We start from the raw sequence: 72,089 nt of genomic DNA on the forward strand, positions 1-72,089 counted from the left end.
TTAGCCTAATCCACCTACCTTAGGAAAAGATGAAGAAAATGATTGCAAAGTAACAGAAGCACTTTTGAGCGCATTATCAAATCAGCAAATCATGGGATTATCAGATAGGTCTACTACTAAAGCTATTTGGGATCATTTGGAAACATTGAATGAAGGAGATTCCACAATTAAAATTGCAAAACTTGAAAGCTTCCGGGTTAGGTATGAAAATCTAAAAATGGAAGAAGATGAAAGGATTTATGCTTTTATGGAAAGAGTTAATGAAATTGTTTTGGGTATTAAATGTTATGGAGGAACCTTAAGTGAAGATAAAATTATTTCAAAAGTTTTAAGAGGATTTCCATCGGCATACAAAATGAAAGTTACTTCTATAAATGAGTTAAGAACAATGCCTAATACATCAGTAACTAGGGACACATTGATTGGAAAACTTTAAGCTTTTGAAATTGAGGAATTTGGTCTTGTTGCTACTATAAAGATAGATTTAGCTTTTAAGGCATCAACATCATCTGCACCATCATTTGACAAATCTTATTGGAAAGCCTTTTATGCAAGAGAACTTGAGGAAAGCAAGAGAGAAAATGAAGAACTTGAAGAACTTGAAGCACTATTTGCAAGAAAAATGCCTAAAGGTCTAGTTGGAAGTAAGTATGAAGGTAAAGCACCCTTTAATGTTTTAACTATAATAAGGTTGGTCATATGGCTTCAAGATTCCTTGATAGACATGCTAAACTAAGAGAAGAAGCTAGAAGAACATACAAGCCTAACCCTGAATATCACAGATACAGATTTAAGAAGAATAAAGATAAATCTTGTTATCTTGTTGATGAAGGTGTCACTGATGATTCTGATGAGGATCCAACAGACAATGGATGGGATTTTGTTGGTATAATAGAAGATCAACCGACACCTACTGTTCAACCAATAGAGCAGGCCCTGGTAGCTAAAGTTGAAGTTAAGGATGAATGGATCATTGATTCAGGATGTTCACATCATATGACTGGTGATAAAATTAAATTCTTGAACTTTCAGGAATATAATGGAGGTCTAGTAAGATTTGGAGATGATAAAGCTTGTTTGATCAAAGGAAAAAGGTACTATATCTCTTGATGGTAAGCATAATACCAAAAATGTTTACTTTGTTGAAGGTTTAAAGCATAATCTTTTGAGTGTTGGTCAATTAGTTGGAAAAGGATTTGAGTTACAATTCAAGAATATAAAATGCAAAATTATGAACAAAACTGGTTTGGAAATTGCAACCGGTAATCAAACTAGAGGTAACATCTTTCATTTGAATAACAATGAAAAGACATGCTTGATTGCACATATTGATGAAAGTTGGATATGGCATAAGAGACTCTATCATGTAAATTTTGATTGCATGGTAAAAATCAGTACTACTAAGGCAGTTAGAGACTTACCTAAGATTGTTAAACCTCACAATATGATATGTAAGGAATGCCAATTTGGAAAACAAGTTAGAGCATCTTTTAAAAGTATTCCAGAAAAATCCAATAATGCTCTTAACTTAATTCACACTGATTTATGTAGTCCAACTAGAACTAAAAGCTTACAAGGTGATAGATATTTCATGCTAATCATTGATGACTATTCTAGAATGTGTTGGGTTACTTTTCTCAGAGAAAAATCACAAGCACTTGGGAAGGACAAACTATTCAAGGTAATGGTAGAAAATGAAACTAGTAAGAAAATCAAATGTTTGAGATCAAATCAAGGAGGTGAATTCACATCTAAGGAATTTAATACATTATGTGAAGTGAAGGGAATCAAAAGACAGTTATCAACACCCCAAACACCATAGCAGAATGGAGTTGTAGAAAGAAAAAATAGAACTATCTTGGATGCAGCTAGAAGTATGTTATCAGAAGCAAATCTACCACATGTATATTAGAGAGAGGTAGTAAGTACAACGGTCTATACATTCAACAAAGTTCACATCAAAGGTGAAACTGGTAAGACCCCTCATGAACTATGGTTTGGTATTACTCCTACTCTTAAATATTTTAGAATATTTGGAAGTAAATGCTATATTAGAAGAGATGAGTATATTGGCAAATTTGATCCTAGAAGTGATGAAGGAATATTTCTTGGTTATTCATCTAAGAGCAAGACATATAGATGTTTTAACAAGAGATTGCAGAAAATTGTTGAGAATATAAATGTGAAGATTGATGAATAGTTTAGAGGAACCTCAAGGTATATAGACTCTGAACCGACAACAAAAATACTGACAAATGAACCTACATTGAATCCACCAGTACAGAATGAATATCTAGTTACACCGGTATCATCTGAAAATTCCATTGGAACTGAGGAACAACAGCAAACAAAGACACCTTGGTATGTAAGACTGAACCACTCTGAAAATCAGATAATTGGGAACAAGTATCAAGGAGTTATGACAAGAGGAAGATTGGCAAATGAAGAGGTATGTCTTATTTCTCAAATTGAACCACCATCATGTTAGTTAAGCTGAGAGGGGGGGGTGAATCATAAAAACTTAATCTTCAATATATTAAACAGATTCAACCTTGGTAGCCTTTATTGATATGCAGCTATGATTGTAAATCATTCAATACTCAGAAACAGATACACTTAAAACATCATAACACATTTAACACCAGATTTAATGTGGAAACCCAAATAGGGAAAAACCACTGTGGGATTTTGGAGCCACTAAGAAATATACCCTTCTAGAGTAAGCTCGGTTAAAAGCTAATCTTGTTAAAGATTACAAACACATTGCTAGATGTGACCCGGTTAAGGGATTTCCCTTAGACTTGTTAGAGTCTTGCACTTTTCTAGAAGTGACCTTGTTAAAGGATTTCAAACACTCATTTAGAGTGTTACCTTTCTAGAGGGTTTACAAATAAGACTATTAAGTCCACTCGGTTAAGAGATTTCCTGTCACTTACAAAATAAATAATAGTAATAAAATATATCTACAAATTCACATTTGAAATGCTAAAGTAGATTCTATTTGCTCAAAACAATCTTGTCATAAGACTTATCTTATCCTTTGTTGGGACTGTTGGGCTTCTTGATCTGTTCTTGAATCAGATCTTCAAGCTTCTATGCTTGGTAAACATTACTGTAGCATCATTGTGCATACATTTGCCTGGATACATTGTTCATCAACAATTCCTTATTTATAAACAATTTCTAACTGCTTAATCTCTTTGATCACATTTCCCATGATCAATCTTAGCCATCAGATCTTCAAACTTGACTAGGTTCAATGTATCGTTCGATCTAAAAAATATTTTACCTCACCTTGGAACTTGCATTCCTTCCTTGGAAATTGTGCCAAGTTATTGTGGTTCAATCTGTGTTGTAGATCTTCCTCTTGATTTTCCTTGTCGTCAATCCTCAACAAACCTTGCGTGACATACCAATCATTTATTCATCTCTAGGTCATCAGCATCCTTCATTAAATAATGCTTTTATTCATCCAATGCGATCTATTATAACTTAGTTGATACTCGGTAAATTTTGAACTTCACTCGGTAGACATTCTACCTTCTTTAACCAATATTGATAACCTTAGGGTTTACCGACTAGGTTCTTTGCTCGGTGACATAGTACAGTATTAAACTTATAATCAACAACATGTGTAGGATATCAAAACAATCAAAACAACATGATCTCATCATTGTCTAACTTGGTAATAGTTTCCCATTGAATAACTTATTATTCCCCTTCATTGTCACAGTCTTTCTGTGTCACTTACCAACCTCTTAATACTTATCAAAACATACTTTTCAAGATATGGCAACATCATACTGAATCAGAGAATCAATTTCTTGACATCAATGACAAAATAATATTATTAAGACAGTAATCATCCTTCTTCAGTTATATCAATAATCTCCAACAACCTTCTCAATATCCTTATTGAAATGCCAACACATCAATTAATGAGGCATGTGAAGATAAGCACTAGATTAAAGCTATGGAAGAGGAACTAGAACAAATTGAGAAGAACAACACATGGACAGTAGTTCCCCGGCCTAAAGACAAAAATGTGATTGGAACAAAATGGGTATTCAGAAACAAACTTAATGACTATGGTAAGGTAATCAGAAATAAAGCAAGATTGGTGTGTAAGGGATATTCTCAGAAAGAAGAAATTGATTATAATGAAACCTTTGCACCGATAGCTAGAATTGAGGCAATTCGATTATTCTTGACTTTTGCAGCACACAAGAACTACAATATCAAATGGATATTAAATGTGCATTTTTGAATGGAGATCTTGAAGAAGAAGTTTACATTGAGCAACCTGATGGATTTTATTTGATAGATAACAAAGATATGGTTTTTAGGTTAAGGAAAGCTTTGTATGGGTTGAAGCAAGCTCCAAGGGCTTGGTATGCTAGATTGGTTTTTCTAAAGGTAATGCTGATAGCAACTTATACTATAAAGTGACTAATGATGACATCTTGGTTATAGAAATTTTTGTTGATGATATAATCTTTGGACGAGAAGAAGGATTATGTAAAGACTTTTCTATTGAAATGCAGCAAGAATTTGAAATGTCTATGATTGGAGAGATAAAATTATTTTTAGGATTGCAGATTTCACAAACTGATAAAGGTATATTCTTGAGTCAATCCAAGTACTTGAAGGTGTTACTAAAGAAATTTGGAATTGAAAACTCTAAACCGGTAAGCACACCTATGACTACAAATGACAAATTATCACTATGGGATGAATCTACACCTATTAATCCTACTAGATACAAATCTATGATAGGAGGCCTACTGTATTTGTCACAAACAAGACCTGATATTATGAATGCAATATGTATTGTTTCATGATTTCAAAGTAATCCTAGAGAAAATCATGAATCAACAGTAAAAAGGATTTTCCGGTACTTACAAGGCACTACAAATCTTGGTTTATGGTATCCTAGAGATGAAAACTTTGAATTATGTGCATACACAGATGCAAATTGTGCAGGAGATGTGGATGATAGAAAAAGCACCACCGATGGAGCGTTTTTTCTTGGAAGTAGATTAATTTCTTGGTTGAGTAAGAAACAAAGTTGTACATCTTTATCAATAGTAGAATCAGAATATGTTGTAGCAGCAACTAATTGTACACAAGTATTATGGCTTAAGCAAATGTTTAAGGACATAAAGATCAAATGCAAGGAACCTATAACTATCTATTGTGATAACACTACAACAATTGATATATCTAAGAATCTGGTACTACATTCTAAAACTAAACATGTTTTTATCAAATTAAATTTTTTGAAAGAGAATGTTGAAGCAAAATAAGTAAAACTAGTTTATGTGAATACTAAAGAGCAGATTGCAGATATTTTCACTAAGCCTTTGCCTAAGGAGACTTTTGAATATCTCAGAGATGAGCTTGGGGTCATACCCCCACCGGTAGAAACTTAGACAGTTGATGTTTGTCATCAACCAATAGAATTAATAGAAAATCTTCTATTTCAGTTTTGATGATGAGAGCTACTTCTCAGGGGGAGTAGTTGGTATACTGAATTGGTTGGTATTTTGTATTTAAACCTAGATTTTGTATCTGGCTTTGGCATTTGATATCAAAGGGGGAGAGATTGATATGGAAAAACATAAGGAAAACACATGTTACTCCTAGGGGGAGAGATTGTTACTTTGGGAGAGATTGATTACTCTCTGTATCTGAATTTTGATTTCTGGTTATGATCTCTTTTGGGAGATTGTTGGTTTTTGGTATTTGGCATTTCTGTTTTGGCACTTTGATGGTTTTTCCATCTTGTGTTGCCATCAATGCCAAAAGGGGAGATTGTTGGTATTTTAGATATGTTGATATGGTTTTATCATTGATGTCAACACCTATTAACACTTATCAATGCTAGCACTTTGGAGAATTGGCAATGTTCACCGGCAAGCAAGTGACTTATGCATAGTCACCAGTATCTGGTACACCGACAGGATATATTATTCACCGGCACTTGGAATAACATGGAAAACACTTGGTTATGTTGAAGACATCATTTTGACACTTCATCTTGGAGATTTGTTCATTGGTATATTCATATTTGCATATTTGTTGTTACTGGCAAATAGGTCCAGAATAAGCACCAACCGGCTTATCTATTCCAGATCAACATGACACGCTTTGGAGATGAATTTGTTGTTATTGTAAATGCATTAAGCCATCATGTTGAATCATATATTGCATCAGTTATTGATTTACTTGTAATAGATTTTATTGTAATATCTTTTAGAGTTGACCTACTAAAATTGGTCTTAGGTTATGGTATATATGTAATATCTTATTTGTAAGATCAATAGGTGATTGGGAAAAGGAATTATAAGAAGGTATATGCGAGAATAAGCAGAGCTATACACACAGACATCATTTGAAGGTGAAGCAAGGTTTTTGTGAAGACATATCAGAACTACACCGGTACTGAATACAGCATATGAAGATGTTATTTTGAGTAGTACATCATTATTGGATTTAACCATCCAATTGTAGTCAGTATGACTCCTATTTGTGATTGAGCAGAGAGCTCTAGGCGCTTGGCCTTTCTGCATGTGCAGACCCCATTTGTGTATACATACTATCTACAATAGTATCATTTGATTATGGGTAAGGTTTCCCAACGTGGTTTTTCCCCTTACAGGTTTTCCACGTACAAATATTGGTGTTATGTGTTGTGGATGTTATTGTGTTTCTGTTTCATGCATTAATCTTTACCGGTACTACAATTAACTGATAAACTATCTACCGGCATAAAGTTTGGTTTACCAGTATTAAGCATTAAGGTTGGTTAAGTTGTTTTTGGTTTGAATTTATTTGACAATTGATTCACCCCCCCCTCTCAGTTGTCTCTGGGACCTAACACATTCATGGCGACCCAAACCCTTTTCAACACTGCAATTATTTAAGGGCGAACATAAATAATCAGCTACCAAACAATCAGGCAGCTCGACTTCACTAATAAATCGAATCCTTAAAGGTTACAGAAACACCAACATCAACACCCTGCACATCCACAACACCTCCTCTTCAAATCAAAGATGAATGGTGTGGTGAGTACTCATGTTCTAGGACATTACCAGTTGGGCAGCTATCTCCTCGATCCTTAAGGAGAGCATTACCATAATCAACAAACAAAGATAAATGAAAAGAAATCATCCAATTTTCTGATGATTGCTCCTTCATCCGGTGGGGAGAACTCAATGAAGAATCTTTAGAAGAAGATATAAATGTATGGTTGTACAAAGAAGAAAGTTATACTCCAAATGTCCAACTCCCTTTAGATCAATATGGTCATGGTTTCAAAATGTTAAAACATCATGGCTATGATGGAACCATAGGATTGGGGGCACATGCACAAGGCATCTTTGAGCCCATAATGCCTATAAAAAATCCTAAGAATTGGGGTTTAGGATATACTGGATCTACATGGTGAAGAAAAATACCCCGACCAGATTCCCCAACAATTCAAAGTTTGACAACAACAAGAGGAAATTAGAATCTTGAATCAGCTAGCAACACTTTGCAAACAAATTTTCAGCTAGCTTCCCATGTAAATATAGTAATGGAAATAAACATTACACCAACATCAGATATATCTACATCATCAGTTCCAACAAGAGCATCAACAAAAACATATATAGGACCAAGAGCATCAACAAAAACATATATAGCACCAACAAGGGATGGTAATTCCATATTGCCCCTATCTCTCATTCAAGAACTCAATGAGGTCTCTATCATAGAAGAAGAAGATACAAATCACACTACTTTCCCATATATCATCAACACAAATGAAACTCCTCTATCTGCAATTGAGGAAATTGATGAAGAGGAATTCGACAGAGAAACTTGTGCAAAAAGTGTAACTGCCGATTCACATGATTATGAATTCCTATCTACCCACAATTGTAGAACATATTCAGTCTTCAGAGCTTATGATAACCAACCAAAAAAAGATCATGGAATTGAATATGAAGATATACTGATCTATCCACCATCTGTCAAATATGTCTATGACAACAATAGAATTTTTATGCTCTCGACAACATCTCCTCCAACAGAAAAATGAGATCTTTGTCTTATGTATCCTCACTTAATAGATTGGGGGGAAAAGGAAAAACCACAATTAGACTAGTTTCAAAATGATGAAGCCATAGTTGAATTCTCAGGTACAAGGGACAAACTCCCTTATGATGATCACAAGGATGGTTTTGCAATAGATCTAGACAGAACTACATATTTTGGAGAAGCAAGCCCCTCTTCAATTCTCATAATATAATGGATACTCTTCCTACTGATAAAGACAAAGATAATGAAGTAGAACGCATTTCTCATAACAGAATGGATACTCTTCCTATTGATAAAGAACAATCAACATTATTGGTAGAAGAAACCAAAGAAATCAACATCGGTGATGATGAAAAAGTTTGTAATATACACCTAGCAAAGTTCTTGAATCCAATGGAAAAATAGAAGTTTATCTAGTTCTTTAAACAAAGACCAATCAATATTGCATGGTCTTATGAAGATATGCCAAGGTTAGATCCTAAACTGGTCTTACATTATTTTCCATTACTGCCAGGAGAAAAACCATATAAGAAGAAGCTCAAGAAGATGCACCCTTGCATAGCTTTGTTGGTCAAAATCGAGCTACAAAAATTGTTGAAAGTGGGTTTCATTAGAGCCATAGACTATACTAAGTGGATTTAAAATCTAGTCCCAGTAACCAAGCATACTCGAGGTATCAGGATCTGCACCAACTTCAAAGATCTCAACAAGTCTTATCCAAAGGATGATTTTCCACTCCCTAACATAGACATGATAGTAGACTTGACAGCTGAAAATGAAATGTTATCTCTCATGGATGGTTTTTCTAGTTATAATCAAATCAAAATTGCACCAGAAGACCAACCTAAGACAACATTCACTCATCCATGGGGAACATATTGCTGGAATGTGATGTCTTTCGGTCTTAAGTATGCAAGAGCCACTTATCAAAGGGAAATGACCACTTTATTCCATGACATGATACACACAATCATGGAAGACTATGTAGATGATTTTCTAGCAAACTCCAACACAAGAGATGATCATCTAAACATATTGGCTAAAATATTTGATAGACTTGAGCAATACAATGTAAGGCTCAATAAAAAAAATGTGTTTTTGGAGTCACATTAGGCAAAATTTTGGGATTCATTGTATCCAATCGTGACATTGAAATAGATCCAGAGAAAGTAAAATCCATTTTAGACATGTTGTCACCCACTACACTCAAGCATTTTAAAAGCTTGCAGGGAAGATTACAATCCATAAGGCGCTTCATCACCCAATTGGTATAAAAGTGCCAACCTTTTCAACATCTTTTAAAGAAAGTTGTCACATTCAAATGGACACAACAATGCTAAGAGTCATTCCAGACACTAAAAGAATATCTTTTGTCTACACCATTCTTGGTTCCACCCATACATACGAAACCATTACTCATGTATATAGCTGCAACAAATTCTTCCTTAGGTGCCCTTCTAGCACAACCTTGTGAACAAGGGAAAGAAAAATTTATCTACTACATCAGTAGGACACTCATTGGATATGAACTCAATTACACACCAATAGAAAGAGCATGTCTTGTAATAGTTTTTGCATCACAAAAACTGAGGCAATATATGTTGAGTTATAAAGTCCAGCTCATTGCACACTTCGATCCACTTAAATACTTGATGAACAAAGCAACATTAACCAAAAGGCTTGCCAAGTGGGTCATCATACTTAGTGAATTCGATATTGAATATGTCGATAAAAAGTACATCAAAGGAAATATCATAGCAGACCAACTTGCAAAGGCACCCCTACAAGACAATCATCCAATGGTGGTAGATTTTCTAGATGAATCAGTATTTGCACTATTCGTACAAACAAATAGAAAACTAGACTTTAATGGGTCTCACACAAATCATGGAGAAAGAGCGGCAATTCTATTCATTACTCCTCAAGGAGATTCCATTCCCAAATCATTTAGGATCAACTTCCCTTGCACCAATAACATTACTGAATATGAAGCCCTGGTAATAGGACTTTGTACTACATTATAATGGAAGATCATGAAATTTCAAGTCTTCAGAGACTCACAACTCATTATTAACCAGGCGAATGATGATTACGGTACAAAAGATGATAAATTGACACCTTAGGAATAAGTGGTGGACAAATACAAACAATACTTCACCAATGTAAAATTTGAACAAATACCAAGAGTTCAAAACAAGGAAATCGATGTAATGGCAACAATAGGCTCTCTCTTAGATATGTCTAACAATGGGACTCACTTTGACTTTCAAGTGGAACAACTCATTGTGCTAGTTTATGAAATACCATCCACTAAATATGTATGTATGATAACAGGACCTGAGTCCCCATGGTACAGAGATATATGCATATCTTCACGATCAATATATACCTCCTAATCTTTCATGAAATCAAAGAAAGACACTCATCTGATAAGTGTCAAGATGTTCAATCATTGCCAACACTTTATACAGAAAGAGTGTAGATGACACTTTGCTCAGATGCCTCAATATTGAGGAAGCACAAATCACCCTAAAAGAAGTCCATGATGACATATGTGAGGCACATTCTTCTAGACCAAGCCTAGCAAAAACACTGTTACAAATAGGTTATTATTGGCCTACAATGGAAAAGGACACTTACAAGTATGTCCAAAGATGAAGATAGTGCCAAATACATGGAAACCTTATCCATACACCTGCTCAAGATCTTCAACCAATAACATCGCCATGGCCATTTTCACAATGGTTACTAGATATTGTGGGGAAAATACACCCTACCTCCTCCAATGAACATAAATTTATACTCACAACTACTGAGTACTTTACCAAATGGGTTGAAGCAATATGAATGACCTTCACAATAAGAAAGCAAATAGCTAAGTTCATTTTGAATTACATCATTTGTAGATATGGAGTCCCCACGTGCATCGTAACTGACAGTGAGTGAACTTTGCAAACAATTTCAAATCCAACAATGTTTTGCGACACCCTAATATCTCCAAAGCAATGGTCAAGCAGAGGCGACAAATAATACTATTTTGAAAATTTTAAAGAAAGTTGTCAATGACACTGGACGAGATTGGCATCTTCAGCTAAATCCAGCTCTCTGGGCCTATCAAACTAGTGTTTGTACTGTTAAGACCCGAAGGCAATTGAGAGGGGGGGGTTGAATCAGTTGTCAATTAATATCAACCCAAATATAACTTAATCAAACTTGATGCATAATACTGGTAAACCAAATTTAATGTCGATTGATAGATTAGTAGTTAATATTAATACCGATTAAGCTTAATGCATAAAAAACAAAGAGAAACAACATCCACAACACATAACACAAAGATTTGTATGTGGAAACCCTGTAAGGGGAAAAACCATAGTGGGAAACCTTACCCACAATTAGATGATACTATTGCAGATAGTATGTGTATACAAATGGGGTCTGCACATGCAGAAAGGCCAACCACCTAGAGCTCACTGCTCAATCACAAAATAGGAGTCACACTAACTACAATTGGATGGTTAAATCCAATGATAATGTACTAATCAAAGTAGCATCTAGAATGTTGGATTCAGTTCCGGTTAAGCTCTGATAATCACCTTCAAACCTTCCTTGAACCTTCTCTATGGTCTACTCATATGATCTTTAATATTTTCACATACCATGTTACAATACCATAACCTTACCTATAATATTTAGCTCTTCTACCTATTACATCATCTCACAAATGAGATCTTACATATATACCAAAATCTAGGACCAAATGTGTAGGTCAGCTTACTAAGAATATTACATTTATACCAATTACAAATAAGTCAAGATGCGATGCATCATGTCGGCTCAATACATTAACAACAATATTCAATTAATAAATTATCTCCATAATGTGTCGTGCTGATCTGGAATAGATAATGCGCGCCAGTCCATAACCTAGACCAATTTGTCGGTAATAGCAAATATGTCAACCCGATTAGACCATTAACCATAATACCAAAACCAAGTGTCCAAACCATGTCTTCAACATAACCAAGTGATCTCCAGATGATAACAAGTCATCCTCAGTGCTGGTGAATAGTATACCAGTGACTGTGCATAAGACACTGAACATGTCGGTGAACATAATGTGTCAGTTCAACATAACCAAAGATCTCCAAAAGGATAAGTGTTGACATCAATGACAAAACTAATGTATCACATCCATAATACCACACAACCACTGGTGCCATACCTTACTCTTTGGTTTATGGTTCAGAAGCTATTTTACCTATTTAGGTAAAATTGCCATCACTAAGAGTCTCTCTTAAACACATTATATCAAAAGAAGACTACAAAGTAGCATGCTTGTAAGAACTAGTATTCCTAGACAAAAAATGGCAAAGCACTCTGAATCATTTACAAGGATGTTAAAACAGAATGAGAAGAAGCTACAACAAAAGAGTAAACCCATGTTTCTTCGAGGTAGGAGATATCATTCTTAAAGAGAATCAAAGGAATCTTGCTGAATGTAAAAAAATAGGAAAGTTCGAACCTAACTAGTTAGGTCCTTTTGTTATAAACATAGTTGGAAATGACGTTTATCATTTGCAAATGATGGAGGGAGATCCACTCCCCGATCCCATTAACAACATGCACCTAAACAGATATTATATCTAAAGGGTTGGGTTTTAATTAGAATTTACTTTATGTACTTGCATATCATTTTGAAAGCATTGCATCTCATATAGTTCTCATAGCATATCATTGCATCAATAATAAAATATGATTGTCTGAATTATTCACCTATCTGCATCGAAAGGAAAGAAAGTGGTCTCATTTCCTAGATATTTGTTCATGAAGTCCTTAGAGGCCTTTAGTCATTCATTTTCAACTTCGCCTTATCATTGAGCTTTATCTATGGTTGTGTAGAGGTTTCACTATTGAACCTTGTTACCTAAAATCTATCAATTGCTAAATCTCATAGATTAATCAATAGCTCTAAGTCATTATAGATACCTAGTTGATCATGTGGCTAGTGAAAAATCCAAAATTCTACTTTAGGGTCATTGTAATTATCATACCCACGTTGGTTTCATTACTTACAAGTCGAGGCAAGAAAATAAAGAAAAGAAAAATACTATGCCAATATCCATCTCAAGGCAGAATAAACAATGATATATTACTGAAATATCATGCATACAAGTGTGACAGTAAAATATTGACTATGGGAACATGCAAATAACTCCATCAAGGCTATGGACTCCTGCTAGCAATGGAGCAATATTTGAGAGATTACAGTGCATAACCTGGTTGGAGCCCTAAAAATTTGTTGGCAACAAGGCTCTATCTAGGATGCTTTTGAAGTTATAATAACTCACATAGCTAGCTACACAGGGTTCCAAGGGTCTTTGATGGTTATAAGAGTCAGAATGAATTCAAATGCACACACATTGGAAAAACAAGATCAAAGTTTCAAGAACTGATGGAGACATTTTCTGCACCTCCATTCATAAATCTTAGTTACACAGTGTTTTAGATTGGATGGTCTAAAGTCTTTTGAGAGTCAATTGAACTCCTATATTTGAAACATTTCACACCTTCAATTCAATTAGTGCATTTCAGAATGAAGGGCACACACATTCAGCCTTGTTTGAATAGGTACTATATCTTCATTTTGCATATTGCATTAGCATAACTCATAATGAAAATTCATTGCCTCCACCACATTTTGCAGATCATCATAGATTTGCATACTTGGGGCCATAAGTGAAAAAAATCCTAAAAATCCTAAATACAATCTTGAAAAAAATCAACATAAAACATTTGAATACGAGCATAAAAAAAAACAATAAAAAACAATCAGATAAAGTCTTGAAAAAATCAACCAAAAACATTCAGATATCAATCCACAAAATACAAAAAAAAAATTAAAATTAATTAAAAACTTGCAATAAATTATCTCGCAAGAATCAAACACCCTAGTAGATATCTAGCAAACACTTCGTACAAAGTTAAGCAAAGGATACAGCTATCTTGTCAAAACATATGCAATCAAGCTGATCAACTGTCTAATTTATCAAATCACTATAAAACTATCAATGTGACCAACATATTGTCTTAAACAAAGTCTGTACACTCGAAACCAAATAGGTCAGTCTTATATGGGGTCCAAAACTTCTAAAACCAGAAATTATTAGAATCACATCAAACATACCGAAGCAAAGACACATGTTGGCATAATTGATGAAGATGATGATGTACTGGTAAAGGTTGATATGAGGATATTGATGGATCATTGGTGATGATATAATTGTGATATGATTCTTTATGATCAGTTATTTGTGTTGTCATTTATGGAAACCATGTTTGTTTATGTTTGGTATATCATCTAACTGATAATGGAATGTTTACTAAGTTGATAGTGAACTAATAATCATGAACTGACAAGGAGATGGTTGCAGTGGAGATCCATGTTGATTTAGGTGTTGCGGTTTGGATTATATGCTTATGACATTGTAATGAGTCTATGGTTGTATCTACATCATGCTTGGAGAGCTAGAAGTTGTGTTTGTAATTGACTGTTATATATTCAGTGCAGGGTTTGAGAACTGGTATCAAGATCTTTAACCAATGATGTTTTATGGTTTGGCGGTAAATCTTATCATGTTCATTACTTCATGATGATGTGTCAGAAACCATGTGTGATGATAAGATTACATTTAAGTGCATACAAGGATCGAATTTCTTGAGAAATAGCGAAGTTCTTAGCAGAATGTGATAAGGGTTCAAGAAAACTTATAAGATCAATGTGCAGTGATGTGTTATGATCATTCAATGACTGTAATTGTGTTGAATTTTTTTTTAATGATCTATATGATGAATTGCAATGATTTGTACTGATCTGATATGATCTATGATGTATATTCATTGAAGGTTGGAGTTTTGTAACTAACCTAATTGTAAAATGTATTTAGGTCAAGTTTGAGAAGGTTTAGTGTGTCAGTGATCAGAGAAGAAGAGTGTGCCAAATCAGATTGAGATGTCTGCATGAGTGAAGCAAATTGGAGATAAAATGGATTTGTACTAGCAAGAAGAGATTGCATTGATCAGATCATTTATCTATTGTTTCCTAATAGTTGTAGTAGTATTAAAATCCCTTAACCAGGTAGGTCCTAACATGCCTGATCTTGTAAATCCCTTCACCGGGTGGCTCATTAACTTGAGTTTAAATCCTTTAGCAAGGTTACTCCTAATAGGGTAGAGCTCCTAACAGGACTGAGGTTAAAATCTCTTCACCAGGTGACTCCTAACAGGGTCTTCTCTTAACCAGGTATTATTATAAAGCTCCTAACTAGGCTAGGCCTTTAACAAGGTGCATTCTGAAAGAGTGAAAATTTTGTGGGTAAGCCAATTCCCACCATGGTTTTTCCACGTGAAAAATCTTTGTGTTCATGTTGTCGATGGATTGTTGAGTTATTCATTTGATTTCTTTACTATATTTTCTTAATGATGAACACTTAAGTAGCTACCGGTAATGTTTTGGCAAATCGAATTTGAAGACTATTTGATCAACTACCGATATTGTCTATGAAATGTTTTTGAGAAGTATTTGCATAGTGGTAAAAGTTTTCAGTTTATTACTTATTACTGATTCACCCCCCCTCTCAATAATAACTAGATCCTCACAATAAAAATTGGTATCAGAGCTTTAGGTCCTCTTTGTGCAGAAGCTTAACTACTTGAGGAAAAGATCTGAAGATGATAAAGGAGGGTCCCAAATTCACTAAGGAAAACTACAAAATATGGAGTGATAGAATGAAGATTTACATCAAAGGTATGGGTGCTTAGTTCTAGAAGCATGTTATTACTAATTATGTACCTCCTAGCGGTCCTCTGACTGCAGATCAACTTAAGGAGCAGTAGGAAAGCATTCAAGCATTGGAAGCCACTGTAAGTAGACTTTCTGATACTGAATATATTGATGTCCATGGTTTAGAAACTACTTTTGAAGTTTGGGAGAAGTTAGAATTAATCTATGGTGGTGATAAGTAGATTCAAAAGGCTAAAGAAGAGAGGCTTAGAGGAAAGTTTGATGATATGAGAATGATGGAAGGAGAAAATATCACTCAGTATGGATAGAGGATAAAATAAGTTGTCAGTGGAATCAAAAGTTCTGTTGGTACTATAGAAGAAGACATTGTGATGAGTAAAATACTTAGAACCCTATTTCCTGCTTATGCCATTAGAGTGTTTTCTATTCAAGAGTTGAGGTCAGTCAGTAATGATAAGGTTACTATTGATTCTTTGATTAGTAAGCTCATTTCTTTTGAGTTGAATAGTTTTGATAATAGTGTACCTAAGACAGAATCTGCTTTCAAAGCATCTGTATCTAGTGTACTAGTGAGAAAAGGGAAAGGTGTTTGTCAAATTCATGATGCAGGTCAATTCATCATGGTGGTAGTAAAGATAATGTGGATGATGAAGATAATCTAATGGATTTTGAAGCTCTATTAGCAAAAGGACTTCCTAGAGGCACTAGTAAGTACAAAGGCAAGCTTCCTCTTAAGTGTTTCTCTTGTAACAAGATAGGACATATAGTTGCAAACTGTCCTAATAGTGATCAAAAGGAAAAGTTTAAAAAATATAAGGGAAAAGGAAAGAAATAGTGCTATGTTGCAGTTTATGAAGGAGTCACTGATGAGGAATCTAAGGATGAAGACAATGAGGAGATTGGTTTTGTTGCTATTAAGGAAGATCTATCTGATAAAAAGGCTTTAGTATCTCACATTGACAATAGTGATGAATGGATTATTGATAGTGGTTTCTCATACCACATGACCAGGGATAAGATAAAGTTTATTTCTCTTAAAGAATTTGATGGCAGTTTAGGAAGATTTTGGAACAATTCACCCTGTATGGTAAAAGGTAAAGGTTCTATCTCTTTGAATGGTAAAACTAATGTTGGTGATATATATTGGGTTGAAGGTCTGAAACATAACCAGTTGAGTGTTGGTCAATTGAATGATGAAGGTTATCATCTTGAGTTTAAGAATGGAGTGTGCAAGATCTTAGGATGCAAAGGAGAATTAATTGCTACTGGTAAACAAACTAAAGGTAACATTCCATTTGAATGAGCTAGTGTAAACAATTTTTTGGTTGCTAAGGTTGAAGATAGTTGGTTATGGCATAGAAGGTTTTGTCATGTGAACTTTGATAATGTGGTTAAGGCTAGCAAGTCAAATTTGGTTAGAGGTGTGCCACAACTTGTTAAACCAGACAATGTGATGTGTAAAGAATGTCAGTTGGGTAAGATGACTACATTTTCTTTTAAGAGCAAATCTTTTTCTTCTGGGCATATTCTAGATTTGGTGCATGCTGACTTATGTGGTCCTATGAGGACTAGAAGTTTTTATGGTGACAAGTATTTCATGATATTTATTGATGATTTTTCTAGAATGATGTAGGTTACTTTTCTGAAGGAAAAGTTAGAAGCTTTGAGCAAGTTTAAGGCATTCAAAGCATTAGTATAAAAGGAAACTGGTAAGAATATTAAGTGCATGAGATCTGACCGGGGTGGAGAGTTTACATCAGATGACTTTGTGAGATATTGTGATGAAAATGGAATAAAGAGGTAGTTATTAGCTCCAAGGACACCAAATCAAAATGGAATTACATAAAGGAGAAACATAACCATTGTTGAAGCAACAAGGACTATGTTGATACAGGGAGAAGTACCTAAGATGTTTTGGAGAGAAGCAGTCAACACTGCAATATACACATTGAACTAGGTACTAGTGAATAAAGGTAATGAGACACCCTATGAGTTATGGTATGGTAAAACTCCTAATGTTAGTTACTTCAATTTTTTTGGCAATTCGTGCTATATAAAAAGAGATGAATATACTGGTAAATTTGACCCTAAAAGTGGTGAAGGAACATTCTTAGGATACTCTACTAAGAGAAAATCTTTCAATTGTTTTAACAAAAGGAAAAAGAAGATTGTGGAGAGTGTGAATGTAAAATTTGATGATTTAACTGATAAACCTGATCCAATAGATGATGAACAAAAACTTTTGATTATTGAACTAGAAGTTTAGAAAGATGTTGAGAAAAATAGTGCAAATGAAGATGCTCAACTGGTAGAAGATGAAGATGATGAAGAACAAGAAGAGGTTATTGCATTGGAATAGGTTATACCTAGGTATGTAAGGTTAAATCATTCTGAAGACTAGATAATAGGTGACAAGAATGCTAGAGTGCAGACTAGAAGAAAAATTAGAGAAAGTGCTTGTCTAATTTCCATAGTTGAATCGAAGACAACGAGAGAATCTCTTAAGGATGATAATTGGATAAAGGCAATGAATGAAGAGCTAGATCAGATTGAGAAAAACAACACTCAGTCACTTGTTCCTTAACCTGATGATAAAAATGTGATTGGTACAAAGTGGGCATTTAGAAACAAATTGAATGAAGATGGTGAAGTTGTTAGAAACAAGGCAAGACTAGTTTGCAAAGGGCATGCACAAGAAGAAGGTGAAGATTATGGAGAGACCTTTGCACCAGTTGCTAGGCTGGAAGGAGTTAGAATTCTACTTGCATTTGCAGCCTTTAAAGGTTTTAAACTTTATCAAATGAATGTAAAGTCAACATTTGTGAATAATATTCTTGAAGAAGAGGTATATATTGAATAACCAGATGGGTTTGCATTGTTAGAAGATAAGGATATGGTATGAAAACTGCATAAAGAATTATATGGATTAAAGAAAGCACCAAGGGAATGGTTTGAAAGACTTCATGCACATCTAATAAAAATAGGATTTCAGAGAACCGGTGAGGACAACAATATTTATTTGAAGACCGAAGGAGACAAGATGTTGATTGTAGAAGTATTTGTTAATGATATCATATTTGGAGGAAATGATGATATGTGTATGACTTTTGCAGATGAGATGAAGGAAGAGTTTGAGATAGCTCTAATAGGTGAGATAATAAAATTTCATTGGTTTGCAGGTCCAATAGCTAGAAGGTGGAATTTTTATCAGTTGGTCTAAGTATGTGAAGGAAGCGTTAAAGACCTTTGGTATGGAAGACTACAAACTGGCTAGAACACATATGGTTATAGGTTGCAGATTGTCAAAATAATATGATTCACCCTTAGTGGATGAGAAGGAATACAGATCTATGATTGGGAAACTTCATTAAGTTGTTCATAGTAGACCAGATATTGCCCATGTAGTTGGTTTAGTAGCAAGATTTTAGAAAAGCCCTAAGGAGACACATATGACAATAGTAAAGAGAATATTTAGATATCTTAGAGGGATAGTTGATTATGGATTATGGTATCCATATAGAGGAAATTTTTCTTTGCAGGTATTCACTGATTTTGATTGGGTAGAAAATGTGGATGACCGAAAAAGTACAACTGGTGATGCATTCTTTCTAGGTGGTAGACTGGTATCTTTGACCAATAAGAAACAAACTTGTATTTCTCATTCTATAATATAAGCATAATATGTGGCTGAATCCATGAATTATACACAAGTTATATGGATGAGACATGTCTTGGAAAGATTCAAGCAGGATATGTTAGAACCAATGATCATACATTGTGATAACACTAGTTTTATAAATATTTCAAAGAACCCGATACTGCATGCTAGGACTAAACATATTGAATTGAAGTATCACTTTTTGAGAGAAAGAATGTAGGAAAAGAAAGTGAGACTGGAGCATGTGTCAAGTAAGGATTAGTTGGCAGATATATTAACTAAGCCATTACCTAAGGCTACCTTTGAATATCTTAGAGGTAAGTTAGGGCTTATACCCCTACCCAAGGTCAACTAAGTAGATGTGGAAGCATCAATCCAGTGGACTCATTGAATATCTTTCATTGTGGATTGATGAGAATAGGGCTACTCCTCAGGGGGAGCAACAGAGATGAAGTAACAAAATTGAAGACAAAAGATGTCTTTACACCTTTGGCATTGCTATCAAAGGGGGAGAAGAAATGTAATAGTCAGGGGGAGAAGAACACTAACAGGGATAAATAATGCAAAGGAGGATAAAATAAAGTGAAGAACAGATAGTACAACATGGCATCATGAATTCCTAATATTTGTCATTAGTTGATTGTTTTAGTTGTTGCATTCTTTTAGTGTTGCCATTAATGCCAAAGGGAGAGATTTTTGGCATAACTGATGAAGATGATGATGTACCGGCAAAGATTGATATGAGGACATTGATGGACTGCTGGTGATGATATAACTATGATATGATTCTTTATGATCAATTATTTGTGTTGTCATTGATGGAAACCATGTTTGTTTATGTTCGGTATATCATTTAACCAGTAATGGAATGTTTGCTAAGTTGACAATGAACCAGTAAGCAGGAACTGACAAGGAGATGGTTGCAGTGGAGATCTATGTTGAGTTAGGTGTTGCAGTTTGGAATGTATGCTTATGACATTGTAATGAGTATATGGTTGTAATTGCATCATGTTCAGAGAATTGGAAGTCATGTTTGTAATTGACTATTGTATATTCAATGCAGGGTTTGAGAACCGGTATCAAGATATTTAATAGGTGATGTTTTATGGATTGGCAATAAATCTTATCATGTTCATTACTTAGTGATGATGTGTCAGAAATTGTGTGTGATGATAAGATTGCATTTAAGCATGTACAAGGATCAAATTTCTTAGGAAACAACGAAGTTCTTAGCAGAATGTGATAAGGGTTTGACAGCTTATTAGATCAATGTGTGTTGATGTGTTATGATCATTCAACTATTGTAATTGTCTTGAAATTTGTTGTAAGGATCTATATGGTGAATGTTGAACATAGAGTACCATTGAGAGGGGGTGAATTAGTGGTTCCTAAACTCTTTTCACTTTTAAGGCAACTTCAAAATATCAGTTGCTATAAAAAATCAAACTAGTAAAGGAAATGAGGAGTTCATAGAAGACAATCACACAAATGTAACCCATAACACTAGATGTACAAGGAAACCCCAATATGGGAAAAACCTCAGTGAGAAATGTTGTTGGAGGCTTCTACTCCAATCCAGCTTCACAAGTAAAAAACTGAATTACAAATATTTAGGGCACCAACCCCTCCACCAAGCTCCAAATTGGTAATGTATATTGAAATACAATTTAGACACAGTTATGGCTTCTTGTTGCAAATGAATTTTGTAGCACTTTGGTCAAATGGATCTCTGTCAGTTAACAATCTTCTCTTCTTTACGAGTCTCACACTAGCAGTTATGAGATCACTCTCTTTGATTCTTGGCCTCTCTTCTCTCTCTCTCTCTCACAGTCTCACAACTCACTATATCACACTTGGATACTACTTTGCTCAACCACTCCTCAATGGTTTTCTCAATTGTTAGATCTACAATAGTTATACCGGTATTCAATCACCGCCGGTTAAACCCTCTCACCGATTTGCTTGCTGACTTACTCTGCAACTTTCTTAGAATAAATTCTAAGGAAGATGATTCTTTTCTACACTCAAGCTCTCTTCACTCTTCTTCTTCTCTTACAACATCCCCCTTTTCAGTTTTGAGCTTATGTATTTATAATATTGGATTCCCACCAAGAATGCATTCAAACACTATCGTGTTAGGTTTTCCTTTTCTAGCTCAATCTGAATCCCCTTTGATTTGATTTTCTTTTCAAGGATATGATCTTATGATAATGATCAATCACTAGCCAAAATTCACATTTCAATATGTGTTTTCTAAATCTGGAGGTCTGCACCACATTTTTCTGCTTTTCTCTACCACTCGCCATTAATGGTTTTGTTGTTTCCTTCACCTAACAGGTATGAAGATCAAATATTCTTGTAGGATCAGTGTAGTAGATTTTCTAGCTTGCCTTCCTCGAGCCACAATCTTCTGGCATCCTTCATGACTTGTGAGTTCCTCATTAAAGCTGACCTGCTCACAAATTGTTGTGTTGATACACACTCCACCGACCTTTGTGATACCTACACCTAGCATCCAGTTGTCATTCTTGTCGACATCCACCTCTGCCTAGATGCCTATGTTGGTTTGACATTCTTTGTCATCCAAGGTTGACTACTAGTTTAGCTTATCTTACCGATATGACTATCAACCATCTTTTCTATTTTTTTCACTGTTTGTTATGGCTTACAAACAAACTTCATCCTAGTTTATGCCTTACTAGTAAGCCTTCTTTACAGATATATTGCATAAGTCACATTTGTTGGTAGCCTTTCTTCTGTCTACACACTCTCATGTGTATTGCCATCATACTGATCACCTTGCCAAATCAGTTGACATCAATGACAACTTAATGCCAAATTTCCAACAATCTCCCCCTTTGGTATTGATGTCAACTTATTGCAAGACAATTCATGATGGTACATTTCTCCCCCTTTGACACAATGACAAAGGGTACTGTACTACCCTCTTATATCCATACTAATCTCCCCGTAAACCATACAAATCCTTCCTTGCTCAAGTGCATAAGGCAGATTCAACTACACATATCGGTTCACCTATGGTTGACTTCCTTTGTGCATACCCTCATCAACTTTTACATGCACACTCTCAATGACTCTTCTTAATTTTTTGTTGTAGCATTTATAGGCCTTGTTGTTAGATGAGTAACCAAGGAAGATTCCTTCATCACACCTAGAGTTAAATCTTCCTAGACCATCCATATCTCTCTTGATAAAGAATTTACTCCCAAATACTTTGAAGTATTTGACTGATGGCTTTCATTCATACCACAACTCATAAGGTGTCATTCTGTTGTTTGTTCTTAATTGAACCCAGTTCAAGGTATATGCAGTAGTATGAATAGCTTCCTTCCAATATATGTCTAGTAGACTAGCCTCATTTAACATGGTTCTGGCCATCTCCTTAACTATCTTATTCTTCCTTTCTACCACACCTTTTTGCTATGGTGTCCTAGAGGTTGAGTATTTCCTTCTAATTCCATTTTTTTTACAATAATTTTCAAATTCATTGATGTAAACTCTCCACCCCACTCTGATCTTAGACATTTTAACTTGCACCCACTTTCTTTCTCCACCATCTTCCTAAAGATCTTGAATCGGTCAAATGCTTGTGACTTATCTTGCATGATGGTGACCCATGTCATTCTTGACTAATTATCAATAAAGAGCACAAAATATCTTTCACTTGTAAAAGATCTTGTCCTAGTTGGACCACACACATCTGTATGCATATTTTCAAGTGGTCTTGAGGTGTTGTGATCTTTTGTCCTAAAGCTCACCTTAGTTTTCTTTCCTTTCACACATTCATCACAAAATTTGCTTACTGGTTTGATAATGGGTGAAATATTCCTCACACACCCCTTTCTGCTTACTGCAACTAGGTTATCAAATTTTATATGTCATAATCTTCTATGCCACAACTAGCTTTCATCAATCTATCCTAACATGCATTGGGACTTATAGCATTCCTTTAGATTATAAACATTACCATTTGTTCTCTTTCCTTCTGCCACAACCTGATCCAAACTATCTTTCTTTATCTAGCAACCGATTGAGTCAAAGGTGAATTTATAACCTTTGTCACACATCTGACTCAAACTCAGTAGATTGTGCTTTAGGCCTTCCACATAATATACATCACGTACCTTCAATTTTCCATCAATACTTAAAGTACCTTCTCCTTTTATCTTGATGGATGAGTTGTGTAAGAATCTTATTGAACCACCATTCCACTCTTCAAGTTTGATGAATTTCTTTTTATCACCAGTCATGTGGTTGGAACAACTACTATCAACAACCCATAGATTTTTCCTTTCAGCATGTAAGGAAGTCTACACTATCAGACTTGATTATGCCTTTTCTTTTTCTTTCTCAGCCCATACCAGTTTGGTTTCCTTCTTGATAGCTATTAATTTGTGCTCAGGTTCAACTACCGGTTCTTGATCAAGATTTGTCTTCCTCTACTTGAACTTCTTGTTTTTACAAAACTTTTATATATGTCCATACTCTTGACCGTTATAGCATTTCACATTTTCATTTAAAGGTAAATCCTTAAATTTATTGTAGGGCACCAGTTTATTCTTCCTACATTCAAAACTCCTATGACCATATCCATTGCATTGATAATAGACAACATTCATATCCTAGAGTGCATTAAAAGGATTTGTACTTTCATAACTCCTAGAGGTCTTATTGGTTAATCTACAATCAACTATTATATGCCCAAATTTGTTACACCGGTAATAGTAACCATGAAAGTTTGAAACATACCGGTTAGGTTGTCATGGTCGTGCAAAGGACTGACTCACAAGGGGTCTTCTTTTCATGTTGCTGAATCCTTCATGGTAAACCCTTGCATTTCTCCTTGGATCTGCATGTCGGTACAAATAATGTGGTCTTTGGTTCATTGCTTGTGTATACCAGTTTGTGTGGTTATTTCCAACAACATCTACATATGTCTTTTTACTGGTATCCTTACCTACAGTGAATGTCTTCTTTTCTTCACCTTCATTTGAAGAGGTGAACTTTATTTCTTTAGCAGATGTGTCATTTCTATTTGAACTTTGACCTTCTTCAAATCCTAAGCCACCGATATCTTTGGATTGCTTTTGTTTGCTCAACATCTTATCTAAGACTTCGGTGTTGCCTTCATAATTTCTCCTCACTTTTATTTCTTCCTTAGTTTCTTCAAGCTCCGTTCTGAGATTCACTATTTGTGCTTCTAGATCTTGAAGCTCCTTTTCCTTCCTCATTAGATCAGAGGATGTAACTTCACATATCTTCTTGGTTTCTTCTAGTTGTAGTTTCAAGTCAAATATAACCTGATTGGACTCATCTAGGGATTGCTTCAAGAGACCTTGTTCATCTACTGCAGCATGCTTGACCTTCTTGAGTTCTCTTTTGGTTTTACTCAATTCTTCAAGAGAACTTATAAGCTCTCCTTCTAGATCCACTTCAACCTCAATATCCTCCTCTTCCTCATCTTCACCAACCAGTTCATCAAGTGCCCTAAAGAGATTAACTTTCTTGTCATTCTCATGGTAGTTATCTTCTGATGCACTTTCTTCATATGTGGCATCATCTTCAATAGTATATATGTTGTTCTTCTTTTGGTAGCCTTTTCTTCCTTTCCAGTAGACATTTCTTTCTTTATCTTTGCCAGCAGATATGCTAAACCCTCTTGACTCATCTCCACTAGTTTCATTATAAGGACATTTTGCAGTGAAGTGTCTAACTTTACCACAGTTGAAACATTTGAGTGGTAGCTTCCCTTTATACTTGCCGGATCCTCTTTTGAGTTTTTTAACAAATTTTGCTACCTCTGCACCAGAGTCTTCATTGAATCCTTTATGAGCAACTACTTATTTGCCCTTCTAAGTGGTGTTGAATGTTGTCTCTTTCCTTAAGGAAGCATCACCAATTCTTCTCATTTCTTAGGCAGTTAGTGAGACAAATAGCTCATCCATTGAAAAGATATTCAGATCCTTGGCTTCTTCTATGGTAGAAACTTTTGCATCATACTTAGGTATAAGGGACCTAAGTACCTTCTTTACAAGGATCTCATTTGCAATATCTTCTCCAAGTCCTTTGATGGTATTCACAGTTTCATCAAATCTGTGAAGGTAGTCTGCAATCTTTTCATCATCCTTCATCTTGATTCCTTGAAGTTGGCCCCTTAGTGCTTGCAGCTTAGCCTCTTTAAATTTTGCATCTCCTTCAAATAACCTCTGCATTTTATCCCAGGTCTCCTTGGCAGATGCACAATGCATGACCTTGAAAAACTCATTATCAGATAGCCCACTCAAGATAGCATGTTTGGCCATTGCATTGTTCTCATACTCCTTCTTGGCATCAGGATCAATGGGAGGAACACTAGGGACAACATACCCACTCTTGACAGACATCCACACATCAAAACCAATGGAGAAAATATAGGTCTCCATTCTTCTGCTCCAAAAGGCATAGTTAGATCCATCAAACATGGGGGCTTTTGAGGAAGAAAACTCATTTCTTGCCATTTGTGTTGTAAGTATAGAATATACCCAAGGTTTATAAATAACTAGGAACCTAGGATCTGATACCAATTGTTGAACACAGGGTACCACTGAGAGGGGGGTGAATCAGTGGTTCCTAAACTCTTTTCGTTTTTAAGGCATCTTCAAAATACCATTTGTTATCTTAAGCACTAAACAATCAAACCAGTAAAGAAAATGAGGAGACCAAAGAAGACAATCACACAAATGTAACCCACAACACTAGATGTATGAGGAAAACCTAATATGGGAAAAACCTCGATGAGAAATGTTGTTGGAGGCTTTTGCTCCAATCCAGTCTCACAAGTAAAACACAGTATTACAAAGATTTAGGCACCATCCCAAGGAGCATGAACCCCTGCACCAAGCTCCAACTTGGTAATGTATATTAAAAGACAATTTAGATAAAGTTATGGCTTCTTCTTGCAAATGAATTCTGCAACTCTTTGATCAAATGGATCTCTGTCAGTTAACAATCTTCTCTTCTTTACGGGATCTCACACTATCAGTTATGAGATCAGTCTCTCTAATTATTGGCCTCTCTTCTCTCCCTCTCATAGTCTCACAACTCACTGTGTAACTCTTGGATGCTACCTTTCTCAACAACTCCTCACTAGTTTTCTCAACTGTTAGACCTGCAAAAGTTATACCAGTACTCAATCACTATCAGTTAAACCCTCTCTATAGTTTTCTTGTTGACTTACTCTGCAAATTTCTTAGAATAAATTCTAAGGAAGATGATTCTTCTCTGCACTCAAGCTCTCTTCACTCTTCTTCTTCTCTTACAACATCCCCCTTTTCTGTTTTGAGCTTATGTATTTATAATCATGGATTCCTACCAAAAATGCATTCAAACACTAACGTGTTAGGTTTTCCTTTTATAGCTCAATTTGAATCCCTTTGATTCGATCTTCTTTTCAGGGATATGATCTTTATGACAACGATCAATCACCAGCCAAACTTTGCATTCCAATGTGCATTTTCTAAATCTAGAGGTATGCACCATGCTTTTCTTCTTTTCTCTATCACTTGCCATTAATAGTTTTTCTATTTCCTTCACCTAATAGGTACGAAGATCAAATATTCTTGCAGGATTAGTGCAGTAGCTTTTCTAGCTTGCCTTCCTGGAGCCACAATCTTCTGGCATCCTCTGTGACTTGCAGGTTCCTCGTTAAAGCTGGCCTACTCACAGATTGTTGTGTTGATGAAAACTCCATTGACTTGTGTGGTATCTCCATCTTGCATCCCGTTGTGATTCTTATCAACATCCACTTCTGCTTGGATTCCTATGTCGGTTTGACATTCTTTGTCATCCAAGGTTGACTACTGGTTTAGCTTATCTTACCAGTATGACCAATAACCATCCTTTTTGTTTTGTTCACCGGTTGTTGTTCCTTACAAACAACCTTCATCTCGATTTATGCCTTACCGGTAAGCCTTCTTTACATATAGATGACACAATTCACATTTACTGGTAGCCTTTCTTTTGTCTGCACACTCTCATTTGTATTACCATCATAACAGTCACCTTGCCAAACCAGTTGACATCAATGACAACTTAATGTCAAATTGCCAATAATGAAGTGTAATGATTTGTAATGATTTGATATGATCTATGATGTATATTAATTGTGGGTTAGGGTTTTGTAACTGACCTAATTGTAAAATGTATTTAGGTCAAGTTTGAGAAGGTTTAGTGTGTTGGTGATCAGAGAAGAAGAGTGTGTCAAACCAGATTGAGATGTATGCATGAATGAAGCAGATTGGAGCTGAAATGATCTGTATTAGCAAGCAAAGAGTGCATTAATTAGATCATTTATCTATTATTTCCTAACAGTTGCAGCAGTATTAAAATCCATTAACCGGGTAGGTCTTAATGATCTTGTAAATCCCTTCACCGAGTGGCTCATTAACTTGAGTTTAAATCCTTTAGCAAGGTTACTCCTAATAGGGTAGAGCTCCTAATAGGGATGAGGTTAAAATTCCTTCACTGGGTGACTCCTAACAGGGTCTTCTCTTAATTGAGCTAGGTCTTTAATAGGGCACATTCTGAAAGGTTGTGAATTTTGTGGGTACCAATTCCCACTGTGGTTTTTCCCATTTAGGTTTCCATGTGAAAAATCTTTGTGTTCATGTTGTGGATGGATTGTTGAGTTATTCATTTTATGTCTTTACTATATTTTCTTAATGATGAACACTTAAGTAGCTACTGGTAATGTTTTGGTAAATCTGATTTGAAGACTATTTGATCAGCTACCGGTACTAGTTATAAACTATTTTTGAGAAGTATTTGTAGGGTGGTAAAAGATTTTAGTTTATTGCTTATTATTGATTCACCCCCCTAGTTAGTAATAACTAGATCCTCACAATAATAGAAATAGTCATTTCAACTATTGAGTTTTGTCTATTTTAGTTGAATATTTTTATCAATTTGGTGAAGATCATTGCTTTTACCTACTCAAAGATGTCCAAAAAGTGACTAGAGGAGTCGTGATGGGCATGATCCTTTTCTTTGTTAATTATTTATGGTTTGAACCAATGAAGTTTCGGTACAATTGTATTATGGGTGTTTGTGATAAGTACATTCACTTTGTGAATGTTGCACATACCTCGACTCCCAACATAATTTCCGAAATGGACAGTCCATTCCTTGTTTGCTACTTGTTTGTTTCTTGCAATGAGATATTTATACATCTTGGCTCCTCATACCTTGGTGTAATAAGCTCCATGGTTACATAATAAGGCTCAATGATGATAATGTATTGCACTAAGAAATGAAGAATTTCTCATCGAAATTTTATCAATCAAGCAATTCTTATCAAATCTATTTCTGGATTAATAAAAGTTGGTTCAATTGATTCATCATTTCAGATCATAACTTCTTATCTATTTCCAATCTAACAACTAACATTTCTGCCAAAATTCACAAATTTCAACACCTATTTTGACACAACAAAAACATCACATTGCATTTTAATTTAAATCATTTCACATCTGCATATAATGTTGCATTAGGTCATTTTTGCACATTCACAGTTTGTGTAATATGTGCATTATCATAGGCATTTCACTTAAAAAATTTAGATCATTATCACACATAGATTCATTCATCATAAAATAAAAGAAAAAACATTAGATCATAGAATGTACCATCAAATAAGGCATAACTTAGCCATACAATGCATGTCATATATCGCATCAATGTGTCAAAATACATCGTATCTATGATACATCATCAATAACAAAGAATCTCAATTGTTGTTGCCTCTATTAGTAGGCATATCTCGCCTAGATCCAGTCTATCTTGATGGTACCCTAGGTGGACCCATCACTCCACTTCTAGTTTGTTGAGAGATAGACCGACTCGATCTCCTCCCCATGAAAGCATTAAAACTAGGCTCTCTCTGGCCCTTAGGAATGACTCTCTCATAAGACTACCTATACTATATAGCCTCCTGTGCAGCATAAAAATATCTATCTACCTAGCTTCGTGCCTCTTTCATTGGCCCAATTAACTGATCATATGCATCCATAGTAATCTGAGCCTGCTTGACTGCCTCATCCCTCTCCCTCTATAGCTGATCTCTTTCAGTGACTATCTGATTCCTCTATGTAGTCAACACCTCCACCGCCCATCAATACTGATCTCTATCCTCCATCCTCCACTATCATAAGGTAGTGACCAAGTCCTCCAAACTCCTAACCTAAGCCCTTAGTCCCTTCTCATCATCTCCCTTCTCATCGTCTCCCTCCACACCTCCTGTCTCCATGGCCTAGGGCATATCAATATCATGTCCACCATATCCATCCTCATCCCCATCACTTCTTGATGAACCTGATACTAAATCATCACTCTCACTCTCCCTCCCACCAAAAATGCTCATAGATGTAGTGTCTCCACCAATATCCACATCCTCCTCTCCACTCCCCACCTTCTCTACAACTGCTTCTATCAGATCTATTTGACCCCTAACCCATCCTCCTTGACCTCCATCTCTCCACCCTCCATCTCTCCCTCCTCCATCCCATCCCATCCCCCTCCATCCCATCCCTCTCCATCTCTCCCTCATCCCCTCTCTCTCTCCCCTTGAGACTCCTATTGTGCCTAATTTGTTGAGCTGCAATCAGAACTATTAGATCTGTCAAAGGTATGGGCCTATGTTGTATCCACCATAAAATATTGTGTTTTAGTCCCTAGCTTTGCAACACCAACTAACCAACCTCACTGAACAAAAGCCAGAGCATCAAACTCTACAATGGAAACATGAGGCTGCACACATGCACCCTAATCACCAATCTCATGAGTAGTAAGAGAAAAATAGGATGTGACATCTAGAACACCCTATATCTCCACAAACTATCAAAGTACATGACCAGGAAGATGGATATCAATAACCCTATGACCACCAACATCTCTCCCAATAAGGTATCTCTATTGTTGGCAAAAAGGAAGGTCTTGGGCATCATCAGCCCAACCGGGGCAAGTAAGATTAGGTCTCCATGAGAAGTACTGTAAAGTATCAATCAGATGATGCCAGTACAAAATGTTACCCAATGCCCTATGTCTCACTCCAATAGTATATCTATAAGCATATGGCTGCTCTAGCTGTAAATCAACATGTATCATAGGCCAAAATATAGCAATGTGCTCCCAAACCCATATCTAGAGCAAAGTAACACCAAATCTAATGGATTACTGTTGTAAATATATGATCTCATGCATCTGATGATATGTTGTGGCAAGAAGATAGGGAAGCCACACAAACACCCATATATCAATAACCATATCATGAATCACTCATCCCCATCCAATAGGGAAACCATGGGTATTGTTGGCAATTGACACTCATTGGAATCATATTTTGTCATTGATGGAAACAAGATTCAATTGAAGGCATATACTAGCATATACCGACGTTTCAAGGAATACACCGATGGATACTGACATTGATTATTCAAGGTCATCATCGACATGGACACCAAAATCTAACATTTCAGTGAAGCCGACATCAGTCTAGATCCAAAAGGTTTTATTCTAAAAGTATTTTGTAATTATTGTATTGGGCCGACATTGTATATCTTTTGTATTGTAAGCCAACATAAGGCATATTGTTTGTAAGGGTATATGAGTCAATTTGTTAGGTCATTTTAAGGATGTGATATAGGAGAATAATAGCAGAACTATGTGATGCAAAGGATATGTATGAAGGTCATTTTGTATGCAAATGTAATCATGCTATGATCAGTAAATAGTTTGTAAAGAATTCTTGGAGGAAGAGGAGATACCGAGAGAAGGTTCAGGGTTTATGAACCATCTCTTTTAGGCATTACAGATGCATTTTGTGAGCTCACTAGTACGGCTTTATTTCAGCGGAAGCTTGTAGTCAGTGAGACTCTTTTGTGTTGAGCAGTGTGCCTTCCTGCATGTGTAGGCCCCCATGCTATGTAATATCTTTCATATGACTAGTGAATTGATATTGTGGGTCACAAATCCCACCATGGTTTTTCCTCTTTGAGGTTTTCCATGTATAAATTCTATGTGTTATGGTTTTCATTCATGTGGTTTATTTATTTGGTTCATGTTATATGTTTCTTCATTTACCAGTTTATATGTGTATGTTATAAAAGGTTAAAATTGTGTGTTATCGGTAGAACACTGATTCAACGCCCCCCCCCCTCTCTCAATGTTCTTAGGTTCATTGTATTCCAACAATTGGTATTAGAGCTTGGTACCTCGGAGGAAGTTTAAAAACTTGAGGAAGATCCTGAAACTAGAATCATTGAACATGGCTATGGAGAAGCAACTTGAAATGGAACTTGAGGACTATGATGTTGAAAGGAAGAAGAACTTGAAACTACAAGATGAATTGAATTCTGCTAATGAATTCATTCTTATTCTATAGGAAAGGTTATCATCTGCTCAAGCTAAGAGAAAGGAAATTTTGCAAGACCAGGATGATGAAGAGAAAAATGCACTTAAGGAACAATGTCAGAAGCTGAGTCAAGCAAACATGATCATGAAGAATGAAATCCAAGACCTGACTATTAGGTTATCAAAAGATATCGAGGACAGAAAGAAAAAGGAAGAAAATCTTGTTATATCTCTAAAGAACAAATTTGATGAATGTGGCAGATTGACTCATGAGAATAATTTGTTGAGAATTGATTTGGTACACTCGCCAAATAATGAACAAGAGTTTGAAAGACAAATAACAATTATGAGAGATGATCTGACTACTACAAGTGAGTATAAAGAAAAATTTAGGATTACTACTTCATAGTTGGATGATTTATTGAAAAGATAAAGGCAGAGTGAAGATTCTAGAGGACTTGGATTTGTACAAGGTGAAAGCTCTGGTACTACAAATGAAGATTAGACAACTGATATGCAGAACTCATCAGACTAGAGGAAACTGGTAAGGCAATCTAATGATTACAAATTCAATGGTACATGTTTTGTTTGTAACAAATTTGGGCATATGGTTAGAGAATGTAGAAAAAGAGAAAATCAAAAGTACAATTCAGTTCTCGGTCAATGCACAAATTGCAAGAAATATGGTCATCAGTCAGAAGATTGCAAAATTAATGTTAAATGTCATGCATGTGGAAATTTTGGTCATTTGGCTAATCAATGTAGGTCAAGGAATGACACTGGATATGTCAAAGCAATTCAAAATAATAATGTTACATGTTATGCATGCAACAAAAAATGGCATATTGCTAAGTACTACAGAAGCAAGTCTACACCGATTAGCAATGATAAACAAAATGAGAAAGGAAAGCAGAAGGTAGATGAAATACAACAAGATCACACCAAGAGATGGGCTAGAAAATCTAAAGAACCATGTGGAGATGCAACTAAACCAGTAATTGCACCTATAACTCCATCGATAGACTAGAGCATTCCTACACTGACAGGAAATTCAACTAGTAACTGAGGCATATGTCTTAGGGGTTGGAAAATTCATTGAAAATCTTGCATATTCCCTAGAAGAGATCTCGAAGAGATCTAGAGAGTGGTATTGATCATTGATGGAGGTTTATCTAGCATGAAACTATGAAACCAGCATCCGGTAGGGCACATCGCTAAGCATTTATGATAGTGATGAATTAGGGTTTACTCTTTAATAAAAAGGGAAAATGGACTCATTTTCACTCACCCAACACTCAAGAAAACCAGAGAAAAGAAAAGGCATATGATAGGTGATCAAGAGCTAGCAAAGGCATTCCAAAGAATTTCCAGCAGTCATCTTAGAAGTAATCAAAACCCTTCAATCGATGACTATTATCCATATATTTCTTTGAAATGGCATCCGGATCATCATCTTCTCCTACTTTCATTATGAATCCCACTATTGTTGAGGTCAAGGATAGGATTAGGCCTATTTTCAAAGAAGTTCCCCAAATTGCTATGAAGGAAGATTCTACTGGTGCATTTTCGAGGGTTCCTGATGGCATGGTTTATGTAGAAGATGTTAGGGCATATATCCACTACACCTTGGAGAACTTAGGCACTAAGAAAATCAAGGGGATGTATCAATCTATGATTCTAGGAAGCTCTGGTACTATCAAACTGGAATATCAAATTCTTGAGGATGTAAGGTTAACCGAAATCCTGTATATTCCAGAATTCAAGGATGAAGTGATCAATTATGTTCTGAGAAGGGTCCATAATGAGTTCATCTGGTTAGACCAGACCCACATGATTACCAAAGAAGCTATTCAAGCGGTCACCGACTTACCTAAAGTTGGACAGGAACCAGGAAAGAAGATTTCCACCACTGTGGTTGAGAAGCTCACCGATGCAACTCATGATGGAAGATCTATGAGGGTCGGCACCATCAAAGACACTGTTTTGAAATTTTCTAGCATGATCATCGGCTACAAGGTAACTCAATCAAGTCGATTGAACTTTGTTGCTAGTTCCTACATCCATGCTACTTATCAGATGTTAAAGAATAATGAAAATTATGATTTGTGTGAATGGCTGGGAAGTGACTTAATGATTAATCTTGGCAAGATTAAAGGGGTTAAGAAAGGAACATTCAAGTTTGGCAATCTTATTGTCTTCTTGATGTTATACTTCATGAATGAGCTACCGGATTTGGGCAAGAAGCATTGGGCTCATGACATACCGGTAGGTATGCAGATCAAAGAAACAATCACCGGTCTTGGCAGTAACAGGGATGAGAAGCTATGGGGCTATTTCAAAATTTTTCAGGAGAATCTGAGACTGGGGGAAAGAATTTCCAAGCATATTGTGGAGAAATACTCCACTAATATCTTCTTTATGGTCAAAACAGATGAAACATTGATGGCAGTAGTGGAACCTAGAACTATATGGGTTACTAAATTAGGTTATGAGGTAGATGAAATAATTTTGGAGTTATATGCTAAAATGTTTATTGATACTCCTTTGGATGATAAGACTGAACACTTTGGCACTGCACATGAGAAGGTTCTTGAGGTTAAGACTAGTTTCAACTGGAAAAGAAGAGAAAAGAAGATAGACAAAATGTCTACATTTTTTTAGGATGTAATGCATAGGATAGATATAGAACTAGGTTCTGGATCTAAACTAGTAGATCAACTAGTAGCAGCTAGTGCTCTTGAGGTGAAGAAGCCTGAGACTTTCATTTCTTCTATCACTTATGATTTTGATCTAGAGGATAATCTACCTCTTGCATTTAGAAGGGTACAAAGGAAGAAAGCCGACAAGCCTCGAGTAGAGGAGAAGAAGGTGGAACCAAGGAGGAAGCTAGTTAGAAAGGTAACAACTACACCCCCACCTCCAGCAAAGAAGAGGCAGCCTGCTCCATTCGCTCTTGCAACCCCCCAGAAAGAAGAAAAAGATCGCAATTGATGAAGCAATTGAATCTGGTAATGTTACCATCATACCCCCAATGACTTGTGCATAATTGATTAATGAGATAACTAAAGATGGAATGTTGAATAATGTGTCAAATTTATATGAATATTTAGAAGATAATGAGCAAGATGAAATAGAAGAAGTAATTTTGTTATATCTACACATATATAACAAGGCTTTGGTAGAGATTTTGAAGGAAATTCCTTTATCATTGTACAATAAGTTAGATGCAAGAAGATTAGATGCAATTAGGAGGGACAAAGAGATCAAGGAAGTTGAACTTTTGAATATGTGTGGCTCTATAAACAATGAGGAAATGAAAAGATGTATAGATTTTGCTAATAGAACAGTCTTTAGCAGCAAAACCCGACAAATAGGCCTAATGATGGGTAGAGTCAATGAGATAGTAAATGAGACTAGAGATGGTTGGACTAAATTCTTCCAAAAGAATCCTAATTTTCTCACCTCTCAAGAAGAATTTTATAAGGCAATTGCTCCCACTATTCTAGACAAATCTAAAGGGAAAGGAATTCTAGAAAGTTCAATTCAAATTTTGAGTGAACTAGCAGTTAAACCCAAAATTGATGAGTGTATAGACTAAACCGATAGAGACTACATTTGTATAGTTTGGAAAAGATAATATAGATAATGTACAGGTTACAGATAATATTGTGGATAATACTCCATCGATGAAAACATATACTACACCAAGTGGCAAAGCCGTTGGTGCATTAGAGGAGGAGAAAAGAGATTCACCGACAAAGGATAAGGAGACTGAATTGACAATAGTTTCCCCAGCAAAACCTTTGGCAATTGACACTTCTCAAGTTGAGAAAAATTCAATTATAGAGATGAGTCCCACAGAGTGAATGATGATGGCTACTCAAAAGCTAATGAAGGAGGGATCTATAGACAAAGGAATAATAGATCAATCAATAATAGTTTTTCATAGATTGATTCCTAATTGTACAATTGAAAATGAAGCAAGCCCTTTCGAAAAGCTTAAGGCACTAACAAAGCATATATCTAAAAACTTTCAATCATTGCAGTAGATTTCAGACAAGAAGGCACTTGAAAGATTTACTCTAGCCAAGAAAGCAACTTTTGACCAGATTATTAAGACAGAGAAGAGGAAGGTTGAAGAGAAACTTTTACTCATTGAAAATTCTTTGAAATGATGTACTAACATCTACAGGGTCTGTTGTAGATCAGAGGTTAAAGGAATTACATGGAAAGATAGCTAATATTGTTAATTCTTTTGATGGACTAACTTCACTTACAACTTCTATTGATGGAAAAATTTTGATCTTGGAGAACCAAGTTTTTTCTTTTGAAAAGGGAAGAGATGAGATCATTAGGAGAGCAAGGAGTCTTACAGGATTGGTGAGTCCAAGATTGGATTCACTTGGTGTACATAAGAGGGAGTGTATGGATATGCTTGCAAAGTGCACACTGACAGAAGTCACTGAGAAAGAAACACTAGCACATTTACTGAGTGGACTTGTATCCATATCTAAAACATTCAAAACCAGTTGGGATACCTATGTACAATTTCTAGAGAAGGCTTACCCACAAATTTTGAGATTGGTCAAGCTACGCTAAAGAAATATGTAATTATTCTTTAATTCTCTCACCGGTCTTTGGCATTAATGCCAAAGGGGGAGTATATGTATGTGAAAAATATGTATAGGCAGAGTATATTGCTGATGAGGACAATCAGCTGAGGGGGAGCATGATTCATTTTTTTGGTTGAACTGACAGGGAATCCATTTTTCACATGAGTGTTGCCATCAATGCCAAAGGGGGAGATTGTCGGCAATTGACACTAATTGGAATCATATATTATCATTGATGGTAACAAGATTCTATTGAAGGCATATACTGACATTGAGTATTCGGGGTCATCACCAATGGTGACATTGACACCAACATCCAACATTTCATTGAAGCCGACATTAGTCTAGATCTGAAAGGTTTTATTGTAAAATCATTTTGTAATTATTGTATTGGGCCAAAATTGTATATCTTTTGTATTGTAAGCCAACATAAGGCATATTGTTTGTAAGGGTATATAGGTCTGTCTGTTAGGTCATTTTGAGGATGTGATATAGGAGAATAATAGTAGAACTGTGTGAAGCGAAGGATATGTATGAAGGTCATTTTGTATGCAAATGTAATATCAAGCTATGATCAATAGATAGTTTGTAAAGAATTCTTGGAGGAAGAGGAGATACCGGTAGAAGGTTCAAGGTTTATGAACTGGTACAGAACTGAACTTTAACTAGAACTCTTTTAGGCATTGTAGATGCATTTTGTGCGTTTACCAGTACTATTTTATTTTAGCAGAAGCTTGTAGTCATTGAGACTCTTTTTTGTTGAGCAGTGTGCTCTAGGCAGTATGCCTTCCTGCATGTGCAAGCCCCCATGCTATGCAATATATATCATATGGTTAGTGAATTGATATTGTGGGTCACAAATCCCACCATGGTTTTTCCTCTTTGAGGTTTTCCACGTATAAATTATGTGTGTTATGGTGTTCATTCATGTGGCTGGTTTATTTGGTTCATGTTATATGTTTCTTCATTTACCGGTTTATATGTGTATGTTTTAAAAGGTTAAAATTGTGTGTTATCGGTAGAACACTGATTCACCCCCCCGCCCTCTCAGTGTTCTTGGGTTCATTGTATTCCAACAGGGTATGTCTATCAGGGATCAATAATCCAACAATAGTACAATAGAGAACAATGATGAGATCATGATAATCTAGATCATCCCAATGAATCTCATAATGACCTCGAATATGAAGATCATCCTTAGAACACTCAAACAAAGCGCAAAGGCGGATACTCCATCACTGCAATCAAAAGTAACTCGTGCACCAAATATGGGAATGTGTAGAATACACCACACATCCTCAAGTGTGATGGATGCCTCACGTGTCAGAAGATAAAATGAGCAAGTCTCTGAATGCCACCACTCAATCAAGGCAGTAATCATGGCCCTGTTGGCCATAACCTCAGGCAAGTGCACTATATGGTATAATCCAAAATGTTGAAGTAGAGTTGTATCCTCAACATCTAACTCATGGCGTTGTTCAAGACCATCTGGCCTCGTCTGTCTCACAATCAAGATTGGATAATTCTCCCGTATTTGAGACATGTGAAATAAAAATGAATTAGATATGTCATTCACATCAAGGGAAAAAACAAAAATATTAATATAATGTCAAATGCAAACTGATTTTGTCAAATGCGAGTTGATTATATCAATTGTGAACCACTAAAAGCAATTGAAAACTAAAATTCTCAATGGTGAATTAATATTTTCAAATGCGTATGAAACAAATCAATTGCGAAAAAAAATGAAATTGAGAATTAATATCAATTGCGCATTTTTAATACCAATTGCGGATTAGATAATTTTGCACTTCCAGACATCGATGAAAAATTTAGAAAAAACAAACAAAAATGTGCATAATTTTTGGTAGACTCAACATGCCGCCAATGTCGGGAGGTCTTTGATATGATCACACTTGCTCACACAAATGCAACCTCACTCTATGACCCACCATCTCACTCCAAGGATGCTGAAAGCACTAACATCTCATAGGAACTCCTACAAAGAAAATGAGTGCAAATGAGCTCAAATCAAAACCAATTTTCAATTTATAGCTCAAAATTAGGGTTTTTGCCACCCTAATAGTCGTGGTCCTCTCCAACTTCAATGCAGTTGTAGCCATATCAAATGAGATCAAAACCTCACCAAAATTCACAAGATCAATTACTAGTGTATTATCAAAAAAATGGTCTTAATTTCACAATTTTTTGACCACTTTTTCTGAGGGGGCATATTTACACCCTAAGCGTCATTGGGGCATATTGGGGCAAAAAAAAATTATTTTATTTGAAACAACATCATTTCGAAATTGTGTCAAAGAGGGCCAAATGTAGACACCTAAAAATGTCTCATTGATTGCATACTAGTTATTCGTCTGATTAATTAAGTAATTATTTAATTATTTCTTCTCATCATCACATTCAACATTTCTAATTATTTATTGTTATTATTTAATCAATTCATCATTTAATCAATCAAACCCTTCTCAAATATTAATTATTTAATTAACTGTGATATTTTTCTTAGTTAAATAGCTTTATTATTTAATTAAATTCCATTTCTAATGTTTAATTAATTTCATTTAAATTATTTAAATTAATTAATTATTCTTCTAATTCCCCAAATTCGAATTTCATATCATTTTAATTAATTTCATTTCTTCCAAATTAACATTTCACCAAATGTGAATTTAAGCATTCGAAAGTCCAAATTCAAATCCAAATTGAAAATGAAAATCAAATTCAATTTCAAAATCCTACATCACATGTTGAAATCAAATTGATTGATCAAATCAAATAACTAATCGGTTAACTCGGTTAACTAGTCAATATCCCTTTTTAACTCTCAATCATCTTTTTCTGACTAATCAATCAGTTCAGTCTTCTAATCCATCTAGTCAGTCATATCTCAATCAATTTAGTCAACTAACTAGTCTATTCAATTCACTAGCCAATCTATTGAGTTGACTCCTTAATCAAATGAGTTAACAAATCAATCAATTATGTTAACAGATCAATCAATTGAGTTCATTGATTAATTGATCTCAGTTATCTGTCAATCAGCACTTGAGTTCAAATCCTTACCTCTTTTGTGTTGAAAATATATAAATTCAATCCCTTTTCTCATTTTCAAGCTAGATCATAGTCTTCAAAATAGTTGCTAATCTATGCATGAAATCAGTGCAATACCTGAGAGCCATTCAACAACAACTAAGGAGAAGAGCAATGGAAGCTACAATGTAATTGAGGGGGTTTTTAATTATGTTAATTATGTTAATTCTTTCATGTATGCATTTCATTTCATTGATTTGTGTTTGGAATCGCTTTGATAGTTAAGGATCTTGTGATCGTCCTTATTCCCTATTTCAGCATTTACGACATTCAAGCATGGAAACAAGAATAACTAGAATAATAGTAATTAACAAACTAATAGAGAAATTAAACTAAGACACAAAGTATAGTCCTGAGAGGGGAATTTTGATGTGAACCTGATATTGAAATTTGAGCCTAGTTGAGTACGACTAGGGCACTAGGTGCTCTGGTTCTAGAGACAATGTTGAGCTAGAAACCACATAGAGATATGAAAATAATATGAAACTATACCAAACCCTAAGGGAGAGGTACAAGCCAATCAAGAGTTGGTGATCTCCTTATTATTATTCTATTGACTAGGTTGAAAGGACCAAAATACTGAGAGGCGGGGTTGAATCGGTATTCTCATAGACATAAAAAATTCTACCAAACTTTAATCTTCCATTGAAATATCAAACTTAATTAAACATTTTTAACAAATATAAATCATCAAATGTAAAATAAACTTGAACACAACCATGAGAGAAATAATCAATTTTATACGTGGCAAACTCAAATAGAAAAAACCATAGAGAGAGTTAACTCTCGGGAAAATATAACTAGTTATATGGTGTTTACAAAAAAGATGGCTCACTGCCAAATTACAAAAATGGCTTACTGCTGGACTACTCACTGCAAAGATACAAAAGATGGCTCACTATCAGAATGCTCACTACAACAGAAAAGATTGAACTAAAATGGATTGCATCTCCAAATGCATGAGATTAGTTCTAAGATTAAGCTCAGATTAAAATTCACAAACCCTACAACAGATCCTATTAAAGATATCTAAAAAATTGTCTTGCGGTAAGTCCAATGAAGGACTACAACACTATCTCTACTCTGATTCTACCTTTGTTGTCCTCAACTCACACTTCACACTCTAGTTATTTGTTATTTTTGCTTCTATGTCTATTTTGCATACACACCTCATATATTTTCTTAATCTCTTGTGTTGTATATCCCACAACACATTATAATATATAAATTTATTAAAAAAAGAAAGGGAAAGTTACTGAAAAGAAAATGCAGAGGAAGAAGACCAACAAGGAAAGCAATAAAGATATTAGCCAGATCTTGATTGACTCTAAAGAAGAGGAAAAGGAGAATAAAATGGATGAGGGACAAGATAAGGAGGGGGAGGAGAACTAGGTCATGGACAACGTTGAGGGTTTGAATGCCCAAGATATGTAGAAAGAGGAGCAAGAAGACAAAAGTGGTAAGCTTAGTGACTGTGTTGGTGAAAATGCGACTATATGGGGTTTTTGTGAGACTGTTGGTACAATGGTGAAGGATATAGGTAGCTTGAAGAAAGATATGCTGACTGTCAAAAGAGCTATAGTTGGAAAGAAACCCCTGACAAAAAATGTTAAAGAGTTGGTAGTTGCAATTAATAATGCAGAAGCCATTGAAAGCATGGTGGGTAAAATTATTGCCACTGAAAAAAAGGTTAAAGAGATGGAAGAAAACAAGGAGGGGAAAGGAATGGACAGTGCTAAGAACAATCTAGGTATTAGAATTGATAAGATGGAACTCACTGTTAAGAAGATTGTAGAACAAAAATTCCAGATCCTCAAAGCTTCGATGGATAACATGAACATCCTGATCAATATATTTGAGGACAACACTGAGAAGGATGTTGACAAGGAACAGTCGAACAAAAAAGGCCATGAGAAGAGGACCAGAGCCAATACTAGGATTCAAGGGCGACATCAAAGGTCATGAGCTAGAGGAGTTAAAGACTTTGGTGGACAACATGAAGCTGATGGTTATCCAAGCTAAGGATATCATGAAGAGTATATAGCTGTCTCTGTCTCTGTCTTAGCAGTTGTCTTGTTTTCTATCTTTTTGTTGTCGTTCTGCTTTCTGAATGTTGTCTTTTCCTTGTTTATTAATGTAATGTTATGTTTTTTGGGTTGTGATCCCTTTTTGTTTGGTTGGGATCTGTTTTATTTTTTGAAGTGATCAGGCACGATGTTTTCTAGCTCTTTCTATATTTCTTTCTTTGTAAAAGGTTCGGGTTCTTTTCAAAAACCTACTTTTACTTAATCAAAACACAAGATAATATATATATATATATATATCATATATCGAAGGACACAAACATAAAATAGTGTGTTGGCCAAGCCCAAAACATTATCCATCATAAAAAACACACTCACATCGACCTCTAAAAGATCTCTACACACTTCCTTTTTCACACTTCATTCGCCAATGCATATACATTGATTACCAGAATGGGATAGGATCATCTAGACCCAAAGATACTGACCCATTATCATAAAACTTAAGCACAACAACTCCAAACTCCAAACATATAGAATCCATGCATACAAAGAATACCACAACATGAACTCGAAGAGATACAACTAACATGACCAAAACAGGTAATTCTGTAACACATAATTGATACTAGGACCAATGAGAATTTAAAGTTATAGAACAAAGATCTCTCAAAAATTACTTCAGAAATCAGTTCATTATATCACCTCCATGTTACTGCATCATAGCTTCTACCCATAACAAAAATAACTATACATACCAACTACATACAATATCCGGACCAATCTAGATAGCACATAACTACATATACTATCTGATCCAAGCTAGATAACTAGTTTGACATCAATGACAACAATATTCACACAAGTCTAATATTATTCAACATCTCCTAAGCTTGCATGAGTGATGATAAAGTTTGATGAATTCTTGATCAATGATGAATTTGTTGATTGAAGACTTCATATTAAACCTATACTTTCACTTCATAAGAGGCTCCTTCAATCGCTTGATTGTTGAATCCTTTAAATGAGGAAATAAAAGGCTATATACATGAAACCCTAACTTTAATTTTGATCATAGGCTAACCTAGACTTTATGAAATTTCTCACAAAGCAGGATTTGAACATTATAATAATGCCAAATTAAGCTCATAAAATTCAGGGAGAAAAAGTTGGGGCTATAGTAGCAGTCGCTATGGTTTGGCTGACTTTTTTTCTAAATATCTAGGGAAGCAAAATATCATGATTACAAAGTCAAATCCAGCTTGATGTGTCAATCCAAGGTGTTTAGATGTGTGAAAATATGCTTTGAAGCTCAGAATCGGGACTTTATCAGGATTAATTAAAATAAAATAAAAAAGGGAACACTTAGGGTTAATGGCCCAATTTTATAATATGTGAATTGATTAGTGAGGACTTTAGATTTAATTAAATTAATAATCAAATCCTTAAAGAAACCTTGAAAATGCAAAATGCAATGGGACACACTTAGGCAAGTGCTAAGGTAAGCGTGGAATTGTACAACCCTAATTAGGGGTGTACAATTTATGATGCTACATTTACCCCCACTTTAGCAGTCATGTGACACTACGTGCATATGCAAGCTAAAGTATAGACAAGTAAACATTTACGATAAATAAGATATGTTTGTAAGATGTTAAACGAAGCCCCTAGTGGTATCTACAGTACAATGTTAGGAACTGCATCCTACAAAACCACATTGTTGAAATCACAAAATCACCTAAAATACTTACTAAGAGTGATGAAATTCGAGGGTAGATATAATCCCCCTATTTTGGCTTTCAAATTAGTGAGGTGAAATAGGGTATCATGTTTACCACATCAAATTGTGAAGAGAGGTGATGAAAAATTCTCACAACAAGGTTCAAGAAAAAATCAAAACTAATGGAGAACCATTTGGTAATAAAGATAACTAAAACATGATTTCAATGTAACCAATGGTACGGAAATCAGAGTCCCTTAGCCCATGGTGCAAAATATTAAGTAAAAAATGCAAAATTAGGGTTTGGAAAAATGATAACCTTTTAAATAGAAAATAATTCTTTTGATAGATAAAAGGAGGAAGAGATGATTATCCAAAGGCATTCACATTTGAGAATAGAGGGGATCTTTGATAAAAATAACATCTTTAAAAAGAGAAGGAAAATAAGATTACACACCTTCTCAAATATTTAGAAAAAAGTGCACAATTTCACTAAGGAGAGATCATTCATGAAAGATGTATTATTTCAAATAGAGAAGAGGTCCTGAATAAGGAATGCACATATTCTATGCAAAAAAAATATCAAATGAAAAATGTAACTCAATAAAGGAAAGATGAATCATTGAAGAAATTATTAAGGAGGGAAATATTATTCTTGCCCCCCAAGAATGGAGACAAGGACACCAAAGAGATATCATTTATAAAATAAAATCTCTTCTAAAAGAAGGAAAGAGATCCTCATCAAGGATTCATTTTCCTGCAAGAGGGATGGGATCCTCAACAAGGATAAACATGTCCACAATATAGAAGGGTTAATTATAAAAGATACCACTCAATGAAAAAAAGGATTTGATGAATTAATATAGACTTCCAACACTAAGGAAGAGGTTCCAATTAAGGATATGTACTTAAGATCCTCATTAGGGACACTTGTTCCAATAAGAGGAAGGAGTTACCCAAATAAGGATATAAACCTCCACAATTAATAAGAAATATTTATAAAAGATACTACTTCACAAAAGGGAAAGTTTAATCTTTAAGTAGGGATGTTTGAAATCATTCTTGCCCCCATACATAGAGACAAGTGATGGGACAAAAATAGGCTATTATGTTTCTTCTAAAGTATGATTGTACATGAATTTGTACTATCATGAATGACAATGAGCCTCCAATAGGGAAGCTACTAGTGTCACATAATGAAGAGAAACATAATAGCCACTGGTATAAATTAATTATATGATAGATTACATGAAGAATTTCAATACAACATGTCAAATACTCTTCAATCAATGAGATTAAAAACATGTATAAGATGACAAGTACTTAAATATCTTGATCATGAAAGTGGTCTCTAGGAGAAGAATAAGCCACTAAGTCATGTTATTCTTGAACACAAACTTCCTCATACATAAAATAAACCTTAGGAGAGGTACACGTATAATTAATTAGGGCCTCCTTTCTATAAGAGAGGGTATGAATAGAATAAAAATCCTCATAAATGGGATTTTCACTCTCTTGGGATGATTCATAAAGAGACTTGTAAATAATTGTAATTTTCTTATGCATGGGATGAGTGTTGAGAGATGCAGATGATGATCTAATTGAGATGAAGTCATCATCACTACTAAATATAGCACTCACATTGAGAGATGGTCTTTTAGATGCTTTGGTGGGCTTTGAAGGATTATATCCAAGTTGAAATGAAGCTTCACGTACGTTATTTTTTAAAGGAACCTTAATCACTTATTCATTTGTGCCACAACCATTGCCATTATATCCACTCTTAGCTAAGATGTGAAAACCAAAACCATAAAGGGATTCCATATTTGAAAGAGATGGTGGGGCCTCATAGGTCTCAATGTCATAATTAGATGAATTAGAAGAAGATTTTGAAGAATGGCTTGAATTAGAAGCAACCATAAAATGGTTACTAAGTTGTTTAGACAAAGTAGGCTTCTTTTTAGTCTTAGGCTCTCTTGGGGGAATTTAATATTCTCCTATAAAGGTAGGTATAAAATGTAAGGATACCCAATCATCTTCTAAGAGTACCTCCACAAATGAGGAAGTACCTTTAGGAGATAGTTTTTAACTTGACTAGTAGAGGAAAGAAGAAAGTGAAGAAGATTTAGAATTAGATGAAGTTTTCAAACAAGTATACATCTTTTTATTATAAAATAATTTGACAATACGATGACGAGTAGAAGGGACATCTTGCATACTATGAAGCCAAGGTCATCCTAATAGGAGATTGTAAGTCTATTAGGCATGATGTGGATAGACGTAGCTAAAATAATAGGTCATACCTTAATAGGCAAGGTTATAGTACCTAAAGATGGTTTAGAAACATTGTCAAAGTCACAAAGAGAAAGAGAATTGGGCTGAATAAGAGATGGATCCACTTTAATCTTATGCAATAAATCAATGCTACAAATATTAAGGCCAAATCCATTGTCCACTAAGGTTATTCTTATAGCATTACCATTTACAAGAACAACAATCATAAGAGGATCATATTGATGTTGGATCTCATGAGAGGGTAACTCATCTGTTGTGAACACAATTTGACCTTTAGATTCTTTCATAGGATTAATTGAAGAAGCTATATTATTAGGCATCATTGTAGGTGGGACATCTAAGTTATTTAAAGGATCTTGTAACATTCCATGATGTGTGGATGAAGTTTGAATCAAATCCCAAAGTGATATCTTGGTAGGAGTAGCTTTAATTTATTTAATAAGATCATACTCTTTACGAAGAATCTGTGATATATGAGGTGCTAACAGAAGACTAGGTTGAGAAGTAAGAAGTGAAGAAGGAATAAATAGAGTAGGATTAGGTTTCTATTGTTCAATGTAGTATATGTGTGGGAAATTAAAATATATTTATCTCGAGTAATCTATTTAGTATACTCATAAGGGCTCTTAGTGGGATAACCTCCTTGCATAGTAATAAATGGATAATTAGGAGTGCAAAAGGCATAATTAATATAACCATATTGAACTAAAAATACACACTTGTTAAAAGGTTGATAATTTTGAGGAGGACTAGCACCTTGAACCATGAAGAGGGGTTTATTAGGTGTTTCATAATTATTCACATGTATCATATTGATCAAAGAAGGTTTTATTAGGTCTCAGAGACAACTGAGAGGGGGAGTGAATCAGTTGTCAAATAAATTTAAACCAAAAACAACTTAACCAACTTAATGCTTAATATCGGTAAACTAGTTTAATATGTCAGTAGACAATTTTAAAAATTAATTGCTATACTAGTAAGGATTAGTGCATGAAACATAAACACAAAGTTATCCACAACACATAACACCAATATTTGTACCTGGAAACCCTATAAGGGGAAAAACCATGGTGGGAAACCTTACCCACAATCAGATGATACTACTGCAGATAGTAAGTGTACATAAATGGGGTCTGCACATGCAAAAAGGCCAACTGCCTAGAGCTCACTGCTCAATCACAAAGTGGGAGTCACACTAACTATAGTTGGATGGTTAAATCCAATAAGAATGTACTGCACAAAATAGCATCTTCATATGCTGGATTCAGTACCAGTGTAGTTTTGATTGTCTTCACAGAATCCCTCCTTCAATCTTCAAATGATGTCTACATGTATAGCTCTGCTTATTCTCACATATACCTTCACAAAAACCTTCTTCACATTCCACATTTGATCTTACAAATAAGATCTTACATTTATACCATAACCTAAGACCAATTTTAGTAGGTAGGCTCTACAAGATATTATAATAAAAACATTTTACAAACAATATAATAACCAATGCAATAACCAATTGAACATATCAGCTTAATGCATTTACAACAATAATTAATCATCTTCATAGCGTGCCATGTTCATCTGGAAAAGATAAACCTGCCGGTGTAACCGTAGACCTATTTGCCAGTAACAGGAAATATGCAACTATGAATATACCAATGAATAAAACTCCATGACAAGATGTCCAAATGATGTCTTCAACATAACCATGTGTTTTCCATATCATTCCAAGTGTCGATGATCATTATATCTTGCTGGTGTACCAGATACTGCTGATTGTGCATGAGTCACTTGCTTGCCGGTGAATGTTGCTGATTCTCCAAAGTGCCAGAGTTGATAAGAGTTTACTAGGTGTTGACATCAATGATAGAACCATACCAAATTACCAACAGGTTTGGGAACATACAAGGAAGGTCTAGTAGATATAAAATCATCAAGCGGTTCACAAAGAGGATTATCAACCTTAAACACTTCTTCATGAATAGGTTTTTCTTGGATGAAAGGGAAATCCTCATAGAGGGGAGTATTAATGTAATTCAATTCTTGCAACCTAATATCATTCTCTTGTTCTAAAGTATCTTTACAAGGGGTGTACATTTTAGGAGAAGGATTGAAATCATTCATATGATGGGGGTTATTGAAAGAAGTGTTGATAGTCTCTTATTGCACCAAAATGTTATTATGAATAGGATCAATTTTGGGAGAGGGACTAGAACAAATCAATAGTGCTTCATCCCTAGAAGGAAGGTTATTGAAAGAAGGTTTAGTATTGCTAGGAAAGATAGTTATCATATCATCCTCTATCACCAAAGGATCCATATGGGAGAGGTACTATCTAGGAAAAGGATAAAAAATACTCTTCAAAGATTCATCCTTGAGAGGTAGATCTTTGAAAGAAATTGTTGGCAACAACAATGAAAGAAAACCGAGAGGGGGGGGTGTGAATAAGTTTTCACCGGATCTACAAACGTAACCACAAATACAAATATGATAAACTATATCAATAAAAAAGATAAGAAAATTGATAGCGCAACACACAACACCAGGATTTTGACATGGAAAACTCGATTAAGGGAAAAACCACAATGGGAACCTACCCACAATAAGATGATACTCTGCAGTAGTGAGTAGAAAAATTACAATGGGGAATGCATAGGCATTTAGGCACACTTTCTAGAGCTCACTAATCAAAAGATAATGAACAAGAAGGATACAACCCTTAGGGAAGTCTCATAGACTCACAACAAGATTTAGACTACAATCCAGAAGGAATGAACTGCAATAATAGCATCTGCAAATGCCTAATGATAGTTTCAGTTAAGTACAATTGTCTGCTCTGGAACACCAACCTCTACGTAATCACAATGTTGAAGGATGAATCACTTGTTTAAACATACGCCACTCTCTAATAATGCATAAAAACCTTGACATCTAAATTACATGACAATATCACCTATTTATACAATTCATCAACCTTGACAACAAGGTCAGCTAAACCCTCAATTCACAATTATAAAATTATATCACATGATGCAAATATCAACCACCACACCAATATAATGATATACATGACATAATATGGACCTAATTCAAATTACAAAACACACAAAACCATTGAAAATCATGCCAAGATCAACCACAACATGCTACACCACTAGGAAAATCACATAACATGAAGAACATCACCAGTTCAACAAAATCACCAAAAAATTGCACAACGATCAATACGGATCACCAAAACAAATTGGACACAATTAGGAATAGCAAGCATGTTAGAATCATCAATAACTGCTGCACCAACACCACTTATCAAATCTTCATCGATCAATGTTTGAACCTAAAAAATACTCAAACAACAACAACTGTCACGAAGAAAAGATAACTTGCAAGGCACCAAATCATAGACCATCTGAAAGGAAGATACAAAAGACCATTCCAAACAATATCCCAAAAACTTAGCTCAAGATCTGATCACACTAGAATATACCAGAGGAAATACTGAACTCTACAAAGCACTGATCAGAAAAAAAATCTGCAAAACCTGATTATATGATATGATAAATTAAGCTTTTCGGATCACCAAAATAGATTAAAAATAATATAATGATACTATAAATACTCCATACACCAAACCATAATCCCAATAAACCAATCTATAATCATTGAAGTAGGAATATGTTGGCATCAATGACAACAACATATCCTAGCAACAGTAATGTCCAACAATCTCCCCCTTTGGCATTGATGGCAACATATGAATATGAAAAAAATCAATGAAAATAAAGAAAGCATCTCCAAAAAATTCCCCCTAAGATAAAGTAGATAAAATAGTTTTTCACATGCTTCTCTCCCCCTTTGACAACAATGCCAAAGATCTCAAAAATAGAAAACAAAAATTACTCTCCCCCTTTGATAAACAAATCATGATTCTCTCACCCATAAACACAGAACCAATCCAAATGACTACTCCAACAAAGGAGCAGCACCAACTCACCAATCTAGATAAAAATAAATAAGATTGTGAAGTCTAATGGATTGATGCAACTCAATGCATCTAGTTCTCATCAGGAGGGGTGGATACCCATAACTTGTCTCTCAAATAGACAAATGTATCTGCAGGCAAAGGCTTAGTGAAAATATCTGCAATGTGTGTTGGTATTATGGATGACTTCATGTGTTGCATTGGTTTTGTCAATGATGTCAAAACTTATCTTCTTGTAGGTCTACATTATTGATTTGGCACTATGGTTATATTGGTTTATTGTTGAACTAGCATATTGTGTTCACCGGCATGGTTAGTGGCTTATGCATAGTCACCGGTATATGTTCACCAACATGATGTATTGTTCACAGATAGCGATGATGATTTGTTATCATCTGGAGATCATTTGGTTATGTCGAAGACATGGATTGGATGTTTGGATTTTGTGTTTTTCTTATTGGTTTAATCGGGTTGAGAGATTTGCCTTTACCAACAGATAAGTCTAGGTTATGGACTAGTACATGATATATATTCCAGATCAACATGGTATGTCTTGGAAATGGTTAATTGATTGGATAATGTGGTAAAAGTATTGAGCTAACATATTATATTGCATCAAGACTTATTTGTAATTGATTTAATTGTAAAATCTTTAGTGAGTCGACCTCATGTATAGGTCTTAGGTTTTGTATATATGATTGTAAGATCTTATTGAAGATCGATCATTTTGAGTGTGTGGGAATATTGAAGAGAGAACATAAGTAGATCCTTGTGCGAATCACATAGACATTATCTGATGGTTGAAGGAAGGTTATGAAAATGTTTGACACTCATGGTCAGAGCTTAAACCGGTATTGAATTGAGCATTGCAGAAGCTATTCTGAAGCAGTACATTGCTATTGGATTTAACCATCCAATTGTAGTCAGTGTGACTCCTTTTCTGTGATTGAGTAGTGAGCTCTAGGCGGTTGGCCTTTTTGCATGTGCAAACCCCATTTGTATTCACTTATTATCTATAGTAGTATCATCTGATTGTGGGTAAGGTTTTCCACCATGGTTTTTCTCCTTATAGGGTTTCCATGTCAAAATCTTTGTATCATGTGTTGTGGATGTTGTTTCTCTTTTTGTTTCATGCATTAAGTTATACTAGTACTGCTATAACTGTTAAACTATTTTACCAACATTAAAGTTTGTTTTACCGGCACTAAGTTTCAAGTTGCATTGTTTTGCTTTGTTTTATAAATTCACCTACTTTGGAGATCCAGCAACATTCACTGACAAACAGTAAACTGTGCAAACAATCACTGGTATATGGTTAACTGGTAGGATATAAATGTAAGATCTTATTTGTAAGATCAAGTGTGGGATGTGAAAAAGATTTAAGGAAGGATATATGCAAGATCAAGCAGAGATATACATGAAGACATCATTTGAAGGTGAAGCTAGGTTTTTGTAGAAGCATGTCAGCATTACATTGGTACTGAATCCAGCATATGAAGATGCTATTTTGTGTAGTACATTCTCATTGGATTTAACCATCCAACTATAGTCAGTGTGACTCCCATCTGTGATTGAGCAATGAGCTCTAGGCTGTTGGCCTTTCTGCATGTGCAGACCCCTCTTTGTACACTAACTATCTATAGTAGTATCATCTGATTGTGGGTAAGGTTTCCCACTGTGTTTTTTCCCCTTATAGGGTTTCCACGTACAAATATTTGTGTCATGTGTTGTGGATGACTTTATGTTTATGTTTCATGCATTAATTCTTACCGGTATAGCAATTTTCTATTAACACTGTTTATCGGCATACTTAACTGTCTTACTGGTACTAAGCATTAAGCTGGTTAATAAGATTTTGGTTTGAATTTATTAGACAACTGATTCACCCCCCCCCCCCCCTCTCAGTTGTCCCTGAGACCTACAATTGGTATCAGAGCCTAGTTCTCTTTTTGCATAAGTTTAACAACTTGAGGAGATCCAATGTCTACTAATTATTTCAGAAAGGATAGTCCTAAACTTGATGGAACCAACTATGGAATATGGAAAATGATAATGGAGACACATCTGAATTGCATTGGTAAAGACATTTGGGAAGTTACAAAGAATGGTTATACTACTGTTGTAGTTGGTCAGACTGCTCCCATTACTTTAGCTAAAGATGAAGAAAATGATTGCAAAGCAAGAGAAGCACTTTTGAGTGCATTATCAGATCAACAAATCATGGGGCTATCAGATAGATCTACTGCAAAATCTATTTGGGATCATTTGGAAACACTGAATGAAGGGGATTCCACAGTCAAAATTGCAAAACTTGAAAGCTTCTGAGTCAGGTATGAACATCTGAAAATGGAAGAAGATGAAAGGATTTATGCTTTTATGGAAAGAGTAAATGATATTGTTTTAGGTATCAAATGTTGTGGATGAACCTTGAGTGAAGATGAGATTGCTTCAAAAATCTTAAGAGGTTTTCCACTGGCATATAAAATGAAGGTTACTACTATTAATGAGTTGAGAACAATGCCTAATACATCAGTAACTAGGGATACATTGATTGGAAAACTTTCAGCTTTTGAAATTGAGGAATTTGGTCTTGTTGCTACTATAAAAACTGATTTGGCCTTCAAAGCATCAAAATCATCTACTCCATCTTTTGATAAATCAAACTGGAGAGCCTTTTATGCAAGAAAACTTGAAGAAACCGGGAAGGAAAATGAAGAGCTTGAAGAACTTGAAGCACTACTTGCAAGAAAAATGCCAAAAGGTCCAATTGGAAGTAAGTATGAAGGTAAAGCACCCTTTAAATGTTTCAACTACAATAAGATTGGTCATATGGCTTCAAGATGCCTTAATAGACATGCTAGACAAAGAGAAGAAGCTAGAAGGACATACAAACCCAATCCTGAATATCAGAGATACAGATTTAAGAAAAACAAAGATAAATCTTGTTACATTACTGATGAAGGTGTGACTGATGATTCTGATGAGGATCAAACAGAAAATGGATGGGTCTTTGTTGCTATAACAAAAGATCAATCGGTTGCTATTGCTCAACTGGTAGAACAAGCCCTAGTAGCTAAAGTGGAATCAAAGGATGAATGGATTATTGAGTCAGGATGCTCACATCACATGACTGGAGACAAAGGTAAATTCTTGAACTTTCAAGAATACAATGGAGGTTTAGTAAGATTCAGAGATGACAAAGCCTGTTCAATCAAAGGTAAGGGTTCAATATCTCTTAATGGTAAACATAACACTGACAATGTCTACTATGTTGAAGGACTAAAACATAATCCTTTAAGTGTTGGTCAATTAGTTGAGAAAGGTTTTCAGTTACAATTTAAAAATGGAAAATGCAAAATCATGAATAGAACTGGTTTGGAAATTGCAACTGGTAATCAGACTAGAGGTAATATCTTTCATTTGAATAACAGTGAAAAGGCATGCTTAATTGCTCATATAGATGAAAGTTGGCTATGGCATAAAAGACTATGTCATGTAAATTTTGATTGCATGGTAAAAATCAGTACTTCTAAGGCAGTTAGAGTTCTACCTAAAATTATGAAACCTCAGAATACAATTTGCAAGGAATGTCAATTTGGAAAACAAGTTAGAGCTAGTTTCAAAAGTATTCCAGAAAAATCCAATAATGCTCTTGATTTAATTCACACTGATTTATGTGGTCCGGCTAGAACTAAAAGCTTACAAGGTGATAGATATTTCATGCTAATTATTGATGATTATTCTAGAATGTGTTGGGTTACTTTTCTCAGGGAAAAATCAGAAGCACTTGGGAAGTTCAAACTATTCAAAGCAATGGTTAAAAATGAAACCGGTAAGAAAATCAAATGTTTAAGATCATATCAAGGAGGAGAATTCACATCTAGAGATTTTAATACATTCTATGAAGTAAATGGAATCAAAAGACAACTATCAGCACCTCGGACACCACAACAGAATGGAGTTGTTGAAAGGAAAAATAGAACTAATTTGGATGCAACAAGAAGTATGTTATCAGAAGCAAATCTACCACATGTGTACTGGAGAGAGGTAGTAAGCACTGTTGTCTATACATTCAACAAAGTTCACATCAAAGGTGAAACTGGTAAGACCCCTCATGAACTATGGTTTGGTAATACTCCTACTCTTAAGTATTTCAGAGTTTTTGGAAGTAAATGTTATATTAGAAGAGATGAGTATATTGGCAAGTTTGATCCTAGAAGTGATGAAGGAATATTTCTTGGTTATTCATCTAAGAGTAAAGCTTATAGATGTTTTAATAAAAGATTACAAAAAATTGTTGAGTAAAGATTGATGAACAATTCAGAGGAACTTCAAGGTATATAGACTCTAAACCGGTAACAAAAATTATGACAAATGAATCAACAGTAAATCCACTAGTACAGAATGATGATCCAGTTACTCCGATATCATCAGAGGATTCCATAGTAATTGAAGAACAACAACCAACTAAGACACCCCAGTATGTAAGACTGAATCATTCTGAAGATCAGATAATTGGAAGCAAATTTAAAGGAGTCATGACAAGAGGAAGATTGGCAAATGAAGAGGTATGTCTTATTTCTCAAATTGAACCATTATCTATCAATGAGGCTTGTGAAGATAAATTTTGGATTAAAGCTATGGAAGAAGAATAAGGACAAATTGAGAAAAAAAATACTTGGACATTAGTTCCTCGACCTAAAAATAAAAATGTAATTGGAACCAAATGAGTATTTAGAAACAAACTCAATGAAGATGGTAAGGTTGTCAGGAATAAAGCAAGACTAGTGTATAAGGGATATTCTCAAAAAGAAGGAGTTGATTACAATGAAACCTTTGCACCGGTAGCCAGAATTGAGGCAGTTAGATTATTCTTGGCCTTTGCAGCTCACAAGGACTACAAAGTTTATCAAATGGATATTAAATGTGCATTTTTGAATGGAGATCTTGAAGAGGAAGTCTATATTGAACAACCTGATGGATTTTCTTTGACAGATGACAATGATATGGTTTACAGATTAAGAAAAGCTCTGTATGGACTAAAACAAGCTCCAAGAGCCTGGTATGCAAGATTGGATAAGTATCTTTTAAAAATTGGTTTTACTAAAGGAAATGCAGATAGCAATTTATATTACAAAGTAACTAATGATGACATCTTGATTATGGAAGTATTTGTTGATGATATAATCTTTGGAGGAGAAGATGGATTATGCAAAGAATTTTCTCTTAAAATGCAGCATGAATTTGAAATGTCTATGATTGGAGAAATAAAATTCTTTTTAGGATTGCAGATTTTACAGACTGATAAAGGCATATTTTTGAGTCAATCTAAGTACTTGAAATAACTACTTAAGAAATTTGGGATGGAAAACTCTAAACTGGTAAGCACACCTATTACTATAAATGACAAATTATCTCAAAGGGATGAATCTACACCTGTCAATCCAACTAGATACAAATCTATGATAGGAGGTTTACTGTATTTGACATAAACCAAACCTGATATTATGAATGCAGTATGTATAGTTTCTAGATTTCAGAGTAATCCTAGGGAAAATCATGAATCAACAGTAAAAAGGATTTTCCGATACTTACAAGGCACAACAAATCTTGGATTATGGTATCCTAAAGATGAAAATTTTGATTTATATGCATACACAGATGCAAATTGGGCTATCATCGGAGGAGAATTCTTTCTTGGAAAGAGATTAGTTTCTTGGTTAAGTAAGAAACGGAGTTGTACATCTTTATCAACAATAGAATCAGAATGTGTTGCAGCAGCAACAAACTGTACATAGGTACTTTGGCTTAAGCAAATGTTGAAAGACATAAAGGTAAATGCAAGGAACCTATTACTATATATTGTGATAACACTGCAACAATTGATATATCTAAGAATCCAGTATTACATTCTAAAACAAAACATGTTTCTATCAAACTAAATTTTCTAAGGGAAAAAGTTGAAGAAAAGGAAATAAAACTGGTTTATGTGAATACTAAAGAACAGCTTGCAGATATTTTCACAAAACCTTTGCCTAAGGAAACTTTTGAGTATCTCAAAGATCAACTCAGAGTCTTACCTCCACCAGTAGAGACTTAGATAGTTGATGATTGTCATCAACTAGCAAAATTAAATGGACAAATCTTTTATTCCGGTATTTGATGAGGAAGCTACTTCTCAGGGGGAGTAGTTGGTATATTGAATTGGTTGGTATTTTGTAAGAACTTGACCTTTTGTGAATTTGGCATTTGATGTCAAAGGGGGAGAGATATATGGAAAAACATTAGGTAGAGATTAAACATAGAGGAGAGATTGGTATGAGAGTTTGGTATAAACACATATTACTCCCAGGGGGAGAATTGGTTTCTGTACTTGGCATTTTTGTTTTGGCACTTTGATGGTTTTTCCATCTTTGTTGCCATCAATGCCAAAGGGGGAGATTTTTGGTATTTTGGTATGGTTTTGTCATTGATGTCAACACCTACTTTGGAGATCCAGCAACATTCACCAGCAAACAGTAAACTGTGCAAACAATCACTAGTATATGGTTAACCGGCAAGATATAATGTTCACCAGTACCTGCATTGACATGGAAGACACCTAGTAATGTTGAAAACATCATGTGGACACTTTACTTTTAAGTAATAATCATTGGTATATTCTTATTTGCATATTTTCTTTCACCGGCAAATAGGTCCAGGTTATCTAGGGTTACACCGGCAGGTTTATCTTTTCCAGATCAGCATGACACGCTATGGAGATGATTTATTATTGTTGTAAATGCATTAAGCCGACATGTTCAATCGGTTATTGCATCGGATATTGTATTATTTGTAAAATGTTTTTATTGTAATATCTTGTAGAGCCGACCTACTAAAATTGGTCTTAGGGTATGGTATAAATGTAATATCTTATTTGTAAGATCAAGTGTGGGATGCAAAAAAGATTTAAGGAAGGATATATGCGAGATCAAGTAGAGATATACACGAAGACATCATTTGAAGGTGAAGCTAGGTTTTTGTAGAAGCATATCAGTATTACACTGGTACTGAATCTAGCATATGAAGATGCCATTTTGTGCAGTACATTCTCATTGGATTTAACCATCCAACTGTAGTCAGTGTGACTCCCATCTGTGATTGAGTAGTGAGCTCTAGGCTGTTGGCCTTTCTGCATGTGTAGACCCCTCTTTGTACACTTACTATCTGCAGTAGTATCATTTGATTGTGGATAAGGTTTCCCACCATGGTTTTTCCCCTTACAGGGTTTCCACATACAAATATTTGTGTCATGTGTTGTGGATGACTTTATGTTTATGTTTCATGCATTAATTCTTACCTGTATAGCAATTTTTTGTTAACACTGTTTACCGGCATACTTAACTGTCTTACCAGTACTAAGCATTAAGTTGGTTAATAAGATTTTGGTTTGAATTTATTAGACAACTGATTCACCCCCCCCTCTCAGTTGTCCTCGGGACCTACAAGGTACTCTTTTGGTCATCAACATCACTAGCCCAATTAGTATCAGTGTAAGCACATAGCATGAAATCATCATTCCTCGGATACCACAAATCATAATCCATAGTTCCCTTCAAGTATTTGAATATTCTTTTTACAACATTGACATGACTCTCTTTTAGATTATCTTAATATCTAGTAGCCATGCACACAACATGCATAATGTATAGTCTAGTCTGAGTAAGATATAGCAGTCCACTGATCATAGATTTATACAAACTCTGATTAGCTTTCAGAGATTCATCATTTTTAGATAATTTGCAGCCAGCCACCATAGGAGTTCCAACCGGTTTGGAGTAATCTAACCCAAACTTATTCAGCAATTCTATCAAATATTTAGTTTGAGATATAAAAATTGTTGGCATATGTGCAGAATTTGATGATATGATAATAATGTATGTTGTCATTGATGTCAATATACTGAAGTGTAAACCAGTATGTTGAAGTAAGTAAACTGGCAAGTGAACCTGTATGATGAAGTGTGAACCAGTGTGTTGAAGTAAAGTAAACCGGCAAGTGAACCGGTAAATGCAAAATTTGTATTAGGGTTTATCAAGGTTTCACTTGATATGACTACTGGTTGGTAATCTCAGCTTTAGGGTTTCTGGCTTATGCATTCCAAGTCTGTGTGATTCGATTGATGAAATCATGTGATGAGTTAGCATTGAAATGAAGATTAGATCACATTTCCATGTCAGCCTTGTGCACGTGAAGAATTTCCTCGAGGATCTTGCATACAAAGATTGATTCTATCTACCTCAGGAATGTGCAAAGTCTTAGTAAATGGTGGAGAGCACATGATGGGTTATTAGCTTCTAGAAGCAGTGAAGAACGAATGATGCAGAATGTCTTGAGATTTGTTCAAAATTGTTTTACCCTATGTAATATGTTTAAACAGTCAGGATTGGAATGATTGTACTGTTAACCTAGATGCTTAGGGTTTTAGGTTTTGGCCACCGACCTAATTGTTGTCTATAAGGTCAATGATGATTTTCATTTGAAGTTGTTGGCAAATGAATGTATGTGAGGTGACTCTTGCCAGACTGAAGAAGTGAGTAGAGATCTGTAGAGTGTGATTGTAGATGTAAAGGATCTAAAGTGGATCTGCTTTGGCATTGAGTGTTGTTATCAGATCAATGTATTACCTATTGACTTCTAACCATTTCAGCAGTTGGAAAATCCCTTTACCAGGTAGCTTTAACAAGCTTTTTGTAAACCCTTTAACAAAGTGACTCAAAATCATTGAGTTCTTCAAATCCTCTTGCGAGGTAACCTTCAACAGGGTTTTAACCTCTAACTAGGTATTTAACCATCCCTTAACCAGGTGATCCCTATTAGGATCGGTTCCTAGCAGAACCTGTTGTAAAGTCTTTAACCGGACTAGGCTCCTAATAGAGCAAACTTCAGAAGAGTTCAAGAACAACTTGTGGGTATTTATCCCCACCGTGGTTTTTCCCAGTTGGGTTTCCACGTGAAAAATCGGTGTGTTATGTGTGATGCTTTTTCATGTGATGATTTAGTGTTTTTTATTAAGAAGTAAAGCATGTTGATCTAATGGTCATTGTATTTCTGATGTATTACCTACTTAAGAATATGGGTGAAGTTGAGATGAGATATTAGGTTTTGAGAAGTTCTAAGTGTTACCGGTGTATGTCTTTTATAGTCTTACTGTGTTTTACTGGCATTGTCTTGATTTAGGTTGATGATGTTGTTAGCCAGTTAGTGCAGTCTTTGCAGTTTAAGTTGTCAAGGAATTTTTTGTCTGTATTGATTCAGCCCCCCTCTTAGTACTTGTTGGGTATTTACTGTTCATCATTATTCATCAAAAATACCTTTTCTAGTCTATGAAATTTGCAAACCTAAGAAAAATTTCATCTCTCCTATCATAGACATCTCAAATTCCTTTTGCATATCACCAGAAAACTTCATGCTTAAGTTATCATCTCCACCAAAGATAATATCATCAACAAAAACTTCAACAATCAAGATGTTATCATTTTCAATCTTAAAATATAGGTTACTATTAGTAGTACCTTTATTAAATCCCAATTTCAGCAAATACATATCCAATCTAGCATACCAGGCTCTAGGGGCTTGTTTCAATCTATAAAGAGATTTCTTCAGCTTACATACCATGTCCCCATCATCTAATAATAAAATCCATCAGGCAACTCAATGTAGACTTCTTCCTCAAGATCACCATTCAGAAAAGTTGACTTGACATCCATCCGATACACCTTGAAATCTTTATAAGAAGCATATGCAAGCACCAGTCTAACAACTTCAAGTCTGGCTACCAGAGAAAAATTCTCCTCATAACCAATTCCTTCTTCATGAGAATATCCTTTGCATAGTAGTTTTTCTTTATTTCTATCAACTTCACTGGCTTCATTCAATTTGTTCCTAAATACCCATTTAGTACCGATCACATTCTTATCTTTAGGTCTAGGCACAAGTTCCCAGGTGTTATTATTTTCAATCTGATATAATTCTTCTTTCATATCCCTCATTCAATTTTCATCTTTGCAAGATTCAAAAACACCTCTAGGTTCAATTTTAGAAATCAAACATACCTCTTCAGTAGCTAGCCTTCTTCTAGTCATCACACCTTTAATTTTCTCCAATAATCTAACTTTCAAAATGATTTAATCTTACATACCTCAAAGTCTTCTGATTGTTCTGATTTTTCAGGTTCCTATACCTCTCCATCAATAACAACAACATCCCAATTAACAGTCTCTACTGGATCATTCTACTTCAATTCCTCAGTCTTAATAGGATTTAGAGCAATGTGCTAGCCATCATCATATCTGCAAGCTCTTATTTCTTTTCCAAGGTTCTCATCCACCTTCACATTTGCACTTTCTAGTATCTTTCTTAGTCTCTTATTGTAGCACCGGTAGGCTTTGCTCTTTGTTGAATATCCCAAGAAAATTCCTTCATCACTTATTGCATCAAACTTTCTTATGTTGTCATCTCTCTTGATATAACACTTGCTTCCAAAAATTCTGAAATATCTCATAGTAGGAACATGACCAAACCATAGCTCATAAGGAGTCTTACCAGTATCACCTTTAATATGAACTCAATTGAATGTGTAAACAACAGTGCTAATAGCTTCTCTCCAATAGATCTTTGGAACATCCCTTCAATAAGAATGGTCCTTGCAACATCCAAAATAGTCTTATTCTTCCTTTCAACAACTCCAATATGCTCAGGGTTTCTAGGAGCAGATAATTGTCTCCTAATCCCATTCTTTTCATAGAATGAATCAAACACACCGAAACATAATTCTCCTCCCCTGTCAAATTTCAGACATTTCACCTTCAATCCTGACTCCGTCTCAACCTTTTCTTTGAATATCTTGAATTTTTCTAATGCTTCAAATTTCTCCTTCAAAAAGACAACCCACATCATCCTAGAATAATCATCAATTAGCAACATAAAATATTTGTCTCCCTGCACACTTCTAACATTTGTAGGTCCACATAGGTCAGTATGCATGAGATCTAGCAATCCATCAAATGTATTCCACTTGCTTTTGAAATAAATTCTTGTTTGCTTACCTAATTGGCATTCCTTACATACTAGATTAACAGGCTTAACAATCTTAGTCAGATCTCTAACAGCTTGAATAGAACTGATCTTGATCATTGAATCAAAATTAACATACACATTCTCCTATGCCACAATCAACTCTCATCAATCTAATAAATCAAACAACATTTCTTAGTAGCATTCAAATGAAAGATATTACCTTCAGTCTTAGTTCTAGATGCAATCTCTATACTAGAGGCATTTAGGATTTTAGTTCTAGATGCAATCTTTATACTAGAGGCATTTAGGATTTTGACTTTACCATTCTTGAATTGTAGATCATAGCCATTGTCAACCATATATCTAACACTCAAAAGATTATTCTTCAAACCTTCAACATATAGAACATTGTCAGTATTATACTTACTATCAAAGGAAATAGAACCTCTACCATGGATTACACAGGCTTTGTCATCTCCAAATCTTACTATTCCACCATCATATCTTTCCATACTCACAAATTTTCTTTTATCACCAGTCATATGATGTGAACAACCACTGTCAATTACCCATTCATCTTTTTCTTCAAATTTAGTAGCTAAATATTTCTCCTCAATAGTGTAGCTAGTGGAACCAATAGGTATCGATCCATCTTCTTTAATGGCAAGAAACACAACTTCATCTCCTTTTGATTCTTCATCTGTAACACCTTCATCAACAACATAGTAGCAGTTCTTCTAATGCTTATACTTCCGGTTAGACTTGTAAGGCTTATCATACATCTCATACTTCTCATATCTATCATTTCTATCATGCTTATCAAATTTATCATGCCTATCATACTTAGCCATTCTCTTCAGGCACCTAGAGGCAAAATGTCCTACCTTATTGAAACAGAAACATTTCAAGGGCAATTTTCCATCATACTTACTAGCTCCTTTAGGTAGTCTCTAGGAAATCAATGCTTCAAGTTCATCCAATTCTCTTCCTTTCTCTTCTCTCTCTCTCTCTCTCTCTCTCTCTCTCTCTCTCATAACTAGATATTTTGTATTCTTTGGGATCATACTTCTTCTTTCTAAATACTGATGCTCTAAATGTTGTCTCAAATTTTTAATGTGATTCACTGAATTTGCTCAGCTCAAATGCAGCAATCTTTCCAACCAGCATATCTCTTGTTATAGTAGTTACACTCTGGATCTCATCAATAGCAACTACCTTGTGTTTGTAAGCAGGGGGAAAAGATCTCAACACCTTGGCAACAATTTCATCTTCTTCAAGGGTTCCACCAACACATCTGATACCTAGGACAAGATCATTCACCCTAGCCGTAAAGGTATTTATGTTTTCATCATCTCCCATCTTCAGCATCTCATACTTCCCTTTCAAACTCTGCAACTTAGCAACTTTTACTTGTTTATCTCCTTCATACAAAGTCTCAAGATTCTCCCAGATCTAATGTGTAGTATGAAGTCCCATTACATTTTTCATCTTTGAATCAGTCAGGGAACTCAACAATTCTTCCTTCACTCTAGTGTTATGTTCAACTTCCTTGATCTCATTAGCAATAACAGGTCCATTCGAAGGAGCAGAATAGGCATTCTTTGTGATCTTCCAATAAACCTATCTAGGACACCTCAAGTGCACTTCCATCTGGTTCTTCCATATAGCATAATTACTTCCATCAAATCTCATACTCTTCTTCTTATAGATAACACCTCTAGTTCCAGTTGCCATCACAGATCTCCCCAAGTGGTTAAGCTTCTTCCGGAGGAACTAGCTCTAATACTAATTGTTGGCAACAACAATGAAGGAAAATTGAGGGGGGGTGAATTAGTTTTCACCAAATATACAAACTTAACCACAAATATAGATCTAATATGTTGGCATTGCATGAAGATTGCATTGATGAAGTATAGTGTTATCATGATGTCAATTGTAACTGGTAACGGAGTTGTATAGCAACCAATAGTGATGTAGTAATGCAACCGGTAGTAAAGTAGTGAAGACAACCAGTATTGGTATTGTTATTCAAGAAGAGTGATCAACCAATAACCCTAACCAGTTGATATGCAGAACCCTAACCGATGGATCTTGGTGAATCAGTTGTGATGATCTATGATTGAATGATGATCGAAGAGGAAGATGCCACATAAGCATGATGCACATGATAAGTTTCAAAGTGTTTTTGGCACATGAAGATAACCATTTATCTTGGGAATGAGAAAATGCATAGCATGAACTAGAAAAATTGTGATGAGCTACAAGATCCAATGTGCGGTGATCCAGGAGTGTTTCATGTTGCCTAGAACAATGTGTAGTTGATTGCTATGTAATCCAACTGTTATGATTGAACCGATATGTTTGTAATCTCTATGAGATTTGTAGGTTTTGTATTGTGTTACCGACCTACTGTATTTGTATTTAAGGTCTATGAAGTTATTTGTAATTGTGTTGGAAATTTGGTTAAGTGTGGTAGTGTGAATGTTTCTAAACCAGAAGGATTGTCTATAGAATCTTGTGAAGGCAGATAGGAGTAGAAAAGGATATGAAAAAGAAATATAGTGTTATTACCATATCAACAAAGATCTTGTTGTTCTCTAACCATTACAACAGTTAAATCCCTTAACCAGGTAAGATTTAATAGGCTTGGTGTTGTTTAAATCCTCTAACCAGGTGATCCATTAGATTGGATTTGAAATCCTCTATTGAGGTTACTCCTAATGGGTTATTACCTTTAACATGGTATTGTAGTCAATGCCTTAACCAAGTGGTCCCTAACCAAATCTGTTCTTAACATGACATTATTGTATAAGTTTCTAACAAGGCTTGGCTCCTAACAAGGTGAACTTTAGAAGAGTTCAAAATACTTGTGGGTATTCATTCCCACCGTGGTTTTTCCCATTTGGGTTTTGACGTGAAAATTCATTGTGTCAAGTGGTGAATGATTTTATGGATATGTTTTGATATGGTTGATATGATTAACTGGTAAAGCCACTTAGATATGTTTAGATGACCATAAGTGATCTAAAATAAGATATTACTGATGTTAGTAAAGTGGTTTAATTTTTTGGTTAAATGGTATGTGAGTTTCTGATTTGTTGCATTGTATCATTGATGTTTTGGTCAACCGGTAGAGTTTGATAGTGCAGTTGTAGTTTTTGATACAATGTCTAAACTGGTTAGTTTAGCAAGTTATTTCTGAGTTAGGATTAAGTTTGGTGAAAGTTTAGTTTATTTTCTATCTACTAATTCACCCCCCCTCCCCTCTCAGTAGTTGACTAGATCCTTATTGTTTCATCATATTATCAATTGGTATCACTATATATTTTTAGGTCCTCTTGTGTTTAAGCCTAATAGCTTGAGGAAATGATCTAGGAGAACATGATGAAGAAAGAAGGTCTGAAGTTCAATAAGGAAAACTATATAATCTGGAGTGATAGGATGAATATCTATATCAAGAGCTTACAAAGTCAATATTGGGAACATATTGTTACTAGATATAGCTTGCCTAGTGGGATTTTGTCAGATGATCAAAAGAAGGAGCAACAGGAGAACACTCAAGCATTGAAGGCCATTATCATTCGTTTGTTTGATTCAGTGTATGTTGATATTCATGGATTGGATACTGCTTATGAAGTATGGAAGAAACTGGAAGATATATATAGCTATGATGAGCATGTGAAGATTGCCAAAGAACAGAGTCTAAGAGGTGAATTTCATGATATGCGGATGGATAAAGGAGAAAACATTCAATAGTATGGTCAGAGGATCAAGGAGATAGTTGGAGAGATCAAAAGTGTCGGTGGTATAGTGGAGGATACCACAATGGTTAGCAAGATGTTGAGAACTCTTCTATCAATCTACACTATCTGAGTTGTAGCCATTCAGGAACTCAAGTCTATTGATAAAACAAAGGTAACTCTTGATTCCATCATTGGTAAATTAATTGCATTTGAATTAAATGTTTTTAATGGAAGTGTTCAGAGATCAAAATTTGCATCTAGAGCTTCAGTTTCAACACCACTGGTAAGGAAAAGTAGAGAAGCTAGTTACAATGATGGGTATAGATCTAGCAAAGAGGTAGATGATGAAGATAGTTTGATTGAGCTTGAAGCATTGTTGGCCAAGTGATTACCCAAAGGTACCGATAAGTACAGAGGTAAATTACCTTTGAAGTGTTTTGCATGTAATCAGATTGGACATATTGTTGCTAACTATCCTAATGGAGATAATGAGCAAAAATGAGAGAAGTATAAGAAGTCTAAAGGCAAAGGTAAAAGAAATTGTCTCATTGTAGTGGATGGAGGAATTATAGATGAGGAGTTTGAAGAAGATGCAAATGAGGACATTGTCTTTGTTGCTATTAAAGAAGAGACATCACATCAGAAGGCATTAGTCTATCACTTGGATAGTTCTGATGATTGGATTATAGACAATGGTTGTTCACACCACATGACCAGTGACCGGAGTAAGTTTCTTACTTTGAGAGATTTAATGGACGTGTTGTGAGATTTGGGAATAACTCACCCTACATGGTGAAAGGAAAAGGATCCATCTCTTTGAATGGTAAAAGCAGTGCATATGATGTCTACTAGGTTAAATGACTGAAACACAATATTTTGAGTGTTGCTCAACTCAATGACAAAGGTTACCCACTAGAATTCAAGAATGGATTTTGCAATATTTATGGAAGCAAAGGTGAACTGATTCCAACTAGAAAATAGATCAGAGGTAACTTGTTTCATTTAAGCTCTAAAGTCAACAATTGTTTAATTACAAAAGTAGAAGATAGATGGCTTTGGCATCGAAGAATTTGTCATGCAAATTTTGATAACATTGTAAAAGTCAGTAAGTCCAAATTAGTAAAAGGTTTTCCATAGTTGGACAAACTGGTGAATGCTCTGTGCAAGGAATGTCAGTTAGGTAAGATGACATCATCAACATTCAAGAGAAAATCTTTATGAGTAGAATATTTGCAAGATTTGGTTCATACTAACCTTTGTGGACCAATGAGGACTAGGAGTATTCAAGGTGATCGGTACTTCATGATTTTTACCGATGACTGCTCAAGGATGATGTGGGTCACATTCTTGAAAGACAAGACATAAGCATTTAGCAAGTTTAAGGCATTCAGAGCCTTAGTTGAAAATGAAAGTGGAAATAAGATAAAGTGCTTAAGAGCTAATCAAGGTGGTGAATTTACTTTAGAGGAATTCACTAGATATTGTGAAGACAATGGAATTATGAGGCAACTTCACCACAACAGAATGGTATTGCAAAAAGGAACAACCGGTGATTTGTTGAAGCTTATAGGACTATGCTAATTCAAGGAGGTGTAGCTAAGACATTCTGGAGAGAAGTTGTCAGCATAACTGTTTACACAATGAACCAGATACTAGTTAAAAGAGGTAAGAATAAAACTCCCTATGAGTACTAGTATGGTAGATCACCTAATGTTAGTTACTTTTAGATCTTTGGTAGAAGATGTTTTATTAAGAGAGGTGATTATGTTGGTAAGTTTGATGCCAAGAGTGATGAAGGCATATTTCTTGGTTACTCCACCAAGAGAAAAGCTTACAAGTGTTACAACAATTGAACCAAGAAGATCATCGAAAGCATAAATGTTCAAGTTGATGAGTTTCCTGAGAAATCAAGAGAAACCAATAAAGAGAAGGAAGAAGAAGAACCTTACACACTATTTTTGGAACCAGAATTGGTGAAGCTAGAAGTTAGAGAATAGAATAGAGTAGCCCCAACTCAACTAGAATAAGGAGGTCCAATAGAAGAAGAAGAAAGTGAAGAAGAAGAAGAACCTAGAAATCAAGATTATGTCATTCCAAGGTATGCTAGACTCAATCATTGCCTCGGTTGGATTATTGGAGACATGAATGTAGATGTGCTAACAAGAACAAGGCTTAGAGAGAACTCTTATGTGATTTCCACCATTGAGCCTAGAACTACAAAGGAAGCACTTGTAGATGAAGATAGGATCAACGCAATGGAAGAAGGACTTGACCAGATAGAGAAGAACAATACTTGTTCATTGGTACCCAAACCAGAGAACAAGAATGTAATAGGTACAAAATGGGTATTCAAGAATAAACTGAATGAAGATGGAGTAGTAATCAGAAATAAAGCCAGAATAGTATGCAAAGGATATGCACATGAAGAAGGTGAAGAATATGGTGATACATTTGTACTAGTTGCAAGATTGGAAGGATTAAGGACTCTACTTGCATTTGCAACATACAAAGGACTCAAAGTGTATCAGATGGATATTAAGTCAACATTCCTAAATGGAATATTGGAAGAGGAAGTCTACATTTAATAGCCAAATGGTTATTTTTTAACTATAGAAAAAAGCATGGTGTGCAAATTACATAAGGCATTATATGGACTGAAGCAAGCACCTAGAGAATGGTATGAAATATTACACTCTTGGTGAAGATAGGTTTTCAGAGAACCAGTGAAGATAGTAACATATATATCAAGTCAGAAGGAGATAAGATATGTTGGAAAATGCACAATCCAATGAGAAATTGTAGGTGATTGAAGGTATTGTCATTGATGGAAACCTTACAATCCTATGATACCGACAGGCACCGGCACCAGCAGACTCAACACCAGCACATAGATCACTGGCACCATGGCTGATAGGAATGTTGTTTAAATATATTTTGAATTTAATTGTAAAATGTTTTGTAAGATGACTTGGTGGATTGTAATATGACTCATATAAGTATGAGATCATTGTAGATCATTTAGTGTGTGATAGATGGAAAGATTAATGCAGACCTAATGTGCAAATTGTAAGGCAAATATTGGATAAGGGTTTATGTATATTGTAGAGCTTAAACTGATACTGAATCTAGCATAGTAGATGCTAATCTGAAGCAGTACAAGACATTGGATTTGTATAATCCATTTTTTGTAAGTCAGTGAGACTTCTTTTGTAACTGAGCAGTGAGCTCTAGGCACTTGGCCTTCCTGCATGTGTAGGCCCCTATTGTAAATAGTAATATTCCCTTATTGGCCAGTAAGCGAATATTGTGGGTCACAAATCCCACCAAGGTTTTTCCCACACCGAGTTTCCTCATTAAAAATATTGTGTTATGGTGTGTCTCTTATGTTGTGGTTATTACTCTTATTTACTGCATTGTTTTTGGTTTACCAGTACACAATTTTGATATGCTTTTCATGTTATAATTCAAATAAATTCTTATACTGGTCAGATACTGATTCACCCCCCCTCTTAGTATCTTTGGGAATCCTAACAATTGGTATCAGAGCCTAGTCCTCTATTTTCAAAAACCTAACAACTTGAGGAAGATCTTAACACCAGTAGAGATGGAAAACTCGAGAAAGCAATTGGAAACAACTCTTTCAAACTACGATGCAGAAAAAGTAAAGAATATCAAAATTGAAGATGATCTGAAGGCTGCATAGGATATTATTTGAGGACTTCAAGAAAATTTCACTATAGCAAGGAATAAGAGAAGAGAACTTTGTGAAAAGATGTAGAATGATGAAGATGAAAAAGAAACTCTTAATGATCTAGTAAATAAACTGAGATAAGAAAACAGTACAATGAAGAATGAGATACAATATATGACTATGAGATTTTGTAAAGAAACTGAAAAATTAGAAAAAGAATGAAGAGGACTTGGTTAGAAGATTGAATGATGTTGGAAGTGAAAACACAAGACTTAGTCATGAAAATGATAAGTTAAAGATAGATTTGATGCATACACAAAATGATAGAACTGAACTCATGAGACAGAAAGGAATCTTGGAGAGTGAACTGGCTACTACAAATCAACACAAGGAAAAATTCAAGAAAAGTTCAGAAGAACTTGATGACATGCTAAAGAATCAAAAACCAAATGGTGATGCCAATGGCCTTGGCTTTGAAGTTGGTGAAAGCTCTGGTACTGCAAACAATCATGATCATTGAAAACTGGTAAGACAACCTAATGCTTACAAATTTAATGTAAAATACTTTAACTATAACAAGTATGGCCATAGAGCAAATCAGTGCATATCTAGAAATTATCAAAACATTAATACACCCACCAGTCAATGTTCTAAATGCAACAAAGTTGGTCATAATTAAGAAAATTGTAGAATGAATGTAAGATGTTATGTTTGTGGAATATTTGGACATCTATCTAATCAATGCAGAACACAAACCGGCATAGGATATGGGAAAGCTATTCAAAAAAACAATGTGACTTGTTATGCTTCTAACAAAATTGGACATATTGCAAAATTTTATAGAAGCAAGACATCACCGGCAAATAAAAAACGACCCAACTTGAAAGGTAAAGAAAAGGTTAAAGAGGTAAACCAAGAATTCTTAAAACAATGGATCAGAATGTTGATGGGAATACTCCTCCACTGGCAGAAAAGAGTAACACTCCACTGGCAAGAGACTCTTCATCTAACTGAAGAAAAATCCTTTGCGGGTTTAGCAACAAACGAAAAAAACATGCTAATATACCCTCGGTTGATGGTGAGAAGTTGAATTACTTCTTTACCGGTAAATGAGGTAAGTTGTGACTTAACTGACAAGCATTAAATGTGGTAGTTGGAGAAAATAACATTATAAAGTAAGTGTTTTGGCTCCTTTTTCATTCACTGAGCATTCAAATCTTCCAGAGTGTGAAAAATTCCTGAGTGAAGGCATCCTTAGCAAAAAAGTGAAGCAGTTCATCCAAGCACTCATCCTTAAGGCAGATTGAGGTATTTATAGCTATGGCTTCCTCATCCACACCTGAATTTATTGCAAACCCTACTGTGATTGAAGTTATCAAGTGCCCTAGACCCGTATTCAAACTTGTTCCCAAAATAGCGAAGAAAGATGATACCCTAGGTGCATTCTCTCAAATTCCTAAAGGAGTAGTTTATGCAGAGGATCCTAGGATATACATACATTGTCATATAGAGGAATTAGGAGATGATGAAATCAAGAATATGTATTAGACTATTTTATTTGATGAATCTAGAAATGTCAAACCGAAACATAAGATAGTGGAAACCTTAGGTTTTACTGAAATCCTTAGTATCCCAGATTTTCCCAAGGATGTTATAAGGATTGTGCTAAGAAGAGTTCATTGCGAATTCTTTTGGTTGGATTCAATTCATAAGATCACAAAAGAAGCAGTTAAGGCAGTAATAGAATTAACTTCCACCGGTCTAGCATGCCTGACATAACTAAAAAGGTCTCTAATGACAAAATAATGGACCTAACCGGTGCAACATTTGACAAGAGATCACTTAGAGTCAATGATGTAAAGGACATAAATGTTAGATTTGTCAGTATGATCCTTGGCTATAAAGCCACATATGCTAATAGGTTAAATTTAGTATCTATCTTATGTATTAAAAGTGCTTATGACTTAGTGAACAACAATGCTAAGATTGACATTTGTGAATGGCTTAAAGATGAATTGATAGACAATCTGAAGAAAATCAAAGGAGACAAGAAAGGAACTTTTAGATTTGGAAATTTGCTTGTATGTTTGATGTTGTACATTACTAAGGAAGTACCCGGTATTGGTAGAAAAGACTTTGGCTTTGATATACTGGTAGGAAAGAAACTATTGAATACATTAAACAACATGGGAGAAAACAAAGAGAAAAATATAAATGAACATTTTCAAGCACTGAAGGCTCAAATGAAGACAAGAATTAGGTTGTCTCAGGCAATTGTAGATAATATCAAAAGGAAATATGTTTTGTAATCAAGAAAGATGAAATCTGGATGGAGGCAGTTGTCCCTAGAACTATCTAGGTAACTGAAATGGGATATGAAACAGATGATAACATCATTGAAACTTATGCAAAAGCCTTCCTTGAAGCACCAAAGGAACCATATGAGAAAGTTTTTGGCAATGCAAAAAAAATTGAAAGTGGTATTCAGTCTAAGAAAAGAGTTAAGAAAGTTGACCAAACAGTGAGGAAGGGAACTAGACAAGCTAAAGCAATTAAGGAAGATGTATTGAAGCAAACTGGTATCAAGGAAAGTGAGTTGGCAGGACTTCAACCGGAAACTCATCTTTCACCAATTGCAACTTCTTCTGATAGTGATATACCGGTGATATTCAAAAGGGTAGAAAGGAAAAGAAAACCCTCACTGGTACCCTCACCTACACCTAGGAGAACAAGACAAAAGCAACAGGCAGTTAGGCCTCCAGTTAAGAAGTTAACTCCAAAGAAGAAGAAGGTAAAATAGGATATTGCTCCACTGGACAAACTTTTAAGTGAAATAACAGAGGATGGAAAGTTGAAAAACATTAGCAAACTGTATAACACACTTTCCACTGATGATAAAGAAAGCATAGAAAATAGTGTAATTTTACACTTGGACATATACAAGAAATTTTTTATGGAAATTGTTGATGAAATACCCACTGATATATATAGAAGACTAGAAGCTAGAAGGGTAGCTGTTGTTGAGCTAGATAAAAAGATAAAAATAGAAAAATTGCTTGCAATTCACCCAGTGAACTCCACTGAAGAAATAGATCAATTAATCAGTGAAGCCAACCGGACAATATTTTCAACCGATCCCCGACATGTTGCACTTATGGCAAGAAGAATGAATGAAATTTTTGAAGAGACTACGGATCAATGTGACATATTCTTTGTTGAAAAGGAGAAACAAGAAGAACTTAAAAGACCTAAGACTATCAGAGTCTATCAAAAGGATAGGGATAAGGGGAAAGGTAAGGAAGGTGGACCTCTGAACGTAAAAAAATTGATAACTTACCCTCACCTCTTTTTGATACTCTACTGGTAGAAACCGTTGACAATCAACCAGCTACAGAGAGTATGGAGACTCCTCAAGAGGATACAAATCATGAGTCTGAAGTTTTGTACACTATGAATATCGATACCAAAGAGGTAAACATTGTGGTGGACAAAGAGCCCACTGAGGATAAGAACAAAGATATGGCTACTGAGCCAATGGCTACATATGTTGAGATTGAAGTTACTAATACTGTAAAATTAAGCACAGAAAAACCTACTCAAACAAATAAACCGGTAGAGGACACCACTAGGAAACCATCAAAAGCACCGGTAGATAAAACTGAGAAACAATAAGAGAAACTGGCAATGGATAGTGCAGACATGAATACAAAGAAACCGACAATGCATACCGAGACTTCATCTGAAAAATCGGTAGTAGAGAGAACAGAGAAACCCTCTGAGGCAAAGGTTGAGAAATAGGAACAAAAATAGGCTGAGGTACACGTTCAGAATGAGACAATGCCACCGGCAATAGCTAAAAAGCCTAAACCTTTGCTAGTAGAAATGCAAACACAAACTGAC

The sequence above is a fragment of the Cryptomeria japonica genome, chromosome 1, assembly GCF_030272615.1.
Source record: "Cryptomeria japonica chromosome 1, Sugi_1.0, whole genome shotgun sequence".
Taxonomy (NCBI): Eukaryota; Viridiplantae; Streptophyta; class Pinopsida; order Cupressales; family Cupressaceae; genus Cryptomeria; species Cryptomeria japonica.